Raw genomic sequence first — 72,089 nt, 5'->3', positions numbered from 1 at the left:
ATCACAAGGAGTTGCTGCCCCCTATGTGAAGTTTGTAGGAACAATAAGGTTACAAAGGACTGGTACAGAGTTTTCATATGGATAACTCTTTCAGATAAGGTGTACCAGTACAATCCTGGTACACAATCAGTGTGGACTCCATTATGCCAGGATGAAGGTGTTTTACACTGGAATAGTTTATTCTCCTTCCTAACTATACGGATATTAAGTACCTTTATAGTGACATAGCTGCATCCTCACTAGTAGGTGGTACTGCTTTAACACTACCAGTATATTTAAAGTGGGACAACTCATGTGTGTAGATAATCTCTAACTGTTGCTAGGGGGTTCATATCAGGTGTTAGAGCAACATTATTCTAATAACCAGAGCATGGGGTCTGTCTCTGCTTAAGGTATATTTTAAATATATACATTTTTTGTTTCACAACTGAATGTTTTCTTGCATTGGGGGGCATTTTGATTGATTCAAATTGGCTGGAAAAGATTTAAAACTAAATGATCCAAAACAAATCCTACAAAAAGTCAACAGGCTGTAAAATAATATGGAGAGACAAAGTTATTGTGAGTCCAGAGATAGCATAATGGTGCTTGCCTATTTTCAGAGGCTACAATGGCACAGAGCAGAGTAACATACTAATGCTCAGCTTCTAATATCACAGCTCACTGTGTGTACATGGACAGTAGAAGGGTGACACCCAGTAGTCAGTACTGGCACCCCCTGCTTATCACAGTAAATGCAGACATCGCCAATATCAAAAGTTTGGCTTTGGCAATGCACCATTGTGTCAAACGAGGGGCTTAAGAAATGTAAGTTAAAGAGAATGATGTGACAGGATAATGGTCTCTCTAAACTCTTGGGGACATCTGCCTCTAGATTCAGGAAAATGACTTTGGAACAACTAAGGAAGGGACTTTCCCCCAGAGAATCCTTTCCACTTTCTATGCTGAGACCACTGCATGCTAGGACAGGGCTCTGGGAGTTTGTTAGTGGGGTGTGAATACTCAGACAGTGCAGGGGTAATCAATAAAGCTCATAATTATGGGCTTCCCTAGTGAGTCTCCATGCATTGATTTAAAGTGCACTTCATAACTGAGGACACAGCAGACTCCTGCTACAGCATAAAAGCAGGCAAGCAAAGTTAAAATGTTTGTTTTCAAAGTAGGAGAGTTGCATCTTCCTAATCCAATGACAATTTCTGCTATATCAAATTATTCCAAGCAACAATAAAATAGGGAGAGATCTGACCATCTCTTAGGCTCCACAAGAGAAGAGGAAGAATTGCTCAGTAGGGGCCCATTCCTACAGTCCAAAGGGACTACACAATTAGGTTCTCTACCATTATACAAAAGATGTTTTGTTTGACTCTGACAATTAAGTTGCTGTGTTCCTCAGCCAATAAAAAAGCACATTAACAAAAGTAAAGTTTAATTTTTATACTTTATCTACCTAAGGTACTTCTATGGTCCCCATTACCACAATCTGTGAGCACCCCACCATCTTTAATGGGTTTATCCTCACAACACCCCTGTGAGTCAGGGAATTATCTCCACTTTACAAATGGGGAGCTGAGGCTAGATCCACACATGGGTGACTTAGGCTCAGCACTAAAGTTAGGTGCCCTGCTGCCTAGTGGAATCTTCAGCCGTGAGTTAGGTGCCTAGCCTCCCTGGAATACGTGTGGGGAGAGTTAGATGACTAAGAATAGGATTTACAGAGGCCAGGATGCTGAGTGAGGTGCTGCCTAAACTAGCCAGGAGGAAATGCTGAAGAAAGGGGTGGCCTAGAGCCAGGAGCAGTGGAAGCGCCCATGGCCCCACCTCTCTATGCCTCCCTGCTCCCCCACCCCCCGAGACCCTGCCCTTGCACCTCCCATTCCCTGTGAGGCCCCACCCTTGCACCACCCCTTCTCCCTGAGCCCCCACCCTAGGGCTGCCTCTTCCCCCAAAGCCTCGTTCCCATGCTGCCCTTCCCAAGACCCCACCCCCTGCACCTTTACAGCTGGTAAAAAGTGGGAGGCCATCACCCCTTGTCTGCTCTGTTCCGGCACTCCTGCCTAGAGTGCCTCAAGGGGAATTAGCCCTGGTCTACACTACGAGTTTAGGTTGAATTTAGCAGCGTTAGATCAATTTAACCTTGCACCCGTCCACACGACAAAGCCATTTTTGTCTACTTAAAGGGCTCTTAAAATCGATTTCTGTACTCCTCCCCAATGAGGGGATTAGCGCTGAAATCAACATCGCCTGGTCAAATTTGGGTAGTGTGGACGCAACTTGACGGTATTAGCCTCTGGGAGCTATCCCAGAGTGCTCCATTCGTGACTGCTCTGGACAGCACTCTCAACTCAGATGCACTAGCCAGGTACACAGGAAAAGCACCAGGAACTTTTGAATTTCATTTCCTCTTTGGCCAGCGTGGCGTGACCATGCAGAGCTCATCATCAGAGGTGACCATGCAGTCCCATAATCACAAAAGAGCTCCAGCATGGACCGAACAGGAGGTACTGGATCTGATCGCATTATGGGGAGATGAATCCGTGCTATCAGAACTCTGTTCCAAAAGACGAAATGCCAAAATATTTGAAAAAAATCTCCAAGGGCATGAAGGACAGAGGCTATAACAGGGACCCACAGCAGTGCCATGTGAAACTTAAGGAGCTCAGGCAAGGCTAGCAAAAAACCAAACAGGCAAACGGCCGTACTGGGTCAGAACCCCAGACTTGCCACTTCTATGATGAGCTGCATGCCATTCTAGGTAGTGCCCCTACCACTAACCCACCCCGCATGTGGACTCCTGCAAGGGGGGAGTCTCACCCAACAGGGATGAGGATTTTGGGGACAAGGAGATGAGGAGGAGGAGGATGAAACCATTCTCCCCAACAGCCAGGAACTGTTTATCACCCTGAAGCCAATACCCTCCCAACCTGGGCTCCTGGACCTTGAAGGCAGAGAAGGCACCTCTGGTGAGTGTACCTTTGTAAATATAATACAGGGTTTAAAAGCAAGCATGTTTAATGATTAATTTTCCCGGAAGACTTGGGATGCATTCGCGGCCAGTACAGCTACTTTACCACGCCAGGCCAGTAGCACGTAGTCTGGAATCATTGCATAACAAAGCATGGCAGCATATGGTCCCAGTGGTTGCTGGCATTCAAGCAATATCCGTTCTTTATCTCTCTGTGTTATCCTCAGGAGAGTGATATCATTCGTGGTCACCTGGTTGAAATAGGGGAATTTTATTAAGGGGACATTCAGAGGTGGCCGTTCCTACTGGGCTGTCTGCCTGTGGCTGAAAAGAAATCATCCCCGCTTCTAGCCACGCAGTGGGGGGCCCATTCATGCTGAGCTGTTCGCGTTTGGCTGGCAGGGATCTTCCCTGATACTAGTCACGCGGTGGGAGGAGGGGTGAAGCAATCATCCCAGACAATTGGGTGGGTGGGGGGGTTTAGTTGGGTTTGTGCTGCACGTTAACCCAAAAACCGCAGCCCCTCCTTTTAAATGGCCAATCCAGCGGGTGCTTGGTATGGGAAAGGAGGGCGCTGCTGTTTGAAACCATTCATCATGAAAGAGTCTACCCATTGTTCTCTAAAATGTGTCTTTTTAAATACTACTCTCCCTTTTTTTCCTCCCACAGCCGCAAATGTTTCAACGCTCCCCCTATCATCTCCGTCCCAGAGGCTAGCGCAGATAAGAAGGCGAAAAAAACCACACCTGTGATGAAATGTTCTCTGAGCTCATGCAATCCTCCCTCACTGAAAGAGCTCAAAGGAATGCATGGAGGCAAACAATGGCAGAGTCCAGGAAAGCAGAAAATGTAACGTGAGGACAGGAGGGATGAGCAAGAGGAGAAGTGGTGGCAGCGTGAGGAGAGGAGTGAGGAGGCAATGCTGAGGCTACTGGAGGATCAAACTGATATACTCTGGTATATGGCTGAGCTGCAGGAAAGGCAGCATGAGCACAGACCGCCGCTGCAGCTGCTGTGTAACTGCCCGCCCTCCTCCCCAAGTTCCATAGCCTCCTCACCCAGATGCCCAAGAATGCCGTGGGGGAGGGGGTGCGCCTCTGGGCACCCAACCACTCCACCCCAGAGGATTGCCCAAGCAACAGAAGGCTGGCATTCAATAAGTTTTGAAGTGCAGTGTGGTCTTGTCCTTCCCTCCTCCCCCACCCCACCTGATGCTTCCCTCCTCCCCCATCCCTCCCGGGCTACCTTGATAGTTATCCCCCTATTTGTGTGACGAATTAATAAAGAATGCATGAATTTGAAACAACAATGACTTTATTGCCTCTGCAAGTGGTGATCAAAGGGGGGAGGGCAGTTGGCTTACAGGGAAGTAGACTGAACCAAGGGGGCGGGTTTTCATCATAAGCCATGGCATTAAGGGCTAGGCTGGGTCCCCAAGGATAACTATAGGCATTTCAACATCCCCAACAGTTATTTTCTGATCTGGAAAGTAAGTCCCTTCCTGCAGCTGTTCAAACAGACCAGAGTTCCTGAAGGTGCGAGCGTCATGTACCTTTCCTGGCCATCGCACTTTGATGTTGCTGAAACGTCCCTTGTGATCCACCAGTGCTTGCAGCACCATTGAAAAGTACCCCTTGAGGTTTATGTACCGGTTGCCAAGGTGGTCCTGTCCCAAGATAAGGATATACGTTCCATCTATCGCCCCAGCGCAGTCAGGGAATCCCATTGCAGCAAAGCCCTCCACTATGACCTGCACATTTCCCAGGGTCACTACCCTTGATAGCAGCAGCTCAGTGATTGCATTGGCTACTTGCATCACAGCAGCCCCCACAGTAGTTTTGCCCACTCCAAATTGATTCCCGACTGACTGGTAGCTGTCTGGCATTGCAAGTTTCCAGAGGGCTATTGCCACTCGCTTCTCAACTGTGAGGGCTGCTCTCATCTTGGTATTCTTGTGCTTCATAGCAGGGGAAAGCAAGTCACGTAGTTCCATGAAAGTGCCCTTACGCATGTGAAACTTTTGCAGCCACTGGGAACATGCAACGCTATGCGGTTCCACCAGTCTGTGCTTGTTTTCTGGGCCCAGAATCAGCTTTCCACTCCATGAGCCTGCCCCATTGCCACCAGGATGTCCAAATTGCCGGGGCCCGCACTTTGAGAGAAGTCTGTGTCCATGTCCTCATCAATCTCGTCACCATGCTGCCGTCGCCTCCTCACCTGGTTTTGCAGGTTCTGGTTCTGAACATACTGCAGGATAATGCACGAGGTGTTTACAATGCTCATAACTGCTGCGGTGATCTGAGCGGGCTCCATGCTTGCCATGGTCTGGCGTCTGCAGGAGAGCAGAGTTGGAGCAGAAGTGGTGGATGACGATGGTTAGCAGGCCTACTGCACCGTGTGCTGCCAGCAGCACCAGGACACAACAGTGGCGGTGAGCTGAGCTGAGCGGGCTGCACGCTTGCCGTGGTATGGCGTCTGTAGGAGAGCAGGAAAGCAGAGTTGCAGTGGAAGCGGTGGCTGATGACCTGCAAGGTGGATTCAGGAGAGCAGAGTTGCAGCGGAAGCAGAGGTTTGATGATGACAGTTAGCAGCCCTACTGCACCGTCTGCTGAAAGCAGTATGGCGTCCACATGGAAAAAAGGTGCGAAACGATTGTCTGCCGTTGCTTTCACGGAGGGAGGGGCGACTGATGACACGTACCCAAAACCACCTGCGAGAATGTTTTTGCCCCATCAGGCATTGGGAACTTAACTCAGAATTCCAATGGGCAGCAGAAACTGCAGGAACTGTGGGATAGCTACTCACAGTGCAATGCTCCGAAAGTCGACGCTAGCCATGGTACTGTGGACGCACTCTGCCGACTTAATGCGTTTAGTGGGGACACACATAATTGAGTATATAAAATCACTTCCTAAAAAATCGACTTCTATAAATTCGACCTAATTTCGTAGTGTAGACATACCCTTAGATGTCTGAGTCAGAGGGATGCAGCCATCTCTGCTTGGGATTCCTCTCCTGGAGTTCGGTGCCTAAGGCAGATTAGTCTTCTTTTGCAACCCTCCCCCCACAAACTCAGAGGAGGATGAGGTGCCACCATCTGCCACTCCGTTATAGCCAATAGCCCACTGGTTATTAGAGCATTTGCCCAGGATGTGTGAGATGCAAGTTCAGATCCCCACTCTGCCTAATTCAGAGCAGCAATTTAAACCTGGAAAGCTTTTCCACTTTGCATGAAATATTTAAATATTCATTGGACCAGAGAAAGAGTGAGAATGACTCTGTAGCCTACTGGTTAGCACACTCAGCTGGGAAACCCAGGTTCCAGTCCTTACTTAGCATAGGAGATGCCTCAGCTGGAGTACTGCATCCAGGTTCGAGCACGACACTTTAAGAAAGATGTGAACAAACTGGAGAGTCCAGAGGAAAGCTACACCAATAAGAGGTTTAGAATACATGACCTATGAGGAAAAGTTGAAAGAATTGGGCATGTTTAGTCAAGAGAAGACTGGTAGGGGATATAACAATCTTCAAATATATTGTTATAAAGGGGACAGCAATCAATTGTTTTCATGTCTACCAAGGGCAGGACAAGTAGTAATCAGCTTAGTTTGCAGCAAGGGAGATTTAGGTTAGATATAGGGAAAAACTTTCTAATTATAAGCCTATTTAAGCACTGGAACATAGAATCATAGTATTGGAAAGGAACTTGAGAGGTCATCTAGTCTAGTCCCCTGCACTCATGGCAGGACTAAGTATTATCTAGACTAGACCATTCCTGACAGGTGTTTGTTACCTAAGAAAGTTGTGGAATTCCTGTCACTGGAGGTTTTTAAGAACAGATTAGACAGACACCTCTCAGGGATAGTCACCTGTCTCAGCAGACGGGTGGAGGGATAGACCAGAGGATCTCAGCAGGTCTCTTCTAGCCCTACAGTCTATGGTTCTGTGTGCACTGGTGTAAATTATAGGGGCTTTACTGGCAGAAACTTAGATGCCTACAGGGTTAAATGGCAAATGAGCAGGGGTTTTTGACTATCTAAATTTTGCACTTTCATGATAAAGAGATTGCATTACGATACTTGTATGAGATGAATTGAAAAATACTATTGGTTGTTTATCATTTTTACAGTGCGAATATTTGTAATAAAAATAATATAAAGTGAGCAGTATACACTTTGTATTCTGGATTGTAATTGAAATCAATACATTTGAAAATGTAGAAAACATCGAAAAATATGTAATAATTTTCAATTGGTATTCTATTGTTTAACAGTGCAATTAAAACTTCTATTAATCACGATTAAATTTTTTGAGTTAATCGCATGAATTAACTGTTCTTAATCGACAGCCCTATTTGAAAGCAAACAAAAATAGCACACATATGGTCATCCACCTAACATTAATTGAGGAAAATATTAGCTAAAACAGACCAAAAAAATCTTGCATTCTCAGCACTGCTATTTTACATAACTTCGATAGTATAGTCCCAAATTTGATTTACCTTAAAAATGGTATAATGTTGCAAGGAATATTCTTTGAATTCTCAACGTTGACTTTAAAGGAAGAAATCCAGCATTCCATAATGGAGCTTTTTAACACCACTATTTGAATTGGAGCTGGAATTCCATTGCTATCTGTGATCCCCTGAATTGATGCAGACTTTTTTTGCTCTTGCTCTCCCCCGGCTGGCTCTGAAGCAGTATCTAGCTAACAAACACTGGAGTAAAGCAGGTACACAAAGAAAGAAGCTATGACTCTGTTGGCTGCTGTTGCACTAGCAATAAGGTGGGTTGGGAGGCGAATGATATTTCTTAAACTGAAAAGAACAAAATGAGGAGGGAAAACATTTTCAAGCTTCCAAACAGACATTACTACAAATAAGGAAGAGCACAAAGTTGTCTTTTAAAGAAAGGCAGCCTTGCCATGCTGAGCCCCAGCTGAGAATACATTTACATTGCAGTCAAAGGTGTGACTGCAGCATAGGCAGGCAGGCATACCCCTCTAATTGAATGAGGGCAGGTAACAACAGCAGTAAAGATGTGGCAGCACAGACCCTGGCATAGGCTAGCAACCCAAGAACATACCCCGAGTCCTCAGCGGGCTTGTGTGGGGTGGCCAGCTCACACTATTATGTCCTCATTCATACTGCTACCGGCAGCAGCTAGATTAAGGCTAGAGGGGGTATGACTACCTGCACTGCAACCTGACCCTCATTTGTGCTATAGATATACCCTCCAATACCAGCCCTCATCCTGCAGCCCATCATGGCAAATAAGATTGGCTCTAGGATGCTAATAATCAGAGCCTACGGCCTTCTCTATGATTTTAGCCACTAGTTGCAAACCTTACAGATAGCCAAGGAAAGCTGTGATTTGCACTGATAGAGAGTATCCCTGCTTGAAACCAGGCTAAGATGTACTGGTGCAAATCGTGGCTTTCCCTGTCTACTCTAAGAGTAGGATTTTCAAAGCACTTCCGTCAGGTTCACTCTGCCCTCACTCTAATCAATGGGAATTTTAGCATTGGAGGCTGTGTGCTGATGGCCGAAATCTGGTCTCATTCCCATTGCAGCCAAGGTCTGCTCTTGACTGGACTGCCAAAGGTGCTGAGCACAGGCTGTTTTGCTGAATTCTCTCCTGGTGGTTTAATCTCTGGTCACCACAACAATAGATACAACAGGAACTAGCAGCAGAAGAAATAATGATAATAGTTGTCAGTGTTTCTCTAAAATATTTGTTTTGATTATTTCTTCCAGACAGCCAATGGTTTCAGATGGTAGAAGCCACTGCTACAGGTAAATATGCAGTCAGTCAGGTAGGCTTTTCTTGAAATGGATTTGAATAATACATACTGCTAAAACTCATGTACATCGCAATAAAACTGGGCATTTCTTGCGCTCTCTCTTATCCCTTGCATTTTGTTCTGTTCCCTGTGAGTGCTAACTTAGAACTACCTTCAGGTGTTGGTGTTGATTGTGAAGAGAAAGCAACGTATCTGGGAGCTGTGCTTTACTAAGCAGAAATTTTGGGAGAGAACAAAGGAATTAGTCTGTATTCTAAAAAAGTTAAGTTCTACAGTCCATCTTTTGATGTGGCGTGCAGCCGCTTTGCGCCACACTGCTGGCGGATGCCCGAAAGATGGCACAGCACGCCACAGAGAATCATCCCAGTGTAAGGGAAGCCTGCAGCACATGAGATCAACATAGCCCCTATGACAGGGTGACCAGATAGCAAATATGAAAAATTGGGAGAGGGAGTGTGGTGTAATAGGTGCCAATATAAGAAAAGTCCCAAATATCGGGACTGTCCCGATAAAATCACGACATATGGCCACCTTACCCTATGACCTTCCTGTTGCTGAAATAAGAGGCATGGCTGGAAAAAGGCAGACATGGCTACAGCTTCCCTATCTTTGGCTGAACACCTCAGCATCAATATTGCCCCTTTAGCCACTGGCAGCTGGCAAAAAAATGTAGAGCAGCTTTGAGGGTGTAGAGCAGCTTTATGTTGGAGAGCTAGCCAAGTGCAGATCCTGCCCAGAAACCGGGGAGTACACACCCTCTCCTGAGCTGTACTAAGCACACCTCAGTTGTAGCGGAGAAACTGGTCCGATAGGCTTAACATGCTCTGATGTTATGAATAAATTAAGAATAATTTGAATTTCAATTAGGAAGATTCTGATCTTGGGGTTAGAACAGGGGACTCTGTATTAGAACACCTGGGTTTTATTCTTGACGTCTTATGTTGCTGTAAACAAGTCCCGTAGGCCTACATTTGCAAAAGCAGCAAATCATTTTGGATGCATCTGTTCTGAAGAGCTCAACTTCACACATCTATAGTTTGATTTTCATACGCGCTGAGAGCCCTCCACTCCAAAGTCGATGGGAGCAACAGATGCTCATTACTTCTGAAAATCAGGCACAAGATGACTAAAGACAGAAAACCCCAGTAATATACAGGGCATACAAAGTTAAAGGTCCTTTTGCACATTTGGGGCAAATCCTGGTCCCACTGAAGTTAATGGGAGTTTTGCCACTGACTTCAATAGGCCAGGCTTACGCCCTTGGCCCTTAATCTCTCTAAATTGACCCATCTCTGAAATGGAGACAAAGGTGAGGTGGGGAAGTAATATTAACTGGTAAAAAACAAAACAGAACAAAACACCAAGAAAGTGCAGTTATTAATACATTTAAAACAATGTGTGTGGAGAAAGACATTTCTAGGGGAACTAAATTGTTTTTTTAATTATTGCAGGTACTGCATTTTAATACCTGGCAATGTTAGCTCTAATTCTATCAATTTAATGCATTAATTAATTTTCAATGGAAATCTTTATACCACGGATTGCAGAGGTGATTGGGGACAGGAAGAGGAAAAAATAGGTTTGTTTTAAGTGACCACAGTACTTATGGAAAGTGCCAAATTGAGGGCACTGGAAAATAAAGTAATCTATTTATCCACAGAATAGATACAGAAGAGGTAACAAACTAATATAAAACTGCCTGCAATTTAAAATTAATATGAACTGTGCCTTAAAATGTTTGTAGTTAACACCACATAAATTTACCTCTCCTTTTAACTAATTTAAAGGCTCCCTGCCAGTTACAATTATTAAATTAGCCAATATCACACTGAGGAATAAATGTGTCCATAAGGGACAGTTACTTACCTGTAATTCTGCTTCTCCAAGGTGATCGCCTTGCAGAATTTTCACTCTTGGTCTTTCTCCCTGTCTAATTCTGCTGTACTTGATCAAAAACATTGAAAGTGGGGGGAAGGTCTACCTGTCTCCAGTTAAGGTGCGACCAGGAATGAGAATATTCCATAGGTGGTACATATATTTAGAAGCTAAAATGACTTTTGAATGTATACAAGCTATCAGATGTACATACCAGAATTGTAAAACCAGGTTGGGGGTGGAGGGAGAGAGAGCTAAAATTAAGCGAATACTTAAAAGATAAATCCACACTTAGGCACTAAATAAGTAGCCTGATTTTCAAAGGTATTCAGTGCCACTTAGTAAGGAATTAGGAGGAGACTTTCGAAAACACCTAAGGAATTTAGGAGCATAAGCACCACTGAAAGTCAATAGGACACCTGCTCCTAAACTCCTTAGGCGCTTTTGAAAATCTCTCCCTCATGCCTAACTTTAAGCGCTCATTTGTAAATGTTGGCCTATACAGTTAGTAGGGATAATATGTCTATCCGGAAGTGTTTTCCAGTATGATGCTTCACTTCCAATGAGAGTAACTGATAATCTTGCAGTTCTAAATGAAACACAGCCATTGAAGACAACTCTGATAATTTACACAGAACATCAAGTGAAACTCCTATGGCCCTGACCCTGCAACTAGATCAGTGTGGACAGTCTCTTCTTCCCTCACAGATGTTCATTCACTGAGGTCCCATGTAGGCACCAGGATCTGCCCCATACAGGGCCAACTGCAGGGCCAGGGTCCACATTTGTAACAGTGACAGAAATGGACAGTATAAATACCAAAGCTTGAAAAGTTTGGCTTTAATAAAGATTCCTAGAGAGAATGTATCCTTATTTGGAAGTTGAAAGTAGTAGCCAAAACTGTCAAACATGAACGCCTAACTTTGACTCCTAAATCCATATTTAGGCACTGAAATAAAGGTGGCCAGATTTTCACACAACAAATCCTACTGAGGTTAAAGACAGCTAGAAGCACTCAGCATCTTTGAAAGTCAGGCAGCTTTTACTGAGGCAGCTAAATATGGAGTTAGCTTTGGACACTCAGGTTTGTCACCTTTGGCCAATATTTTTTTCTTTTAAGGGTCCTATCCAGCTATGAATTATTCAAACTGTGGTTTTATAATTTTTGGAATTTATCAGATTACTTATAATTTCCAGGATATGTAGTTTTTCAGTATGTTAATAGTTTTATTTAATAGCTACTTGATTCTTGAAGAAGTGCTAAGTCCTTGTTTCCTTCCCTGCTTACTCAGGGTTAATACCATAATGTGTTCTCAAAATCCAATCACCCTAGCTTGCTTTCATAACAATGATAAAAGATAAGCAATTCAGAGGCAGGTCTTGCTGTCACAATACAATGCCATATTGAAAACACACAGATGGGAGAGACAGGGAGTTTCTTGAACAGCAGGTAGAGACTAGTCCCTGATCAGAACCGGAGTTTGAATGCAATTTCACGACTTTCTAAGATGTTACTGTACTTGTGCTGGCCCAGTATATGCCGTACAGGGATGCCTGAGATGAAAAGAAAGAGAGGAAAACAATTCAGATTGTGAGATTTTTTAGTACCATCACAGAAAAAAGTTCTTGAGGCTGGTCAGAGAACAGAGCATCAGCTGTTAAAGGTAGACACAACATCAGAGCACATCGCAAGACTTTGCCTGTAAGTTTCTCAACCAAAAACCTTCCTAGAAATACTGCATAAATACTGCATTCTTTGAGCCCAACAGGAAACTACAAATCATAACAGCCAGCACAGAAAAAACATACCGATATTGTTTTGATCTTTGGAAAATGATTAAAACTACCTCAAAATGGCAGATAGGTTATTTTGAAAATTCTGCCTCTAAGTGACATAGAAGCATAACGAAAGGTTTCAGAGTAGCAGCCACATTAATCTGTATTCACAAAAAGGAGTACTTTGTTAGAGACTAACAAATTTATTTGAGCATAAGCTTTCGTGAGCTACAGCTCACTTCATCGGATGCATTCAGTTAGTCTCTAAGGTGCCACAAGTACTCCTTTTCTTTATAGAAGCATAAGTTCAACTGAAAGTCAATGGAATTTGTGTTTGTTAATCACTAGAGGCTCTTGGATATATTATCTCAGGTATCTAAATTGTACATCCAAATGGTTTCTCTCTGTGCCCCCTTTTATGGTATTGTGATTAGCTAAAAGGGTTGAACTCCTAGAGGTATGTGGGAGGGCTCCAACCCTCCATGACCAGTATAAATTATCAAAATTCCATTGTATAAAAAAAACCTATTTCAATAAACTATTTGTGTAAACGATCTGGAAACAAAAGCTGGTGTACTATGTGGCAGCAATAATGCCTTACAGGGCTTTATAATGACATCTTTGGCAAATTGAAAAATAGTAGTCTCCTGCCACCTGGCGAAAGAAGTACTGTATTGCAAAATTGCTGCAAATCTTGAAGGGAGATGCTAAGAAGAAATATCTTCACAGAAAAAATGGTCCCAGAACAAGGATATCTATTACTTACTTTGTGCTCATGATTAACAATTAACTTTTTTCACAACAAAAAAACCCCCAAAACATTCTGTAGCCTACATTAAAGATAAAATTCCTAAAATCCTTATTTTGTGCCTAATGTAGTGAACAAGGGAGTTAGTCAGAAAGCTCCTCGGCAGGCATGGAGTGGGACCCCAGCTGGACAGGGAAGGGATAGAAACAGAAGAATACGGAAGGGCTGCAAGGACACTAAGGAAAAGGCCAGTCTAGTGGTAGCTCTGTTACTCTCTGGCAATTACTTATACTGTAGTGAGAGTCACATGGACAAAATGGTGGTCTCTGGTAGTGTAAATGGGTGTAAAGGGGCCTTAACACACATGCAAATCAGGACCTAGATACGTAGAGAGCTCAATCAGTTGTTAAAGTTATATACTTTCCTTTCCTCTGGTAGGTTTTTTTTTTTTTTTTTTTTTTAAAAGAAATAATTGATTAGAACAAATGGTCAAACTATTTATTTTTAAAAAGACACTTACGCACAGCTGCTTATTGGGTGATGTCTTAGTGGCATCTATGGAATTAGCCAATGCTGCAGCTTACTTCCATAGTGGAGTCCAAAATCCTATAGCTTTCAAAACTATTGCTGACAACGGACTATACTACCCAAAGCAAATTAACACTTTGTTTTGAAATTAAATTTACAGTGCAAAACCCCCACCCATGAGAAGGCAAGAGCACACATTGTGCCGCAGTATAGTATCATCTGGGTTCACATAATATGGGAGAAGAGAAGGGATTATGCACAAAAGTCATAAGATTTTAATTCAGAGATCAAAACTCTATTTTTAGTAAGAGCAAGTATACATTATCCAAAATAAATCAATAAGATTTTGCAGCAGTGTTTTTTTTTTTAAATATGACAATCAAGAGAACTAAGGTGATAGGACCAGATTCTGCAAATAGACAAATAATTAGACAAATATGACTAGGATCACAGCATTAATTTATTTTATTGTTTTGCACAATGGTAGGTTGCACACGTGGACAAAGACAGCACACAGTTTAAAAAAATTAGTTTCACAAATTAATACATTACAAGAAAGTCCAGTGGTTCAACATTTTAAATTTAACTTTTTTTAAAAAAGCAGTAACAAAGAAATACAAATATCAGGATTTTTTGATTGCAGCCCAATGCAAGTTTTGAAAAAGGTTTAAGTTGAAATGGACTTTTAAGCTTTTAATACTGCCTTAAAAAACAAAAACAAAAACGCATACACTATTAATTGCCTCTCAAAGAAAATGCTCATCTCTTAGATGCAATAACATACAAGTGTACAAGTGTACAAGTGTACAAAAGTGAAAAGTTCTGTGTTCAAAACTGATATCCTTATTTCTGAACACAAACAACAGAAAACTCCATGTTTGCCAAAGGCCAGTAATTGCTGTATGCAGACATAACTTCCAGAACATACAAAACAGTACTTGACAACACTTTTACAATTGAAAGCAACTGACTTCATACTAGAAAATTACGCGCAATACCTGTTTTAGAAAAAAGGTGCCTTGGTGAAAGTGATTGTGAATATTCACTTGGATGCACATTATGTACAAAACAATCTCTATATTAAAAGCTACACTTATCTCCAAAATTCCATATACACTCTGTAAGAGATTTTTCTGCTGTTTCTGTTTTAATGCACTCTGAGCTGGAGATGCAGCCCAATGTGCTAAGATGCCATAACATGAAGTTTGCTGCACTTGTAAGACTGGTACTATTTCTATTGTTACAATAGCTTACCCTCAAAGTATACTGTTTTACTTTATTCCTTAGCAGTGACGGGTGTTAAGGGCAGGTAAGGAACTCCTTTTGGAGTCAATGCCAGTAGCCCTGTGTGAATCAACTCTGTTTTGGAATGGTTAGCTACAATTTTCATTAGAGTGGCACAGTCTGCATCCACCACTTGCAGAGAGAAGATACTACTGACTTCACAACTCTCTGCCCCCCCCCCCGCCCCCCCAGCAATCTCCTGGAATCCTGAACTTGCTCCTGAAGCCTAGCAGCCTCCGAAATGAAGCACAGCCCGGGAGAGACCTGTTTGGTAACATCAGCTGTGACAACACCTTTGTTTGAAAGTCTCTCCAGATTCTTCTTTGGAGTGATTGCTAGCTGAGGAAAGGAAAATGTTGAGGACAAACAGGCAATTAAACACTATTTGCCAGAATTATACAATAGTGAACAGTATTACAGCTCGTCTTTAAAAACAAGCTGCAAAAATATTACAGCCAGGGAACACTATTTGATATTCCTATGAGCATCAAGATGTGGGAGCCTAAAACAACATGGAAAAGGGAACACGCAAAGCAAAGGAACTTGGAGAGTTTTGTCTATGGGGCAAAGTTCACGTTTTTATTATATATACAAATACATATGCACAAATGTGTGCACTGTACTGTGTATATATATATGTATATATATATTTATATATTTACATCCATATTCACAAAGAAACACCCTGAAGTAGATTTAAAGGCCATATCCAGGAACAGAAGATATGAACTCTAGTATTTGTACTAGAATATATTTTATCTGTACAAAAAAACCAAATATGCATATATTCATATGGTATAAAGCTTATTAACAAAAAATATTCTGCTACTAACATTAGGTTAAATAGATGGTTTTAGAAGATTCTTTAATAATGCAGTATAGAACATTTCTAAAACTAGAACCAAAATAAAAATACATAAATGGGTTTCTATTCACAGGAAAATAGTTGTTCAATATGATTACATTTCATATTCCAGAATAGGGAAAAGTAGCAAAATTTTATAAATCTCCTGGGATGCAATTTAATTACTGCATCCATTTAGAAAAATAGACTTTTAGGATGAACAAAGCTGATTCACTTCCCCTTTCCCCAAGAGTGTGTCTATCTTTTTCCTCTCTTGTTTCCAGCAGGAGGTTTCTTCAGCTGAAGAAGTTGCCCTCCTGTCCCAAAACCTGTAGATGCAGGATTAGACACCCCAAATGTCAAGCCAGCCGATGCTGTGATGCCAGGATTACTGAAGTTAAACCCAGATGTAGTTGAGCTGCCAAAGCCTTGTATGGGAAGGAAAAATATTTTAAAATCAGAAGTCAGTTAAATCATAACTTCAGATTTGCCCTCGGTCCAATTTACGAGGGACAGTGACTTACTGAATTACTAGTAATTACACTACTCTGAAGATATCAAAGTGGACCCACAATACTATGTCACATTCCTAAGATATTTTAGATTTGCTGAATTGAGTCAGATGTTACAGTGCAAGCACTGTATATTTTTAAGTTACTATACCTTATAGCGTAATAGTTATTTCCTTTGTTATTATATGTATTACAGTAGCACCTATAGCTCTCAACTGAGATTGGGGCCCTACTCTGCAATGCACTGTGCACATCTGTCTCCGTCTCTGTGTGCTTACAATCTACCTAGACAAGCCAGACAAAGGGTGGGAGAAGCAAAGGCACAGACAGGTGAAGTGACTGGCCTGTGGTCTCACAGTAGATCACTGGCATACCTGGAAGAGAGCTAACAGTCTTATGCCCTCTTAACAAGACCACACTGTCTTCCTAATATGTGCAACACAGGTCCTAACCTAAAAGGGAAATAAGTAAAACATGCCAAGTTTTAGCTATTTTAAAAAAGCCCTTTTGAATTAGTGCACAAAAGACAGCATTTGAAGAGAGCAAGCTTTGGAAAAAACAATGAATAGCTCAGAAGATGTTGCTAAAATAAACAAATGAAATCCATCAATCTTCCTTTAGACTGAAAGTGAAGATGAGAAATTTCATCCCTGAAAGGTAATTTTGTTCAGGAGTTTACAAAATAGAACTGGTCAAATACTAACTGTTTTGCAATAATTAGCAAGTAAAAACACCAAGTTCTGTTCACTCAGATTTTTGAGGTCATATTAGTTATGCATAGGTATTTGTACAATAGCTGGATATTTATGAAAGTGTTAGAGAATCTTAAGAGTTTCTGAAAGATTAGCATGATTCGTAACTGCAATTCATAGCAGAAGTTCATTATTCATCCTTCTCCTGTTTAACAACTTCCAGGGAGATGAGGACTGTGTGCGATTGGTCACATTAATGAATATGTGAAGTAAAGTATTTAACAATCATGGAAAGGATAAAAATCATTTGCTGAACACAAATAATTGAAACATTAACAGAAATTAGGACTGGTTCATAAGCTATTCACAGGCAGAGAGGGAGCTAAACCCTTAATGAGCATTATTTGTAAAAAGTCGTTCAACCAGCTCTAGTTACAAGTATAAAAGAGTCATAAAATGAAAGCTTCTCCATATTCGTATTCAGTATCACTGCCACAATGCTATAAAAAAATTCTGTGGGCTTGGAAAAACACATCCTAATTTACCTCCGAAGTATTCCTCATTTGAGTCCCAAAGTTATCTATGTTCCACACAAATTTGATGTCACAGAATCATAGAATATCAGAGTTGGAAGGGACCTCAGGAGATCATCTTGTCCAAACCCCTGGTCAAAGCAGGACCAATCCTCAATTTTTGCCCCAGATCCCTAAATGGCGCCCTCAAGGATTGAACTCTCAACCCTGGGTTTAGCAGGCCAACGCTCAAACCACTGAGCTATCCCTCCCCCCTCTCACTTCTATTATTGAAAATTATTTATATCAAAAATAAAGAATCATGAAACCCAGTTTCAAGTTATTTATACTAAAGGAATGAATCCTACAGCAATTTAAGACTTGTGCATAAATAATTGTGTGAACACTTCGATTTGGACCTTTGTCCATCACCTGGGTGATTCATGCCAAATAGAAACACAGATAGGTACAAACGCTATACTGGCCTCTTCAAGAGTGACACAAAAATAAAACTCATATCCTACACCTTGATTGTAACCCAATAATTCAGTTCAGTTAATGCCTATACAGATCCTCGCTCTTGGGATACCACTCTTGACTCATGATTTATTTTGAAGATTTCCATATGTTCCAATATTTCATGTACTTGCTTCTTGATGCAGAAATTGATATGCAGGTCAGACTAGGTTCATAATGATCCCTTCTGGCCTTAAAAATTATGAATATATGGAACAGTAAGAATCAGTGAAGTACTAATCCCTAATTCAACTGCTTTTTCATATCAAATTATAAATATGATCAAGAAAATGCCATGAATATGATGAGACTTTAATAACGTATTAAACTTAGTGAAAAAAGTGAAACTTTTGTTTGATTTAACTCTGCCAAAAGGATTAAGCCATATGCAAAATGTATTTTAAAAAAACCTATCAGATGAACCATATAGCTCTCTTTTTGCTATAATTAGAGATTAGGTCGAAAAACCTTCCCTGTGCACACAACTGATCTTTCTTTTAAGAAAAGAATACCTTACAGTAACCGTGGTTCTTTGAGATGTGCATGTGGATCTCACTCTAGGACTAGCACATGATTCCTGTGCATGAGATTGCAATCTCTGAATAGCAATGTCTGTTGAGCCATGCTGCAATGTCCTCATGCTCCCCATCCAAGAGCATCATGGGCAAAGCAGCCACAACCATCCCTCAGTTCCTTCAGAATTCCAGGTAATAGGACTCTAAAAAGTGGTGATGAAGGGCAGGTCCTGGGATGCATATGGATGACACCACAACAAAGACTCCAGTTACAGTAGGTTAAGTAACCCAGCTTTCTTCAGGTATGTGTCTGTGTGGATCTCACTTTAGGTGCCCCATCTGGAAGGTGAGGAGATAGAGGAGTTCTGACTACCACTGACTAAAAAGTGATTGTAACACTTTCCTGCAAGATTTGTCATCTGATCTTGTGGCCAGGTCAGGGGCATAGTGTAACAAAAGGAAAGGGGGTCACTCAAATGACTAACTTTCAGATGTAGGGATGTTTCCGAAGCATGGAGAAGAGGTAGCCTGTGCGCTAGTGAAATGAGCTGTGATGTTTAAAGGAAGAGGTGTACCAGTCATGTGAGAGATTGAAATACACTGGTTAATCCATTTAGATATCCTCTTGGAAGAAGTGGTGTGCCCCTTAAAAGTGCTACTTATGGCAACAAAACAATACTGGGGGTCTGACTAAAGGGTTTTGCCCTATCAAGATAATATAACAATGTCTTGAAACATCCAAGTTGATTTTCTTCCCCCCTCTTCAACCCTCCCCCCCCCCCCAACACTGGAAGACTATAGCTTTTGGAAAGATCAACAGATTGATTCAAATGAAAGTCTGACACAACTTTGAGAATAAATTTGGGAGGAAGTCTCAACACCATCTAACCTCTGTTTAATGTTGTGTAAGGAGGGATGGCCATGAAAGTCTTATTTTGCTGACCCTCCTGGCTGATGTAATGGCAACCAAAAAAGGCCATCTTGACAGCAAGGTAGTGTGGACCACATTCAGAGACAGGGTCTCCATTAGGTTTGTAGGAACAATAGTAAAATACCATACCAGAGGATGTTTTGTAGCTAGCAGGTAAGTATATAGTAACCGCTTTAAAAATCTGGATACAGGGGGCAAGAGAGAGAAAGTAAACATGACTGTACTGGAGAATGGCATGCTAAACTCACTGTAAGATAGACCATAGCTGAACTAAGACTCCAAAGTGTTTCAAATACAGAGTATAATCAAGGACTTTAGGTATAGGAGCCTCCATTAGGTCAAGGTTGCGTGGGACTGCCAAAATTGAAAATCTTTTCCATTTTCAGGAACAAATTTTTCTTGGGGAATGCTTTCTGCTTTCCAGTAGGATCTTCTGTACTTGTAGAGAACAGTAAATCAATAGCACTCAACCAGCCAATATCTAGGCTGTCAGATGTAACAATTTCAGGTCTGGATTTAGTATCTGACCTTCATTCTGTGATAGTATGTTTGGACAGTCTGGAAGTGGTATTGGATGCTGAATAAATGTCTTGAGGAGATCTGTTAGCTCTATATTGATTGAGACAATTCAGGCTATCAGGATCAGTATGAATTTTGCACATCACTTTGATTATCAAAGTAATGGGTGGAAACATAAGTCTTTGATCCCATGGTACATGAAAAGTGTCTTAGAATCCTGGACTCATGTCTCCATTGGAGCAAAAGTCTGGACACTATGTTTTGTTTGATGACAAGTCTATAATGGAATATTCCCATTGGTGAAATAGTGACATGATGGAGTTCTTCAGAGATCATTTGTGGTTGGTAATGGATTGGCTGATTAGGTCTCCTAAATCATTGACAACTCCTGGAAGATGAAGAGTTACTTGGGTTATCCGCTGTTGGCACCATGTCCATAACTTTCATTGCCTCCTGACGTAGACGTGATGAGCAAGAACGTCTTTGCTTGTCTTATATAAATGTATTGCTGATGGTACTGTCTCTTAGACTCTGAATCGTAGAATTCTGTAAAATAGGTACGAATGCAATGCACGCTAATCCGATTGCTTGTAATTCTAGAATGTATATGGGTGGAGTCATGCTTTTTAGGGACAAAGGTCCTTGTTTATGGAGGTGGCCAAGATATGTGCTCCCCACCTGTTCTTGATGCATCTGTGATCTGTATCTTTGTAGGAGGAGGGGTGGAATGCTCTTGAGGTCTGACCTTCCATTCAGTGCTGATAAAATGTGAGCTGCGAAAATAACTTACATACCCATTTGATTTCTCCTGGGGTGATACACAGACTTTAACCACCTCTGTAATGGGTGTAGGTAAAGTTTGGCTAGTGGTGTCCCGTACATGCCAAACTGATATGTGGCCAAGAAGTTTGAGGCAGTTTCTTATTGCAGTTGATGGATTTGTTTTGATACTGGTAATGATCATTTGGATAGACAGAACTCTGTTGTTGGAAGATCTGCCTTTAATGATCTGGAATTGACTAAGGCACCTGTAAATTTCATTGTTTGTGATGGGGTAAGAGATAGTTTCTCATAAAAATTCTCAGTGAGGTCTAGCTGTCTGAAAAGGGGAAGGACATAGATACAGGCTGTGGTGACTTCCTGATGAGACCTGACTTTGATCAGCCAATCATTTAAATATGAGTAGATGTGAATATGCCTCATCTCTTCAGATGTGCTGCCACTATTCCCAGGCACTTTGTGAAAACTGCTGCTGCTCTGGAAAGACCAAACAGTAGAACATTCTATTGGTAATGACTGGGACTCACTGCAAATTGTAGATATTTCCTGTGGGCTACATGAATTGCAAAATGGAAGTTTGAGTCTTGGAGGTTGAGAGCCACAAACCAGTCTTGAGTCTAGGAAAGGGATGATGAAGGTAAGCATTCCTATCCTAAATCTGAGACAGTGTATATGTTGTTTAGTCTTCTCGGGTCTAGGATAGGACAAAGACCCCTTTTTTTTGTTTCAAAACAAAGAAATATCAGAAGCAGAAACCCCTTCCCCTGTACTCTAGAGGTACCTCCTCTTTGGCCCACAAGCAAAGCAGGGAAGCCACTTTTTAGCTTTTTGTAAGAAGGATTCATGAAGAGGGATGGGGAAGGGTAATGGGGTAAGGAATCAAATTTGATGAAAGCACCATATGAGACCACTTTCAGCACCCATTGGTCAGTTGTTATAGCAGTACAAGCCTGATGGAAGAAAGCAAACCAGCATCTGAAGGCAGGATCTGGGGATGGCTCATGCCTGATTTTGTTGCGACTCTCAACCCTCGTGTCATACTTGCAGTCTACAAGCAGACGAAGACTGATCAAAGACTAAGAAAGATTAGCTCCTCTGAGAGAACCTTGGTTTCTTTCTGGGCAGATACTCGAAGAAGTAAGGGTCTTCTATCAAGACTACCCTTGGTATCTTAAAGGGCCTGTCATTTGGGGCTGAGGCAGCAAAGTGTGGCCCTGGAGGCCTTAGGGAGTGTAAGGCATTACTGGTGACCTTCAGCAATGACGGCTTTCAACTCTTCTCTGGAGTTGTCAGGAGTTATCTGACATGGGACAGTGTTTTGCAAACAAAAGAGATAGGTTCGTACTCGTAGCTGAGGTGATGCTGACTAATAAACCTTTCTTCCAAAAAGGTCTAATTTTTTGGGTTTTTAGATTTCTTGTGGGAAGAAGAGAGACCATTAATGAATCTGGGATTGGGTGGTTATAAAATTGCTCAAATCCCTTTTGGGGTAACTGATACTCCTTTTCCATTCTTTAACCAGTTTGAAGCAAAATTGTTGACACCTGACAGAGTCTTAGCTGATTCTAAGATGCCCTCATTAATTGGCAATGCTATTCTGGCAGGAGCAGAAGAATGCAGCATATCTGAAAGCTTGGGAGCGTCTTCAATTATTAAAGTTTCTATTTTGAGGATCTCAGCTGTATGAGAAAACAGCCTCTGGAAGGCTCTAAAATCACCTCGGGCTGGTACAGGAAACAAGACTATTTCACTGGGAGAAGACAATGACTGGTCTCAGAGGATGAAAGGTATTGCTCAGAGGACTCTGGACCTGACTGTTTTTCCTGTGAATGCTGTTCTTGCTCCTCCCTGTCTATAGATGGGGGTGTGGTACAGAAAGGGAGTATGGCCTGTGTTTTATTAAGTGGTAAGATGGAGACCAGCTCCTGGATACTCTAGATGGAAGTCCACAGTATGCCAATAGAGCCAACAGGGATCCACCTGGCTCTAGTAATGCTGATCAGACCATTGCCATGCCTGAGGTGGATGAGTCAAGGCTCTGAAGTGAGCATCCCTGGTTTGTAGAGCAAGGCCTTCTCCTGGTCTGTGTGACTGAAACTGCTAGACGCCAGAATGAAGGTGTTCCCCTCCCCAGTGAAGGAGATAAAGAGAAAACTTTCTCTAGAGGTGGCACTGATCTTGAGAAGAAGTCAGTACCAAGATACCAGAGGTGTGTACCAGTGCCTACCGTAGTGACATCAATGTTGAATGTCGTGCCAGAGACTTAGCTTCTACCTTTAACATTAAATTGGTTGGTACCATTAATTAAGGCTTCTATTGTGACTGCCAATGTCAATGGCTTCCAGCACAGTCATGAGTAGGGATAGATGGTGCCCTGTGCCTTTTCAGTACTGAGCCAGAAATTGAGTTGGTGTCATTTGTCTTTGGATGAAATCCTCAAGTCCCAGAGGAGAATGAGTTTTTGATCTTCTCCTTGTGGACAGAGGAGGATTGGTGCTGGGAGTAATATTCATTCTTCTGTTTAGATATTCATTGCCTAGAGAAGGCAATACTAGTCTCCAGTGCCATGGTGCTAACCAATACTGAGGTAGTCTTCAATGGGTCCTATATTCTTGCCTGACAGTGCTGTGGACTTCTTGCCAGTACTGACCTGGGGTGCTGTGTGCTGACTGGCAGGGTCACTGGATGACTGGGACTTAGGAACAAGGATTAACCCCAAGATGGAACTGGTCTCTTCTTATGGTCTGAAGTCCCTCTCATTGATTGTTCAAGGAGGTATAAATTTATCCCTGGATTTTCTTGTCTTGGTCAAAAAGGAAGTGTATCCATGCCACAGCCTGGAACATGGCCCCCACCAAGACAAAAAAAAAGACAGCGGCTCTGGCCATCTGTAAGTGAATGAGCCTCACAGATGGCCATGGTCTGAAGCCCGAGGGCTCTGAATCTGCCACTGTACGCAAAACGTGGAGAGAAAAAAGTTAGTTACTCCCCCCCTCCACCCCTTTTTTGGCAATAGTGCAGTAAAACAAAAAAGTGGGGGAATTTGAAGAGACTAGCTAACTAAAAGAAGCAAATTTCGCTAAGAGGTAGCAGGTAGTCACCGCTTGTTCCAACTCATTGCTGGGGCAGTAAGAAGAAACTGAGGAATGGTTGCTGCTGCTCTGCCCTTTATGCTCTCAGATGTGGGGCAAGAGGACATGCATGGTACAGGGATGGCCTAACAGATATCACTATTTCAAAGCTCTGATCTTGTGCACATCAGGTGCATACACGCATGAAGTAGGACCCACATGGACACAACTGAAGAAGAAAACTTGATACAATATTGCATGAAATGTAAATAAGACAAAGATACTGCATTACTCTATATATTGTTGTATGGGTAAAAAGTTGTCTAATTATTAAGCAATGTATTTTTTAAAAAGAAAAAAGGAGTGAGGGAAGGTTGCTAGTGGGACCCAGAAAGGATCAACATTCTAAGACAGTGTAAACTCTACAAGTAAAAAATTGGACATGAGATAGATCAAAAATTTGGAATTATATGTGAATCCTAGAGATGGGCAGATTAGAAAGAAAATTTATGGTAACACATCTAACGGAAGAGGAGTCAGATCTAAACTCAAGAGCTGCAATAATGGCACATACATGCTCCCCTAGATCCAAACCACCTTACTGACTGTCAGATTAAAGAAAAAGCTGCAGATACAAAATACAATTCTTATTACCTAGGACAATAACAAGGTTCTACAAAACAATGGTCTCAGTGTTGAAGTACTGCACACAGTGCCTGGGGAAGAGGACTGACTTAAATTACAGATTGTATTTTTTTTTTAAATAAGTGTATCCAAGCCCCGTTACTCCATAAAGTACATCTATACTGTAAAATCACATTCAAGCCAGAGGCCATCTGACACAAGCAAGGATTAAATGTATTTATAAATTATCAAAGTTATCTGGAAATTTGATTTCCATAATCTCTTCAAATTAAAACACATCACAAATCTAGACAATATCGTTTAAGTGATTCATAAATTTCCTTATCGATATCCCAATTCAGAAAAGCTTCTGAACACATGCTTAAAGTTAGGTATATGTTTCAGTTCCTTGCCGAATCAGAGTTTTAATGAACACTGCCACTTTGGAACACAAAACTTTAAAGTACTGCATGCCTTAAACCTTTTATACCATTCATTTAAAAACGTTTAATACTAGAGGAACAAAGTTGCTTATGAAGAACATTAAGCAAGTTTTGCACTTTGTAGTACTTCAACGAAAAAAACGGTTACTAACCTTCCATAATATTTGTTTTTGTGAGATGTATTGCACATGTCCATTCCATGTGTGAGCACGCACTGAACATGCTCACTGGAAGTTTCTCCCTCAGTGGTACCCACCGGGGCAGCTCAAACGCCCTCTGGTGCCATGCACCTATAGTGCCATTATAAAACACCCAGTCAACTCTGCACTCTCTCAGTTAGTTCTTTCTTGAAAACTCTGATGCTGAAGGACGTGCTGACACATGTCGGACTCTGATGTGGAATGGACATGTGCAACACATGTTGAAGAGCAACAGTTACAGAAGGTTAGTAACTGTTTTTCCTCTTTGAGTGATTGTACATGTGCATTCCAGTCTAGGTGACTCAAGCAGTTGAACAGGTGGAGGGATCAGAATTCATGGACATACTGACTGCAGGACAGCTCAACCAAATTTGGCATCATCTCTGGACTGCTGAGTGATGGTATAATGGGAGGAGAATGTGTGCACCGATAACCGGTTCACTGCTTTACAAATATCCTGAGTAGGGATCCGTGCTAGGAATACTGTTGCTGATGCTTGCGACCTTGTGGAATGAGCAGTCAGGTTAGCTGGTGACAGAACACCTGCCTGGTCATAACAAGTATGAATGTATGAGGTGATCCAGGACGGAATTGTCTCTGAAGAGACTGGGAGACTCTTCATCATATTAGATACAGCTGCAAATGGTTAGGTAAATTATTGGAACAGTTTAGTCCTTTCTATGTAGAAAGCTACATAGAGCATCTAACATCTAATGAGTGAAGGTGTGGTCCCTCCCTATTTGCATGCGGCTTTGGGTAAAAGACAGGTAGGTAGGTAGATTGCCTGATTGCTGTGAAATTGCTAACCCACTTTTGGAAGGAAACCGGGTGAGGACGTAAATACACCTTATTTTTAAAGTAGACTGTGTACGGAGGTTCTGAGGTGAGGAAACGGAGCTCCAAGAACCTTCTGGCTGAAGCGATGGCCACCAAGAAAATCACTTTCCAGGAGAGGTATAATAAAGAGCAAGTTACCCAAGATTCAAACTGTGGTCCCATAAGCTTTGATAGATCAAGTCAAGTCCCATGGAAGAACGGGCTAGCCCCTCTTACTTGAGGATATAACCTTTGTAGGCCCTTGAGGAATCAGACATATCATCTGAAAAAATAGACCAGTTATCCACCCAAGAGTGGAAAGCTGATGTTTCTGCAAGGTGAATCTTGACAGAGGAAATAGCTAAGCCTTGCTGCTTCAGGTATAATAGAGAGTCATCCTTACAAGAAATTCCTGAGTGTGTGGGTGAAGCTCTACATTGGGATGTCCAGACAGAGAACCGCTTCCACTTTGAAAAGTAAGTATCCCTGGTGGAGCTCTTTCTACTACCTAATAGGACCTGATGAACTTGCTCTGAGCAAGCCTGCTCCCTGGGATTTAGCCATGGAGCTTTCAGGCTGTTAGGTGAAGGGAGCTCAGATTCAGATGGAGCAGCAGACTGTTGTCCTTAGAGATCAGGTCCAGGTGTAACGTAAGTGGGATTGGGGTTGCCACTGAGAGGCCTAGCAGAGTGGAGAATCAGCATTGACAGGGCCATGCTGGGGCTATCAGAAGAACGCAGGCCTGGTCTCAGGTGATCTTTAGCAGTACTCTATACACGAGCAGGATAGGGGGAAAAGCATAATAAAGATGTCCTATCCATGGTATTAAAAAGGCATCCATGACAGAACCTGGGCTGTGACCTCGCCAGGAGCAGCACTGGTGACACTTTCTGTTGTACCAGGTTGCAAATAGATCTATCTGGGGAGTCCTCCACTGCTGGAAAATGTCCCTCACCATATCTGGGCGAAAGGACCAGTCGTGGCGACTGGAAAAAGTCCTGCTGAGGCGCTCTGTCAGGTCTTTTTGCGTTCCCAGAAGGTACGAGGCCACAAGATTGATTGAGTGGGCTGTGCAAAATTCCCATAGCTAAATCGCTTCCTGACATAGGACGGAAGAGCAAGCACCTCCTTGCCTGTTGAGATAAAACAGGGCTGCAGTGCTGTCCATAAGAACAAACAAGTTTCTGCCCATAATGTGTCAGGAAGGCCTAACAGGCCAGGTGAACTGCTCTGCATTTCCTGACACTGATGAGGAGTGAAAGTTCCTCCAAAGACCAAAGGCTGTATAAAGAGAACACCCGCACAAACAGTGAGCGGATCCAACCACCAATTGAGGGAGATGAGGACCCACTGAGGTACTATTAGTTCAAAGTCCAGATGGTAGCGGTTTGGTGGGTACATTGAGCCATGTCTGGAGGGGCATGAGGTGCAGCCTTGCCTGTTGTGCCACATATGTGCACAAGGCCATGTGACCTCAGACAATTTTGGGCTGTTGTGACTGATATGATCCTTGAGGTGAATTATCAGGGATGTGATTGTCTGGAAAGACCCTCTGGGAGGTAGGCTCTGGCCTGAGTACAGTCGAACCCCGCTACAATAAACTCTATCCTCTGCGCTGGAGCAAAGGTAGATTTCTTTACATTTATAAGGTCTTGGGCCTTGAACGTCAACTGCATAATCTGAATGCTGGACACTTCCAGAGCCCTGGACCTGCCCTTGACTAGCCAGTGGTCTAGATAAGGTTAGACCTGCTCCCCTAACCTCCTCAGAAAGTCTGTCACTACCACCAGACATTTTGTAAACATCTGTGTAGCTGCAGACAGGCCGAATGGGAGGGTAGTGAGTGGTTCACTACGAATCTGAGGAACCTTCTGACATGTTGGTATATCGATATATGAAAAAAGGCATCTCTTAAATTGAGGGCAGCATACCAGTCCCTGGGATCTAGGAAGGGGATAAGGGATGTCAGGGATGGTCTAGATAATACTTAATTCTGCCTTAAGAGCAGGGGACTGGACAGGAAGACCTCTCCAGGTCCCTTCCAGTCCTACAATTCTATGAACTATGTATAAATATAAGAAAAAGACGACCACTGAGAGAACTTGTCAAAGCAAGGATAGCCGTCCCAGTGACCATCACAGGTGGTAAGAAGGAACTGATAGGGCAGGGGGCTAGCTGGGAGCTTTATATCGGCGCTATAGGCGTGCAGCAACAGAGGATGGTTGAGCAACCCCAACGAGTACTACTGAGGGAAAAATTTCCAGCAACTGTGCTTGGGGCATGTACACTCCTAGGGTGGAATGCACATGTGCAATCATTCAAAGAACTTGACATTTTTATCATTAATATATGAAAAATTAGTAAATAACTTATTTTTGGCTTAATGTAGTTCAAGCATCAGGAACCTGTAAGAAAATTTAATGATTATAAAAGTAAAAATATTTGAGCATTATATAAAAATATGCATTTGTTACTAAACACAAAAAATGCTAGAGTTCCAGTTTTGTAATATGCAGATTCTACTAACAGAAATGACATGCACTTTACCAGGATGTTATGCATTCATGAGCATTAGCCACCCAAATCAAGCAAACATTTATTTCCATTTTGTAATGTGCTGTTTTAAACTAAAGCATTCTTTAGACCTCATTTGAAAGACGAATCATCCTAAACTAACAAAGAAAAAGCATGGATGCTACACACTAGAAGTCAAAATTAATGCAGTCCTTATTTGATGTAATACATAAATGAATATGAGCCAGAGGAGTCCACAGGAAAAATCAACAACATTATTTCAGCGTTACTGAAAACCCCTGGTTTTTAGAAACAGCTGTAATTAGAAAAACAAAAGTAAAAACAAATAAAAATACTACCATAAACCAATCCTGGAAGGCAGACATCTACTCTAATTTTCTAGAAAGCAAAAGCTATGATAAATATATGTTCTAATAACTAAAGCTAATTACAAAATTAGATATGGGTGCCAAATGAAAGTCAGATTTCAAATACCCAAAGTTTGGGAGTAATGGGTCCAAGCTTCTACATCTATTTTATCACTAACAAAAAGAATGGAATGAGTAATAAGTAGGAAGTTGCCAAACTGACAGCGGTATGAAATAAAAAATGTATTCAAATGTTGAACTATATGAGAGGCCTCAGAATGAGACAAGTTTTCAAAATAAAATCCTTAATTTATATATGGGAATTATGAAAGTACGAACTGACAACTGCATATATAATTTGCCTTTCTGCATACAAAATGTAGGGATTTAGTTTTGCAAAGGTATCCTTAAAGTTTAGTTATTGTAAGGTAAATTCTGACTCAAAAAAAAGTAAGAGCTTCTAACTATTGGTGAATTAAGTAGGACACATTTAGAAAACAACAAAACTTAAAATAACCTTAAGAAGTCTACCTTTCCCTTGTATTCAAATAGCGAGCCGTGTCTCCTGTGCCTCAAACTACATCTGATCTGATTTTTTTTTTTAAAAAACTAAATTATTAGTAAAACAGGAGCTATCATTTATTGAAATCAGCAGTTTCCACTTAGGGAGACAGCATCCAAAAAGGGATATTTTAGGGGTTGTATTTTTCCCCTCTAAAAATCAATTTAGTTTAAAGTAAATATTTCTTTAGTTAAAACAACATTTTTCAACAGTTTTACTGTAAAGGCAACTTTAAGCATACACATGATCTTGTTTCCAATTAGTTTTTTTTAAAGTGAAACCTGCAGTTGGATTATGCATTTGTACTTCTAAGACGAATTTAATTTAGACAAAAGCAAACCTGCACTAAGACTTCCTGAGGGTTTATTTGTAGTTCCAAATCCGAACGATGGTGTGCCCGTGGCAGTGCTTCCAAAAGCAGAGCTACTTCCAAATCCTAGTGGAATAGTAGTAAAGACATGCAACAACATAAAAAACTGGTAACATAGAACACTGCAATTTAAAATTTATAGTTTTTAGACAATAATTTAAAAGCATATTTAATCCTAAGAATTATTTTCAGTAAATCTATTTCACTACTCAAAGTACCCTGCTCTAAATGCAGCACTAACTAAATTCTGCAAAATACAACCCCTGCCCCCACCTCCAGCAATGCTCAAACAGAAAAGCGGCTGAGAATCTTAGAAAACTATTAGTAGTTTCATCTAAAAACAACATACTGAATGGTAAGTATTAAGCTATAAACAATGACTGCAATTAAATGGAAATGTCTGTAGTCATAGTCACATTATTCTATAGCTATTAAAATACAAAAAGGGTGATTTCAATGACATCATGTCACTCCACCACCAACAGGTTAAAAACTAAGCAAATTCAGACTTAAATTACATGACTAGGGTAGGAATTGTAGCTCCAGTAACCTTAAGACTTGTCTACATGACAACAATTTCCCCATTTTAACTAAAGGTGTTATTTAAAACCAAATTTAGTTAAATGAGTGCCAAAGGCTGCATGGACACCTTCACTTTAGTTTAAACCCTGTTTATTTCAATTCAGTTTAAATTGGTTAGGGATCAGTTTAAGCTAATTCAAAATAAGCCACACTTTAATTGCAACTTTCTCATGTAGACAAAACTTTAGCTGAGATGAAAAGTATGAGGTAAAAATCTCTAATAATTAAGACAAAGTATCTGGCACTCTTAGGGGTAAATCACTGTAATAGGAAAACAAATACATGAAATTAGTTTGGTCACCTGGCTCTGATAACTTTATAACTATTAAATTCGTATGAATTAGGATTTCATCAGAACCACTCAGAAATACATCCTTGCAGGAAAAGGGCAGCCATCTTTTACTCTATAGTTATGTAATCTCAAGGAACAATTTGATTTAGTAGTTCTGAGATGTTTATATTTTGAGACTAGACTGCTCAAAATTTGCTTAGAATGTAAGATTTTTGAAATACTGGTCACTATTAACATATACAAGGAAAAGTAAGCACATGTTTGAGGAAGAGGCTATGGGAGAGGAATGATTAAAAATACATTCAGTAGCTTTAACTGATTCTTTTTAAAAGAGAACAGTGTTCAAACTTGTTAAATTATACCCTTATTTTCAAGCTTTGGTTAAAATGTTATGAAAAATATTAACATTTTTAGCAGAACTGTAAAATCTACTAGTCTTCATTTACAAATATGAATTTGAAGTTTTATAACTGTAGTAATTCAGGACATGTAAAGTTCCAAAATACTGATTCTATAGACCAGAGGACTTTGCCTTCGTACCAGAGAAATCTCTCTATTTTACAGGTGAACAAATGCCACATAGTGTATGAGTGTAAGATTGCTCAGTGGAGCAACATTTCCCAGTTTTTGCCCAATCCAGTTATAAATGGGTTATCAGATAGGTGTTAGTACCATTAGTACAGGAATGTTGTTTCAATTAATAAAGAAGCAGGCATCTACACTCCAGGAATACTAACTACACATGCAACTGTTAAGACTAACTTGTGAATATGACCAGTAAGAATTTTGCAAGCGAAGAACGTAATTTGGAGAATGTGTGTCTAATAACCCATTATGAATACACTACTTGATTTATGTATTAAATTTTCTGAATCCTTGAAGTATGCACTTTGTCCATTTGTTTCCAGGAGCCCCATTTCTGGAGGCTTTTTCTTTCCTCTCCCTCCTGTATTAAGTGCTCTTTGTTATTCTTCACCATATGTCATAAATCCGTATGTAGCAGAATAAATTACAAACCCAAGCAAAAGGAGTTAAGGATTTTACAAGATATTATACAATTATGGCAAAAAAGTTCTAAAAAAAATTGCCTTCTTAAGCAAAGTGCTACTAAAGAAAGCTCAAAAATTAAGGCTTCAAGATCTAGCTAGTAGTTAACTCCTATTTACTTGCTAGGACAAGTTTATGTAACTTGCATCAGCAAAATGTCTAAAAGAATGTATCTGAATAAACTGTAGTTTACAAGGTGTTTGAAGGAGGGACCAGGCCTTCCCTTTGTGTTTGTACAGCACCTAACATGCTATGGGGGCTACTCAAAACAAGTAATGTAAATATATACTTCTTTTAGTCCACCCATGAAGATTAGTAATTTTTCCTGTTATAGAAACACACAATATCTACTTCCATAGATTGTCAAATTTACCATTTGGCTGATGAGGACCATTCTGGAATTTATAAATAATGTAACTAATTCCAAAGATAAGTAAAGTTGTTAATGTTAAATGGCTCATCATTTTAAAGATTATCTCAAACTACTGTAAATACACTGCACCACACAAGATTAACAGTAAGTGAATTTTAATATCTATATAGTTCTGTGAAGTTTACATGTGGATAGTCACTTTTCAGTTCACCTGTTGATGATAATCCTATGTTTCAAGTGAGAAAACAATCTTTTTCACATCACCACCTGCTCTTTAAGGCACAGCTCCTCTCCTGGAGGTTCTCCTACTCCCTCGTCAGTCAAAAAAATTTTGATTTAAACAAAAGAATTTTCCTCATTTTCAGAAGTTGTGAGGTTTAATAGCTTGACAAAAAGGATTCTGGATCTCAGCATTGAGAGGCAAACATTTTACAGAGCTGTCTTCTGTACTGGAAAGCTATTTAGCAGAACATAATTATGCTTTGACAAACAGGTTCCCAGAACAAGTGCAAATTAGACAGTTTTCCAGTACAGTTTCTTATTAAATCCTTGAACTGATAAACAAGCTGAAATGTGTTTTAGGAGTTAGAACTTAATTGTACACAGGAGAAGTTTCTTAATTAGGTTAACATACATTTTTCTGGCTACTATTTGAAATCCAAATGTGATTGTCTTTAAGACTGTGGGTACCTACTTTTAAAGCCTTTAGTAAACGATAAATAAATTCAAGTCCTAATTACAAAATAATTGGTACTTTCCTGGTTTCAAAAATGCAACCCCAACATGCTTATATTATGCCCATCTCCCGTGCATCTTTGGGTTCACTAAAAATGTCAACACTAGATTTAACCTTTGTGATTTATCTTACTCTCGCTCTACAATGCAGATTACTTTTTCCCTCCAAGTGCCTTACTTTTACCAAACTGAAGATTTACTTCTGAAATGGATCATCCTCTTAGTGAAGTTTAAAGTTTGTAATAAATTCAGATGTATTGTATAATAATTCAATGAAACATTAGAAAAGTTAAAGTGTACCTCCAAGGTTTGAAGAACCTAAGCCACTTGATTGCAAGCCAGTGCCAATACCTGAGCCGAATGGCGTTCCAAAACTAACTCCCAGAGATGGCTGTGGCCCTGGTATAAAAAAAAAAAATGAAAACAAACTTGCCTTACTCTTTCACGATAAAGAGATCCTTTATGTAATTATTTGATAAAAGTGAACATTATTGCTTTTAACAATTCCATTAAAGTCCCCAAAACTTTACCTCTTCAAAATTCTTCCCCAAACTGCCTCTATCTCCACCTGGTAAATCTAAGAAAATACTGAACACAATGTAAGGTGAAGCTACTTAAAACTAGCTAGTTACAACATATAGTGAAGTATTTTTATTACAAATTCAGTCTAACTTTATAAACCTGTTTTAATAATTTATTAAAATCTTTTAAGAACTACACTTAAATGTGACACTATTTTGACACACAGTCTATTGAAAGCAGAGGGAGAATCTTTTTAAAAATCATTAACACTTTAATAGTTAGTATCAAGTTCCAATTAAAAGAAGAGACCTGACACTAACATGACTAAAAACCATTGTGTTACCAATAGCCAATATATTTAATAACTAGAAACCTTCAAAGCTACTCATTTGAGTATTTTTCCAAATTTAAACAAACATTAAGTAGATAAAAAACAAGACAATGACTTTATTTTATTAAATTTATTGTTCATTTTAAAGCAAGTCAATTACACAACATGACAATTCAAACTTTTTCCACACAAAATAACTGAGTTCTGTTAAGCTTTGCTACATTACACCATTCCAACCACCTGTTTAAATAAACATTTACAAAGGCACAATTTTGTGTACCTTAACTAATTAGATACATTCAAAATTTCAAATTCAGAAGTTTGTCCCATCACTTAAAATTTTTTAGAGACAGCAATTACCCTGCATGGTCACATTAAAATGCAGGATTGTCAAAAACCCATTTTCAGTCTGCCAAGCTTAAATTTATAGCCTTAGTTTGTTTTTCTTGTGGAGAATAGAATCACCTTGCTAGCCTCTCCTGTTACTAACACGGTACAAAAAATCTAAAAGTAATTAATGCTGATAAATAATTTATGAAAATGATTCAACAGTTTTCACAGTACAATCTTCATATTCCTGTCTTTTTCAAACACAGTCATCAGTGCATTAGTTAGAAAGTTGAAGGAGTTGTCAAGATAAAATACAGTGCCTACCTCTTAACCCAAGTTAAGTACATTCTTATAATTTAAAAAGGCAATACTGTAAGCCATATGGTCACCAGCATACATACACAGAATGCAGTGTACATGGTAATGTCTTTGCCAACAATGTTGGAACAAATAAGATCTTGCAGTCATTTTATTTTTAGTTATCTTTTGGTTCTTACTCAGAATTTTCGCCTTACTTGTTAAAGTTTCTATAACCAGCAATTTTCATCTAAAGCAAACTAAAATAAAAAAAGCTAGTGGTAGTATTTTGAATACAAATTATTTGGTTCTTGACATTGAGAAACTCAAATGGTGACTCAACTAGTGTTTGAATTAAGTAGAAGGCACTGTATTTATTAAGTGGTAACACTTTTGCAAGGAACACAACAAAGCCCTTAAATGATCCAATGCAGAATGAGGTCTGTGTACTCAAAATAGTGTTAAACTAAAATTTATAAGGGCAACTAAAGCTGTGAATTTGCAGTCTGCAATTAAGTAGTTATTTGGGAAGTTAAGTTCTGTCATTGTTCCAGGTAAGTAGTATGCACCGTATTTCATACCAGCTGACGCCCTTAAAGTATTTTTCTACAATAAAAGTGATGGATTAACCTCAAACTAATTTGTTTACATCCAGTTTATTTTAAATATTGAAATATCTACCTAGCAGCTCCTTTAGAAATGTTTTCAGTACAAAGGAAATTAAAAAAACAAAAAACAAGTCAGTTAGACCTCTAAAACTAAAAAACAGAAAAGCGTCCAGTTCCTTCTCAATTTTCTACCTTAATAGGAGGCACTGTTGGCGGAAGACCTTAGAATAGAATGAAGACACCAGAGTCCTCCAAGACATGCTTGTTTTTAAATGTAACATGCTTTTTAGATCAGTAAAACGGTATTATCCTAAAACACCTATATTCAAGTTATATAAAACAGGATTTTTCATTCCTAAAGCTGACAAGCTTTTCATTGAACAGGCCTGTGATATATTTGTTCATTTTGTACCATAAAATTCTGAAGGCATTGTCATAATTTATAAACCTATTAGTTAAACATACATAATTTTCAATAGCAAAAGACTAGTGATAAAGATCCTCCATGCCAAAAGTACCAGCAAACATTGTCACCTTTGGCTATTATAAGTTATGAGACAAATCCTTAAAACAATAATTTTAACAATATTTTAAAACCTGCTATTTTTTGCCCTGAAGAGCATTTTTAGTTTAATAAATAAGACTCACTACTACGAACCCAGTTAGACATTAGGTCAACAAGATTCCCTACCAAAGTGATACCATAGTTTAAATTTATGTGACATTTTACAGAGTTCATCACATAATTGGTTCAAACACAAGACCAAGTTTAGTGTCACAATTCAGATTTCATTCTGAGAGTAATACACTGAAATTTTACCTATGTCAAGGTCAAATTATACAATAAAGTTCTAAGTGCTGTAAAGATTTTATTAAAGTATCCCATTCTCACTTAAATTTCATGTTGAGAAGTCAAAACGTAGCTAATATCTTAATCATGTTTTGACTTTAGTTTTCCCCCCCAGCTAAATCAAGAATAATTAAATGTTTTGGGAGAATGAAGGGAAGTATTACTTTGGTTAAGCGAACTTAGCCTTACCAGCAGAATGTTAGATCAGTTCCATCCTACTGCATGTAAGGCTGTAATGACACTAGGCTTTTTATTTTCTCTTCGCGTTTCTCACAATTACTACTGACACCAGTAGCACTAAGCGTAGTAGCCACTACTACTGCCACCAGTAGCACTAAGCCCCCTGGCATTTTAAACTACCCTCTTGTTAAAGACTGCTCATTGCAGGTCTAAATGAGAGGGTAGTAAGAGCACTTGCTGCTGATCTAGCTAGTACAACTAGCACTCCACCAACAGTAATGCTGCACTAAGAGCAACAGTGTGAAATTAAGAGAAAAGTTTAGTGCAGACATGGCTTAAGTGTAGTTTTAACAATGCTTGTTAAAACTTGACTTCTGAATGTGAACTAAAAAATAAATTACCGTCTCTGCCTTCCTTCAGAGAAGGATGAGTAGCTTGCTAAATCTAAATTAACTTTAAGGAATAGCCTTATACCATGTAAACATCAAATATATTTTTAGACACAAGAACAAAAGCCCCTACTCTTGATATTTAGAGTACTGTGTGTTACTATTTTTTTTTTTGCCAAACTTTAAAAGCCCAGATTAATTTTCTTGTTTTAGAAAAGTCTTTATGAAGAGATCATGGGGAAGAACAGATTGTATGTGAGAGAGATACCTAGACAAACACTTGTCATGGCCTCCTCTCATCCCTTATATTCCTGCTCTTTTGGGCTCTGATTTTGCAAATATTTAAGCACTTGCTTAACTTTATGCACTGTAAGTCGTCACTGAAGTCAATGAGATTACTCACAATGTGTAAAGTTAAGTGAATGCTTAAGTCTTTGCAAGATTTGAACCTTATTGCAGTAGAAGGCCAAATGGCATCTTTTCCTCTGCTATTTCCTCCGCTAAACAGACAGTGGTCCAAACATCTATCACCTCAGTGGCTTACAGCCAAGTCCTCTATAGGGTGTTTTATGGGGAGACTGAATAGTCTGACCCCATTAGTGGTAACCTTAAGTCACTGCCACTTATTCTTTTTTGGTGGCATACATGAAAAAGGTTGGTTGCCTGAGTCCATCTGCATCAGAGATCATGATCACATTTATAGTTGGCATACTTGTTGGCACTTCTGAGATACCCAACAAAATATGAGCAGAGACTTTATTACTAACCGCAAAAAAAGTTACTGAGGGTATCTCAAGATATAAACAGCCGTATCCTATGGAGGTTGGAACAGCTCAACTTTTCAATTCTCTCACCCATACTGCTGAAAGGACATTCATGCTGAAAAAGTTCTATCAGTGACATTACTTTATTGATGTGATAGCTCAGTTAGCAGTTCTTTTGTCTCTGGAGCCGAGAAAGGAAATTCAAACCCTTCACCAGAGGTTATGAGGACCCATGACTAGGACATCTTAAGTAGTGTGACAATTAATCCTCTAATGACTAATGAAAGGATTTTAAAAGACAAGAAAACGGTGAGTGGAGAGGTGCAGTTTTTGGTAACTATTAGGGCTGCAGAATCTACGCATCCCTCTCTATATAAAAAAACATGAGAGAAGATCTAGAGTCAGTTCAGATTGTTACATGCTTAAAAGAAGTTTACTGTATAGGTCAATGCATCTAGAGAATAATTCCACAATTTTTAGTTATAGTCATCAGTAGAAACACTCTTGGTGGATTACAGTTGAGATTTAGATGTAATCTATATTTATCATTATTTCTCTTTTGTTGTGATCCATGTATTCTGGTTTACATGTAATTGGACCTGGTTCCTCACTCTTCATAGGGGCCAGGGCTGGAAGTATATAAAGCTTTCTACTTACAGAGATAAGGGAGGGAGTGCCTCATTACTTGAGAGCAATCCTTACAGATGATTTTTGAATGACTCTCTGGGCAAAGCCATATATTCCTCTGCTTGGCCAGATGCCAGCACTGAAGGCATTGTGGGCAAAGAAAGCAAAGGTGGAGCACAAAGAAGGGGATAAGAAGCTGAGGTGATTAGCGCATCTAGGATAAAGAACATTTCAGGAGGAAATCAAATGGTAAAATAGAGGTATATCCCAAAATTTGCAAACTGGGTGTCTGAAGTTCGACACCTAAATCTACGTTCAGGCTCCTTAACAAAAGTGCATGATTTTTAAAAAAGGACTGTGCATCTGCCATTAACATGGTTGGATTTTTCAAGGGTGACAATGCGAGGTGCACAGTCCCTTTGAAAAAAAATCAGGCCACTTCTATCAAGATGCCTATCTTCAGGCACCCAGCTTTGAAAATTTTGGTTAATATGACCAGGAGTTCATTTTGACCATGTCAATTAAGACAGCCTAAACGGCTTCTCTTCCTGTCCAGTCGTCTCACCTCACGTGTACATTGGGCCAAACACACCCACCCACCCACCTTTGATATGTTTCACACACACACACACACACGCTTTTTCTGTTCTTGTTCAGTCACAACAGCAAATGGCTTGTTAGCAACTGTTTTAGTACCATCCTTCTAAAGAAATTAGAAAAACAAGAAACAATGGGCCAAGCATTCTTTCCTTCTACTCTACATACTTAAGCTCCACTATCCTCTGTTTTGTAGCATATTTCAATTTACAATTTCAAAGTGCTATATAAAAATGCATCATTCATTTTACATACGAAAAATGTAATATGCATTTGGATTCATTCCTCCCTCCCCCCAATTTGAAAATCGTTATTATACAACCATACAATTTTGGAAAGATGCTATATTACTCATATTCAGAGATGTCATTTAAGAATGAAGACTCACATTCCAAGGGGTAATTAGAGGAATACAGTAAATATCACTCATACAAATAAATTCACAAGATTAAATATCTGGTATATAATTATTGCTAAGTCTACCCTGCATTTTCTATTAGCTATGTATTGATAACTTACAATTTTTTGATTTTTAAGCTAACACAAAGGAAGACCTTATATAAAAGTTTACACAAATTGACTATTGTTGTAACACTAGTAATCTATAACTTGAATGCATTCAGACCTGTAGCAGGCTGTTGCTGCTGAGAAAGTGTGGCAGCCATGGCAACGGCTGCTGCATTTGGTATGTTGCTGAAAGGGGTTGGTCCAGTAATAACACGTGGGGCACTCTGCCATTTCTTAGCTTCTACTCGTCTTGCCTCAAACACATCCATAGCATCTCCCAGAAAGGTTTTTCTGTAGCCAAGGTATTGGTCTTTGAGCATCTGAAAGAGAAGGAGTGGGAAGTCATTTTAGTTCAGTACATCTCAGGTAGAACTGAACAGTTTAGTCATGGGGCAAGTTACCAGTTAAATACATTTTAATATAATTAAAGAAACATTTTTCATATTAGTTTACGGGTGTTAAACTCATGATTTGGAGGACTGAATTAATTTTCTATTTAGGACTACATTACCAGCAATCTGGAGCTAACCACTTATGTCAACGAAAAGGCTTTCACACAGATCGAGGCCAAATCCTCAACTGGTGTAAATCCATATAGCTTGCTCCACTTGATTTACATCAGTAGAGGATTTGGTCCCACGTAGAATATAATCTGTATGTAGTAACAAAACTTAAAGTATCTTATTTTGGCATTCAGTATCATTGAGTGGGAAAATATACTGAACTTCAAAACCCACTATTGCTGCCCTTTGCTTTCTTTGTTTTTCTCCCTCTTACTTATGTCTTTCCTTCTTTCTGTACTGAAGGAAATACAGCATCTCCCATTTCCCAGTCCTGTTGGGATTCACTCCCACCCTTACCCCATTTCATCTGCTCAAGCGATCAATAGAACCTTGCACGGATACAAAAAGGTGTATCCGCGATCTGCAAAAATGGTCTGTGGGTATCCTTGTCAGATATCGGTGGATTTGCCGGACTCTAAACAGCTCCATAGGTCACTTTGCAGCAGTGATGCAGGACTGTATCAAACTCCCAACTGCCCCTCACCCCTGGTCCCACTTCTCCCCATAGACCTCCTGCCTTGCTGCCCGCTCTGCCCCTGCTGCACCTCCTTCCTGGCTCTGGGCAGGGAGGCTACAATTCTGGGTCTTTCTATACAGTGCTGCCCTCCCCGTGGAGGGCTCAGACAACCCTACGCCTCACCCTCTAATGCACACAGCCATTGCCGCCAGCTTGTTTAAAGAACAACCCCACCCTTAAAATGGTGCTTGGCTCACTCTCTATTGGGAGTTGTAGTTTACCTTCTCCCTTCAAGCAAGCTGGGGACAACTCCCAGAATGCCCAGCACGCTGCTGCGTGATTCAGAGAACTGAGCTAGAACTTGCAGGCTGGGTGACAGCTGCTCTGTTCGGGTGAGTGCGTGCTTCAGAGCTCTGTGTAGATACAAAATTTGTATCCGCATTCACGCTGTGATCTGCAAAAACGGTCTGTGGGTATCCGTATCTGGATACAAAGAGGATACCCGCAGATTTGGAGGGCTCTAGTGATCAGCAACTAAGCTGCTGGTCTCTCCCTCATGGACTAGAGAAAAATGGCTCCTGAGCAGACCAGCTTCTGCCCTTTTAAATCTTTTAGCCCCTCCTTTATCACGTCACATCCCTGCCAGATTTCCCACATGAGCACAAATCCTTGCCACCTGATTTCATTGCCATGGCACCATCGCCCTTGACAAAGGAGTTCTCCTGATATGAGGAGCTAGTCTATTAAGCAATGATGTTTCATTGAAGAGCACTTCAGCACAATGACTATTTTGTTATGCTTTTACCACCGGCCTCTGGAATCTCAACCCAACATGTAGGCAAACAGATCACAGAGTAGGCAAAAGGCTGCACACTCAAACTGGAATTTACAGCCCGGCACGTGACTTCAAAACTTCAGAGAATTTCATAAGTTGTACAGACATAGCCCCAAACACAACAAGGATATGTGAAATTTGAGGAACTTACACAATGTGAGAATTGTCTTAATGTAGACTTCTCATTCTTACCCACAAAAAGATTTTTAGATCCATAGAAAATAGGCCATATTGCACACTTTTTTTTTTTTTGGTGCGTGCAGAGGCTGTACTAGAGCCCTCCTTAAAGAAGCCACTGAATCTAAACCAGCAATGAACCCAGAATGCTGTTTTCACCAGAACACTCAAGGGCTATTTTGCAAAATTACTATATAACTGGAAATCTGTATTTCCCCCCGATTCTGCTCACATTCAAATGACTAACTCATATTTGCTTGAATTGTCAAAAAAGACTCATTGTGCAAAGTATAGAAAATGTCAGCCCCCAAAATTTCAGAAAGTTACAAGCAATTGAAAAGACAGAAGAATAAATGGGAAATATTATGCAACCTTAAATACAGTGGTCACAGCTTCTGCCACTTTTATTATAAACAGTTTAAGCCAGCCTATCTCACTGCTTGAGCAAGAAATGTTCCAGCTCTCACATCAGCGAATGAACTTTTTATGTAGCAGCATCACTTTAAAAAGCTTAAATGAATAGTTTAAATCAACTCTGTTTAAAAACAGAAAGGAGAAGCGTGATAGAAATGTTGACATGAGTAATGGCCTGCAGTGTTTTTGGTTATGAAATACATCTGAAAACATAATCTTGAAGTATAACCTACCTTTACATTTTCATGTATTGATTGAAGCTGTGCAGCTAGAGCGACAAATGTTTGATAGATTTTCTGCATAGCCATAGACAAATCTGTAACACATGTGTATCAGCAAATAAATTCATAGTCTTACTGCTATATTGAGACAAATTAATTAATTTAGTATTTATACTGCAACAAGGGTAAAACAACCAGCTCTATGATGTAACTTGCTGCAAACCTACAAAGAAAAAAAATAAAGCACTATATTTCCTGTAAAACAAAAGTATCCGTGCGGGAGTAAGGGAATATTCTCTATTTAAAGAGGAGTCTGGACTTATTAACAAGTCAACAAAGGACGGAATTATATTTTGGAATGCTATTCACAACATTTTGCCTATTTCTCCTCTTACTTGAATTTCACCTGCCCAAATTTTAGCTCTACTGGACCAGTATGTCTTGTCAATATCAATAAAAGATGCATCAAAATGAGCCAAATTTTCTTGTATTTTGAATGCTTATTTAAAACCCAAAATTTCATGACTCTGAATATTCAAAGTTCACTAAAAAGCTAACCATCCATGATATAGTCACAGAGGAGGCCCTCAATTCTCAATGTAGTTCCAAGACATGACTAGATACAACTACTGGACCATTTAATCTAGCTCTGTCTACAGGGGCACTCTTCTCAGTAAGCCAAAAGAGTCAGATAAGTAGGATAGCTGTGTTTTTGCCTAACATTTCAGATGCAGGTCTCTTCCTAAAGAAAACTGAAATTCTTTCAATGTATCCACCTGGTGCAAGTGCCAAGATAGAATTAAAGGGGGAATTCAGGCCCCAGGGTTCCTGTCAAAGTTGTCTGAGCTGGTGCTTAAGTTCCTAAAACTTACTGTATTGGGTGACTTCAACATCCATATCAACAATAATTTCTGAAAGTTAACAAAGAAACCCTGATAGTTAAAGAATAAAGTAACAAATACTGTGTGTGCAGGAAATGCATATTAAAGGATTTCTGTAAAAAACATTAAAATTGAACTTTTTACCTTGTGGGGTTATATGTGAATTGTTTGCTTGAGTGGCAAGATGATTTTCCAGTTCTTCAATTTGCTGTCTGTACTGCTGCAACTGTACTTCAAACTGTTCAACCAAGATCCTGAAGTAGCTAGAACAAAAGAATCAGATCGCACTTGTTGAATTTCCCTCCTTTGCAACTTCATTTTTACTGTTTAGATCTACACCAAACTACAGGACTTATGAATATCATTTTAAGCAGTGGTCAGTATTCCAGTTAAGCATATTTTATATTACTCTCTTTCCAATGCTAGAGAAAGTGTTACCTCTGCCTGAAGGTGATGTATGAATCAGTTAAAAAAAAAAAAATCAATCTTAACAGTTACATTTGTTCAGTAAAACATGCAGTACATGCAGTAAGGCATAGAACAAAATGTTAAAACAGATTAGCGTAAAACAGAAGTATATACAGTTCACATTTTAAAGGGAGACAAAGAGTACTACATAAAGATGGTTTCCTCTCCACTGTTGGCCAACGTAGGGGATAGGATATCTGATTAGAGGGACACTGATCAGATGCCATGTTTGAATCCTCTGATCCTAGGTCAGTTTGTGATTTTAATTATTTAATGTGTTATGCTTTTATAGGTGCACTTTAATATTGTTATCAGATGCCTCTATCAAAGGAGTAATAGATTACACACTGCAACATACAAATCTATTTATAAGACAGATAGTAATGTATTTTTGACGGTAAATTCAAGATTCTGTTAGATACAGTAACTTACTCTGCTGGGGCTGAATTTTCATGTTGAAGACCAGGAGGAGTTTTCTGTGTTCTTAATGCTATTTCTGCATTCTTCAGTTCCTAAATAAGCAAATAAAGTGAATAAAAGGACTGCATGCTATAGTTCTATAAGAAAGATGAATTCTGAAGAAAAAAAAATCTAACACTACTACTTCTTCACAGAGGGCTCTTTCTTTGGATGCGTTTTTGGCATACAGTGTTTAATTAATGTTAAACCTTCAGGCATGGATGTGTAAATCTGCTAAATGAGATTTTCAAACACTGGAATGTCAGGGACTGGGGTTGCCAAAGACATACATTAAGATGGACAGGCCTTTAACACAACACACAGCAATGCCGAAGAGGAAACATTTGGTTTCACTTTCCTGAAAGGTGATTCAGTTTTCAAAAGTTTAGGAAATGCTGTACTATACTATCACAACTAAACTTTAATTTCCACTTCATCTAAAATCATTTTACATTTTTTCCTAGACTTAAATAGGGAAGATTAGGGGAATGGGAGGAAATAGCACACGTAAAAGGAAGAAACAAGATTACCCGATTGTCCATTTTTAAAAGAGCATAGCCAATAGTAAACTATTTATTTATATTTTTAACATTTCCACAAAAGCCTTCCTGACGGCCTTTCCAGAGTATTATAATCACAGGATACACACTTCTGTGATTTGATTGTAGTACCTTCTAATAACTGTAGTAATAAGAATATCTCATTATCTAGTTCTGTACTTGTTTATTCTTAGCTGTTTTTACTAGCCAACATCTGAAAACACAACCCTGCGGAAGCAGAAGAAAAAAAAATCTGTATTCACCATATTCTTCTATGGGAACATACCACTGAACTTCTAGAAACCACAATTATTTTATAGTTGAAGAAAGTACTTTATTATAAGCCATAGGACCAGCATCATTTTCATTTTAGAGTACAAATCACTTGTTGACTGGTTTCATAAGAACGGCCATACTGCATCAGACCACTGGTCCATCTAGCCCAGTATCCTGTCTTCAAACAGCGGCCAATGCCAGATGGTCCAGAGGGAATGAACAAGACAGGACAATTACTGAGTGATCCATCCTGCCATCTAGTCCCTGCTTCTGGCACTTAGAGGCTTAAGGACACCCAGAATATGGGTTGGGTCCCTGACCATCTTGGCTAATAGTCATTGATGGACCTATCCTACAGGAACTTATCTAATTCTTTTTTGAACGCAGTTATACTTTTGGCCTTTAAACATCCCATGGCAACAAGTTTCCCAGCTTGACTGTGCATTCTGTGAAGAAGTATTTTCCTTTTGTTTTAAAACCGTTGCCTATTAATTTCATTGGGAGACCCCAGGTTCTTCTTGTGTTATGTGAAGGGGTAACTAACACTTCGCTATTCACTTTCTCCACACCTTTCATGATTTTACAGACTTTATCATATCACCCCATGAGCATCTCTTTTCAAGATGAAAATCCCAGTCTTTTTAATCTCTCATACAGAAGCAGTTCCATATCATTTTTATTGCCTTTCTCTGTATTTTTTCCCAGTTCTAAACTCCTTTTTGAGATGAGGTAACCAGAACTGGTGTGGGTATACTGTGGATTTATATAGTGGCATTATGATATTTTCTTATTATCTGTCCCTTTCCTAATGGTTCCTAACATTGTTATCTTTTTTTGAGTGCTGCTGCACATTGAGCAGATGTTTTCAGAGAACTATCCATGATGACTCCAACATATCTTTCTTGAGCGGTAATAGCTAATTTAGATCCCATCATTTCATATGTGCAGTTTGATTTTTTCCCAGTCGACATTACTTTGCATTTATCCACACTGAATTTCATCTGCCATTTTGTTGTTCCATCACCCAGTTTTGTGAAATCCCTTTGCAAGTCTTTGCACTCTGCTTTGAACTTAATTATCTTGAGTAATTTTGTATCATCTGCAAATTTTGCCGCCTCATTGTTCACCCCTTTTTCCAAATCATTTATGAATATATTGAACAGCATCTGTCCCAATACAGATCCTGGGGGGGAACTCTGCTCCAGTCTGAAAACTGATCATTTATTCCTACTCTTTGTTTCCTGTCTTTTAACCACTTACTGATCCATGAGACAATCTTCCCTCTGATCCCATGACCTTTTGTGAAAGACCTTGTTAAAAGCTTCCTGAAAGTTCTAGTAAATATATACAGTACATCACCCTTCTCCACATGTTTGCTGAAGCCCTCAAAAATCTTTAATAGATTGGCCAGGCATCATTTCCCTTTACAAAAGGCATACTGATTCCTCCACAACATTCTGTGTTCATCTGTGCAACTGATAATTCTGTTATAGTTTCAACCATTTGCCAGATACAGGCTAATAAGCCTAATTTCAGTAACAGCCAGCATTTCCTCTGGCGACTTTTTTAAAATTGGCATTACATTAACTATCCTACAGTTATCAGGTACAGAGGCCAATTTAAGTGACAGGTTACATACCACAGTTAGTAGTAGCAAAGCAAGAAAAATCCTGAAGAGTGTAGTGGAAAATAAAGTGCTACAGGTCCTTTAAGTCTGAATTTAAGGAAGCGCTTTAGAAGCTAGCAGTGTTTACCTTGCCACAGTCCCCCCAGATGAAGACTTAGACTAACAAGCATCCCACTTAAAGTAAGCTATATACCAAGTGCATGTTGTATAGAACCATGTCCAATTGCCAGACAATGTGAAAACTATCTAAACCCTTGCATTTGTTTATTTCATTGCTTTCTTACAACCTAGAACCATCAGTGACTGAAAAGAATACTAGTAAGCTGGGATTGAGCAGACCACAAACTAGCCTAACAGCAAGGAAGTCATTTCTAGCTCTCACAACTGCTAATGAACAGGAGATAAGGTATTCTGGTGTCATTCCAGACTGATTTGAAAATGCCACATTTATTAAAGTCTAACGTTTACAGTGATAATTAGATTTTATGAAATCATGTCAAATTAAGAATATGAAAGAAAATGCAGATTCCATTTATTTTGTTTGCTTCCAATCAGGATAATCAAAGCATAATCTCTAATCTGCTTCTATACTAATAGACACTGCCCTGTAGAAATATTTCCCAAGTGAGCAATACAAGTAGTAAAGGTGACAAAATAAACTAGATCCAGACTTAAGTGTTGTACTTTTAATAAAGAAAATTCAATTTTTACTGCTGCTTTACTGACTTTGTAGTTAATATCCCTACATCTAACTATGCAAGTGATCATAGGATTTCTATTTTAAGTGTTCTTCTCTTGGGAATCTCAGGGTATGTCTACATAGTGAAGAAATATCAGCGGCTGTCCCATGCCAGCCGACTTGGGCTTGCAGGTTTCAGGCTGCAGGACTGCTTCATTGCTATGTAGACTTCCTGGCTAAGGCTGGAGCCCAAACCCTAGAACCCTCCCACCCTGCATGGTCCTTGAGCCTTGACTACAACCTGAGCCCAGCACTGTATACTGCAATGAAACAGCCCATTATTGTCCGAGCCCCACCAGCCCGAGTTGGCTGGCACAGGCCAGCCATGGGTTTTTCTTTGCTAGTTAAATATACCCTTAACATTTACAAGAACTGATCCAACCTTTCATCTTTCATTTTCTGGTCAATATATAAGTAATTTGAACTTCTAATATTAGAATGATTGACAGCATTGAATGCCTCTCACTTTATGTGAAATCATATGCTTACTGATTTGAATTAACAAATTGATACTCATTTGTTAACATACCTGGGCAGTTTCCATTTTCAATTTGTCAATATTAAGAGTGTTTCTCTGTAGTCCACTAGCAGCCACTGACAAAAGCTGTTTCAAAGCTTTAATATCCTCCTGTACTTTAAGCATTGCTTTGGAAGACATTCTACTAATTTCTTCCTGCACTTGTTTTTGTTCTTTCACAAATTTCCTGAAAAAAATTGGAAGCAGAAGTTTAATTTGTTACATTTAAAACATACATGTTGGATCATATTAAAGAAGTTCTGTCTTAAAATCACAAATGAGTTTGATTCCTCATAGTTTAAATTCCAGGGTATTACTAATTAAGAGGTCTCTTGGTTTTTTTAGTCTCTTGGTTTTACTGTTTCTCTCCCTCTCTGTGTGAAATTTGCAAGCTACTAATTGTGTTAGTACATCCTAAGACAGAGTCTGTTCTCAGAGCAATACTTTGTAACAACTACTACTCACACAGAGAGTCAAAGCGATATTTTGTAACAGAAACAGCACATAGAGACTCCCCGCCCTTTTGTTGTATTTATCTCGCTTTGTTAACAATTGTGATTAAAATAGAGATGGAGGATGTATGTGGATGGATGCTCGGTGTGGATAATAAATGAATGATCAGGGAGGTGCTTGCCTAAGAATCCAGTGTTGATCGGCCAAAGAAGGTGTCAAGTGGAAACAACCAGAGGACCCCCCGGAGGGCAGACGGGAATCCACCCAACAGCCTCAAGGATGGGAGAACCGAAGAACAAAACATCTGGCAGCACAGAGCCGTCAGGAATGTACCATCTGCTGATTGACTCAGCAACAGCATGATAAAGCAACCCCCATAGAATTGTATTAGACCAAAGACCTATAAAAACAGAACCAAGGGACTGAGTTCTTTGGGGTCTGATTCCGCAAACCAACTTCCAGGAGCATCAGACGTGCATCTGACAAGGCCTTGCTCCTTCCCTGTGTCCAGGCCACCTGGCCAGTGGCTTGGCACGAGCAACTCTAAGACTGGTAACTATGATAACAACCTTGCAGAAAATGTGTGTGTGTGAGAATGAATGTGTGAATAAATATGAAATTGAATGGAATGTTATAGCTATAACTAACTGCTTACTATGATTCTTTCTGTATTCACAATAAATGTGGCATTTTGCCTAATCTCCTTTAATAAGATCTTGCTGGTTTTTATTTTATTGGTATAACACACAAATGTTCTACCTTTGAGTATTGTTTTAATAAAAATAAAATTAATCTTGTTGAAATCCCAAACCACCAATACTAAGTGATAATTTTGGCTTTTGCCTCTTTTACAGAACTACTGTATACCATAATTTCACCATCACCCCCAACATTCTAAAATTGAAACTTTAACAGAAGATATTTAGATGGGTTATGTTGTACCTTCAAAAGATAAGCAGTGTATCCTCACTATCTAAAACAATTTTTAAAAGTGTGATTAAACCACTTGTTGCTTTAAAGCATGACAATGTATAATTATTTGGTTATCCCAACTAGTATAAGGAAAATACTTACTGGAGATTTTCTACATCTTGACAGATTACTAGAGGTAGATTTTCATCCTTTAGTGCTTTACTATCTCTGCCAAAAGACAATATATGCATTCATAAACACACAGTACTTCTAAACAATGTTACCCCATTACTAAAGAGTCAAAGAGCTGTAAATATTCATTCTACTGTTCAAGTTTGTATCTAATTTATGAATGCTATAGTAAGTAATAATGATTTGAATTTCCTTTTATTAAACCAACTGTGAAGAACTGCACCAACTTACTTAATTCTTCACTGAGATAAGATGGGTGAGGTAGTATCTTATTGGACCAACTTCTTCAGTGTTTGGCAAGAGTTTAATTTTACAGATGAGTATGATGAGATTTTCCAAAAAGCATGTAATGAGTCTGCAACAGAGTCAGGAACAGAGAGACCACAGGAGTCCTCTCTCTCTCTCTGTTTGGAACTCAGACTACTAAATACCACCTTCTATATGAAGCTAAACTAAGCAAATTAAAGGTTACATATGCCTCAAGACAGGGACTATGCCCCTTCTGCATTTGGAAAATATCTAGCACACTTTTGGTGCTATTACAAACACTGGATCTGTATTTTGTGGTTTATGGGACCATGACCCCCCTCTCCACCTATCTGAGTCCTATGCAATTTCATTAGAACACAGTTAACTCCCATAACTTGTTTAACAATGATAATTTCATCTTCACAGTACATAGGCATTTTTAAAGGCCAAAGAAACAAAATAGAAGAAACATTTTAAAGCTTCACTATTTTCTAAGAACCTTAGAATGTAAAGAAGAATACTAAACATACTTACTCTGGTCTTGTTCCTGTTTTATCACCTAGAAGATACAGATAATTTTATATAAGAATTGATACTTTGAACAACTGTCAAGCAAAATAAGCCTTAAGAAGTTTTTGGGGGAAGAACTAATGACTATCACTCACCCCAATGCATGTTGGCTCAGGGCATGAAGTCAGCCCAGTTGGCAGAAAATGTAATTGACTCTTCCCCTCCTTCTTCATTACAGGTTTCTATTTCTCCAACACCTCCCACACACTTACAGTCTATCTTATTTAGACAGCATCATTGTGGTTCATGGCACTTTACAGACAAGGATCTTCTCAACAGGAATGATGGTTCGGCAGATAGGGCACTACCCTGAGACTCTGAAAACTACGGTCCAATGTTTTGCTTCACCAGAGACCTCTTGTGTGACCATGGGTGAGTCACTAAGTCTCTCTATGCCTCAATTCCTCATGGGTAAAACTTCCCTGCTGCACGGGTGATGCCAAGAGGATAAACTCATTAATAATTCTGAGGCAGTCAGATATTATGATAATAGGTAATTATATGGCTCTTAAGTTGTTACGCGTCCTCCACATCTCCCACTGTACCAGTACACTCCTCTAGCAGAGTCTTCTTTCACAAAAAATGCTATACATACCCTCCACCAGCATCAGAGCAATAGTTCAACAATATAAAACTTCTGCTGGCTCAAGTAAGACTCACAAGGGTGGATTTTATATGGTTTCTAACCTGCTACTCTACTATTTCAGCCTTTGGAATAGCTACCCTGAACAACTGCTCTTAACTACCCTCTCCCCCCAAAAACCAAGAGATTACTCAACTGTAATGTGAACACTGAAGAAAATGCATTGTCTTTGCTTTAAAACTCTGGGAATAACTAGCTTAGCTAATGTGTGACACTGGAAGTGGAAGACCAAACTCCCTTAATGTATGCTCATAACACCACCATAAACGTTGCTTACTAAAAAGTGTACTGTAACCACAAAAGTATTTTTTTGTAATTGCTTTTGATGTAATATTTTTATTATGGAATTATTTAAAAAATATATTAATGTAAAGTATTAGAAAGACAATAAGATTACAGACTATTTTAATCAACTTTGAAGGAGAGTTACATAAACCCCACATGATTAGAAATGCTTCCATGATTTTTAAAATTCATTGCAATGAAAGAAAGTTGCTTTCAAACAGGCTCTTTGCATTTGCAACACATATAGTCTAGCTCTATTTCCCCTGCACTCCCAAGTGGTCAGAGTACATGTGTGAGCCTGACACAGCCTTTGACGCAACAAACCTGCAGAGACTCATAATTTAAGATTCAGAAATCCCAACTTTGATCCTTGCTGCCAACAATCCAGCCAGACGCATTGCATTACACCAAGTTTGCAAGAAAATATTGTTGCACTGTATTTATGTAGAAGAATCTACAAGTTAAAATAGTTGAAAACGTAGTCAAATTGCCACAGCAAGAGAAGTGCAAAGAGTAAATTACTAGTTTTCTTTTAGAGAGACAAGGCGGGTAAGGTAATATATTTTATTTGACCAACTTCTATTGGTGAGAGAGACAACATTTCGAGCCACACAGAGCTCTTTTTCAGGTCTGGGAAAGGTACTCCCAGCATCACCACAAAATGCAGGGTGGAAGGGATTGTTTACCATAAGTAATTCGCACATATTGTAAGGGACTAGTCAAGGTGGCATGGTCTATTAACACCTCTGCAGTTATAGGATAAAGAGAGGGGACTAGGTGGTTCAGATTGTAGTAATAAGCTGTAAATTTAGTGTTTCTGTTCAATCTGTGATTTTTAGTGTCTAGCAGCAAACTTCCTCAGGCTTCCTCATTTCCCCAAGCATGCCTGACCCTGCCCCTTTCCCCCCCCCCCCCCCCAGCACGCCTCTGAACAGCTGATTGCGGTGGACAGGAGGCACTGGCGGGGAGGAGCTGATTGGCGGGGCCCGCTGGTGGGCACTGAGTACCCACTATTTTTTTTTCTGTGGGCTCTCCAGCCCCAAGCACCTACAGAATCAGTGCCTATGTCTAATTAACGTAAGCCCCCCAGCTCATCTTTTGAATGGTCCCTTACAATATGTGCTAACTACGTATACTAAACAATCTGTTCCGCACCATGCTATGATGCTGGGAGTACCTTTCCCAGCTCTGTCTCTCTCACCAATAGAAGTTGGTCCAATAAAACATACTACCTTGCTCACCATGTCTCTCTAATATCCTGGGACCAACATGGCTACAACTACATTGCATTATTTCTTTTTTAGCTTTATCAATCTTAAAATAACCCTGGATTATTAAAGACATTTTCAAAATACCTTATTTTTACGGTGTCCATTGAGAGTTAGAAAAACCAAGCCATCAATGCCTCCCTCTCTAACATCTTTCAACTATGTGCTTTCAAACAGAATTTTTATAGCAAGTATTTTCCAAGGTTTCATAAAAATTACAGAAAAACAATACTGCATCAACAACTTACTCTTTTTATCTGAAGAACTACTAAAATCTATGCCACCAAGACCTTCATTAACAGTAGCTGAAGGAGCTGAAGTTGTCCCCAGAGTCAAACTCAGAGCATTCTGTCCAAGTCCTACAAATAACCCAAAAAGTATTTCAGTAACACAGAATTTAGTATTTTAGCTTCAATATATTGTGATTACATTTATGTATGTCCTCTTGTTTTCGGGATTTGTTTAGCTATATTTGGGTCAAGAAGTTCAGTGAAAATAATGTAAAGAGAAGAAAAACAATTTCTTCTATGAGCTAAATGTTCTAAATATCTAATTTTAACATCTTTACCTGCCTCATCACTTGTGTCATGTTGCCTCACTCAGGATTAATACACTATTTTAAAACAAAAGGAGTACTTGTGGCACCTTAGAGACTAACAAATTTATCTGAGCATAAGCTTTTGTGAGATACAGCTCACTTCATTGGATGCATTCGATGAAGTGAGCTGTAGCTCACGGAAGCTTATGCTCAAATAAATTGGTTAGTCTCTAAGATGCCACAAGTACTCCTTTTGTTTTTGCAAATACAGACTAACACGGCTGCTACTCTGAAACCTATTTTAAAATAGTACTTCCACACAGTGAAAGGAGTGCTCAATATCCACTTAACTGGATTTTATGTGCAAGATAGCAAGCAGCCAGCATTGAAAATTTGAGCCATTAGTCTTTTGTATGGCCAGTGGCCAACAGACAACAATTGACCAAAGTTTACAAAAAGATCTTGTTAGTTTCATGGAGGCCATCTCCAGCACTCTGAGAAGCAGTGAACAAAATTCTTATAAACTTCACTTAGCAGCTAGCCCTTCCTACAGCTGTATATGAGGATTATTTTGGGGGAGTGTGAACAAGAAGGTGACAGTGGGAATCTCATCTTTTCTAGAAGTTTTTAAGGAAAGTAACGATTTGATGCATTTCTCCCAGTAGCTAGGAAAGGGTATGAAGAGATCTCACCTTCCCACAACAGCCAAAGGGAGAAAGTAAAGCTCTCCATTCCATACAGCAACTACACTAAGTGTTTCAGAATAAAGAAAATGAATTCCTATATTTTTACAATCCCTGCACACTGGAGGGCCAAGCCTGACTAAGGTCACAGGGCACTATTGCAATATAATAAAACGGAAAAATACCATATTTATTAGACATCTAAGGCCAATATGAAAGATTGGAGTGCTCCTCACTCCACCCCCACTGGAGCCAGGAACAGCACCCGCCCTTTTAGCAGCACAGGATAGAGGAGTATATACTACGCTTTTCTCCAAGTTGTTGTCCCTGGACATCGGGGCTGGAAGGGGTCCCCATCTAACAAAGGGGATTTAAAGTTACAGTACTGGAGCTCAAAGGTTTTCTAAATTCATTCACAAAACTCACTGCTAAAACAAGAGACCAGGGACTATTTTACACTAAGAGTTCTCAAAGCATTTCATAGTGCAAACCACATCTTGAAGAGATTATTTCTTAGAACACCTTCCCTTCCATTTATGATCATGTAATACCCCTATGGCAGCTATGGTAACTACTTCATGGAATACTCCTGAGGGAATTCTGCGCCAAAAAATTAAGAATTCTTCACATAATATTTTAAAATTCTGCACTCTGCACATTTTGTCAATAAATAAATGTGGAGGCTCCAGCATGGCAGTAGGGAGCACAAGCCACTAACTGCACAGAGGTAGGAGATAATTGTGCCCCCCCCCTTCCCGGAACATGGACTTGGTGGTAAAGCTGCACCCAACCCTGACACAGTGCAAGGACCAGGCCTGCCCCAGAAACACCCTGGGACCCTACCCCTCCATGCCAAGGACACTAGATGTAGGCAGGCTGGCTTTTCCTGGGAGAATCCAAGTATGGCAGGGCTTAGCGTGAGGAGATCAAGGTCTGTGGTGACAGGGTTCTGTGTGGGGCAATCTGGGTGTGGGCAGCTTGATGGGGGGTCTGGGTGAGGGGTTGGATCTGGATGAACTGGGGTGCAGACACAATGGAACTCTGCAGGGGAGTCCAGGTGAAGGTGGTTGGGGCTCAGTGGGGGGTGGGTCTGGGCATGGAGTGCTCAGAAGGGGGGTCCAGGTGCTAGCTTGGCAGGGTGCAGGTCTGAGTGCTGGCTTGGTGGGATTCAGTGGAGCGGGGATCTGAGTGCGGGGGGCTAGTCAGGGTGGCCCAGGTGCAGATGGGGTGGGGGTTTGAGTGCAGAGAGTGGTCTCAATGCAGGGGTGGAATCCAGATGCAGGGAGGTGGGGCTTGGCAAGGGGGTCTGGGTGCAGGGGGGCTCCGGATACAAAGAGCGAGGCTTGTTAGGGGTGTAGGTTCAATATGGGGTGGGAGGGAAGGGGGTTTCTGGGTGCAGGTGGTGAGGAGATCTGGGTATGAGGTCGATCTGGATTCATAGGGGTTGGTCAGATGGGGGAGCCGTTCCACCCTCCCCTGCACAGCTGAGGAGTGATGGGGGAAGGAAGTGAGGGGAATATGCGGAGCTTCCTGCAGTCAGTGAGTTTTCTGGCATGGGCGGCGAGTTCTATGGGCCCGTGGTGCCTGGGAACCAGGAATATTCCAGCAGGGGGCAAGGCCCTTCTCGACCCCTTTGATGCACATCATGGTGCTGGTGACCTTGCCATCCCAGTACCAGCTGTTGTTGCACCATGGGCCCGGCTCCAGCCCTGTCCGAGGCTGGGTCTCTCCCGCGGCCCCACCTTCCGCCCTGGGCGCCCCCGCCCCGCACGTCCCCCAGACCATTTAAAACAGCCCAGGACCCCCACTCACCACCGGAGCGGCTTCCTGCCTGCTCGCTCCATGTGACTGCTGGCCCCTCCCTGCAGCCCCTGGGAGGGGTGGGTCTGTGTCCCGCCCCATGCGCCCCTGCGGCCAATGGGAAGCTGCGGGGGCAGTGCCGGGGGGTAGCAGCACATGGAGACTCCCGGCCTGCCCTGTCTAGAAGCTCCAGGTAAGCACTGCACCCCCACCCCCTCCCAGAGCCTGTCCCCCCCCCCCTCGGCCCCCAAACTCCATTCCAGAGCCTGCACCCCTTCACGTCCCCAAACTCCCTCCCAGAGGCTGCAACCCTCCCCCCGAGCCAGCACCCAAACTCTATCCCAGAGCCTGCACCCCTCATCCCCTCCTGCAGCCCCACACCCTCCCCTAGTCCAGAGCCTGCACTCAGCACCCAAACTCCCTCCCAGAGGCTGCACCTCCACGCCCTTCTCACACACCCTCTCCTGCCCCCAAACTCCTTCCCCTCACGCACCTCCACCCCTTGCCCAAGCCCAGAGCCTACACCCAAACTCCCTCCCAGAGCCTGCACCCCACTCCCCCACCCAAACTCCCTCCCAGAGCCCAACCTCTCACCCATCCTGCACCCCAATCCCCTGCCCCAGCCCAGGGCCTGCATCCCAGACCTCCTCTCCCCACCCAAACTCCCTCCCAGAGCCTTAGGCAGGTGTGTGTGTGGGGGGGGGGGGTGGGGGCTGCGGGTTCTGGGCACCACCAAAATTTCTACAAACCTGCTGCCCGTTTTCTGGGGGTGGGTCTGACCCAGCCCTGGCTGCTCCTTGCAGGGAAAGAGAAAAGTTCTGTCCTCCCAAGCCTAGCTGGGACTAGCAGCTTAGCCTGGCACAGGGTCAGAGCCACTGGCTGGGGCATCCCCAACCCTCCAGTGATTTACCTCTCTGCTGGCTGCTCCAGGCACCCAAAACAATACACCTGCGCTGCTGGGGAGTGGTGCATGACCGCTCTTGTGGCTTCCCTTTGCTTCCCCATCAGAAAGCCATTTTTCTGAATGGAAGCAAAGAAATCTGTGGGGGGACATGAATTCTGCACACATGCATTGTTGAAGAATTCTGCCAGGAGTAATGGAAGAATATTTACATTCTTGCAGAAAGCTGCCAAAAATTAAATTAATTTAAGGTGCAAGAAACAGAATATTTAGAAGGTAATTGTATTGTCTGGTATTTTATGACTTGCTAAGACTAGTAACATTCAGGGAAAATGCAAAAGTTTCAGAGGGAATTATTTAAGTTTTACAGTAATCACATGGTATTACTTGTGTTTCAGCATTGTGAAATAGCAGTGGGAAAAGAATAAAACTATTTTCACCTGTTGCTGCTGTGGTTGCATTCTGGAAGAGCGTACCTCCCAAACCAGCTAAGGCTCCTCCCAGCGAAAGGCCTGTGGATGCACTTGTAGTTGGGGCAGCTGTCCCACCCAAATTTAATGTAAAGCCAGTAGAACCTGAAATTAAGAATGAAACCATCCTTAATACACAGACTATACAGTCCGCAGACAGCCTAAAATTATTACTCACAGGTGTGAACCGCCTCATTCATCATAAAGGAGAGTTAACACTGAATGAAATCTGCAGCAATAAACTAAATTCAGTATCATCACTAGGGCCCTACCAATTTCATAGCTGTGAAAAATGTGTCACAGACCATGAAACCAGCCCTTCCCCATGAAATCTGATCTCCCTGATGCTGGGAGCCTGGAGCTCCTAGCTGCTAGTCCAGCCACGCTGGGGAGGGGCAGGAGTTGTCCTTCCCCTGCATGGCTGCTCTTAGTGGGGAGATCAGCGCTACCTCCAGAAGCAGCACAGTAATGAGGGTGGTATACCCTCACTTCTGTGCTGCAGCAGCCCAGGAGCTGGGCTCTGGGCTTCCGACCCTTCCCCCGCCCCCGCAGCTCCTGCTCCGGCTCAGAGCGCCAAGCTCTTGGTTTCCTCCCCCAGTATCTCCTGCTATGCTAGGAGCTTCTGCTCCCGGAAGCTGCAGCTGGAGCAGCCTGGGCTGGGGGCCTCCCCCGATCCAGCCAGGGATTGGCGCAGCCCCCACAGCCAAGGCAGCCCAGGCTCTGGGCTTCTGATCCCTGTTGCTCCAGCCAGGTCAGCCCAGGATCACGAATTCCACCCTCCTCAGTAGATGCAGCGCCCCTGCTGCTCCAACACGGTCTCAGGGCAGCCCGGACTCAGGGCTTCCACCCCGCAGCAAGGGTTCAAGGCTGCCCATGCTTCAGCCCCACGGCTACAGCCAGGGCTCTGGGCACCCATGCTTGGGGCTTCTTCCCCCAGGGCTCCTGCTGGGGCTTCCATCCTGGGGCTGGGCACCCATTTTTCCAGGGGGCCCCTGCCTTAATCTGTCACTGGCCTGGACTGGTAGCTAGGAGCCCCCAGCTAGGGCATTCCTAGCAGTATGGGGGATATCCTATCCACCTCCAGGAACCTCCTCTAACTGCAGGAAGCTCTGAGACTTCTGCCTAGTCAGCACAGAAGTGAGGGTGGCAATCATGGGATCCCATTTTGGGTCAGGACCCCCTCCTTTACAACACTGTGAAATTCCCGATGTAAACATCTGAAATTGACCAATTTAAAAACCAGCTGGCCGTGAAATGGACCATGAATTTGGTAGGGCCCTAATCATCACCAACAGGGGGCAACTGTACTGACTGTAATATTCATTTTAAAATGTAATTCAATCAAAACTTCCTTTATTCAAGTTTATCTGAAGCTACCAAACAATTTTAAGAATTTCCACCAGAATGCTGCAGAATCTGACACACTTTAGGTACTGGTTGCTGCAAATTAAGTGGAATCTTGGTCTTAGTTGGGCATGTAGGTGAAGATGACTAGATCCAGCGGAACATCAAAGTCTCTCACATAGTAGAGGCTAAAAACAACAGTTAATTGTGACTTTAAAACTTCTACTTGATCTGAGTTTTTGGAGCAGGCAGAGAATAAGAGGTGAAATATTGCGGCATCTTGACTAACGAGAATGTGGGAAAAGTAGTGAACAGCTTTGGTGTACACACATACGGTTAGCTGATGTAGCTATCAACGAACACTTGATTATGGAAAATATGGTATGCATATATGGAGAAGGTGCCAACTGCACATTAGTATGTTAAGCATGGGACATACTATCGGAGGTACAAATTCTCCATCATGCTTTAACAGTACCAAAACCATTTGTCTCATTGACAGTAGATATTAACCATTTTCAGCATTATGATGCCCTTTCTACACTTGGGAGATGGTGAGAAATAGTTTTTAAAAACTATTTCTCACCACTGCCAATACAATTGAGCTCCACTGGTATTGGCAACATTGGAAACCCTGGTGTAGATGAGCCATCACCTAAAACTACCAGATGATGTGGTGCTTAAAAGAAACTGAGCATTTAATCAATACTGGGCTTAAAACAATGATAGTACCCCCTGACCCACCTATGCTAGCATTCCTAACATCAACACCAGAGAAGCTCAACCAGTCACTTAAATTCTGTGTTTCAGATTAGTCACATGTAAAAGGCATATCAACAGCAAGAATGCTCATCTATTTCAGTGTGCTTGTAAAGTACTTTGATATGCCTGAATGCAAATGCAGTGCAGAGTGCAAAATAGGATTTCCTTACCTGCTGCAGGAGTTGATGTAAGAGCAGAAGAAAGTGAGAGGCCACCTGCTGAGGTAGAAGTAATAGGCAAAGCAAATGGTGTGGCCGATCCTGCAGGTTTGTTGAACCCTAAACTAAAACCTGTGGTAGAGGCTGATGTAGCGGCAGGAGCTCCTACAACAATGAACATCATTCTTAAGACATTTTGTTGAGGCATAAGTGCTCAAGTTAACATTTTTGCCACCAAGTGTCATGCATTCTAAACACCAAAATTTTAAAGTAAACTTATCACCCTCAAAATGAATTTTACCAATTAAATATTAATGAAAATGCCATGACAAGGACCTAGGAGGAAAGCCACATAACCCCACATTTTGGTTTGGTTCCTTTCTACACAGGGAAGACAACAAGATTATGTATAAAAGCTTATCACAGCATTTCCTCTCTTCAAATAGGAAGATCCACAGATCTTACAATGCGCCTTGTTTATTTGTATCTGTACAGTCAAAACTGAGACCTGTCAGTCACTGGCTGAGGGATAAACCCTTTTGCTGAAGAGGGAACTAGCTGACAACCATCAGAGGTATAATGAAAATTGTGTCCTTCTAATTTAAATTGAGAGTTAAACGTTATTCATTTATCTCGAGTAGTGATCCTTCTATTAAATCAGGATGGTTTGGATCTGTGGTCATTACTACTTGAAAAAAGGAAGTTTTACTGTTCTTCATAAAAGGAAGGTCCTCAGAATCCCACAATGGTAATCCAGCAGCGTGTAGCTACGAAGAGAAATTAACCTAATATATAAGCAAACTCAAATATGCACACAGATTGTTTTTGATTTACTGACAGACTTCTTATATCCTGCAACATTATAATCCCAAATACAGCACTGAATGAGACTAGCATATCAGCTCTGAACTACAGTATTTTGATACGGAATACAGGGAAGGACAGGAATCCATGTGACAGATTTCTTTAAGTTACGGATCCACCCAAAAACTGCTACACCTGTTCAAGTGTGCTCAGCATAGAGAAGGTAAATATTTTGACTTGTATTTGTTGTTCCTTACAGTTAGACCACAGTAGAGCCTTGCTATAATGCCCTTCGCAATAGTAAAAGTTGGGCTATAACAAATGTGGTTGCTGGATCCCACCTCTGGCCCCGAGGCTGCTGGAGGAACACTGTCAGCACCTGCAGCAGCCCCGGGGCGGAAGGAGTACTCTGCCCCAGCCACGGCTGGAGACTCTCTTCCTCTCCCGCACCCTCCCATCGCTAGAACAAATCCCTGGCTATACTGAAAAAATGGCTTGGATCCCCAGGGGTTTGTTATAGTGAAGGTGTACGGTACATGCTTCAGTTCTGTCTAGACATTTTAGTGCTGCACGGACATCAGAATGTAAAAATCCATGCAGAATGGAAAGGAGTGCCATCGCTTTCCCATCAGTCACATAGATTGTACGTGTGACTGTAGTAGAGCAACATATGGAGCAGACTTTAAGGATGAATGTCAAGATCATGCAAAAAAAAAATTATAATGAAAAACATGGTTCCTGTCCTTTATAGACAGAGCTCCCAAATCCAATATTTGCCTGGCTGCAAGAATGACTTGGTAAGTAAAGTCCACCAAGTGTTCAAAGGATGTTCATTTGCAGGGCATACAGCACCAGGTTAGAGTTCTGTTGAGGTTTAGCTGAGAAGCTGATTGAAGACATTTTAGTATATAGATGGAGAGATTCTTCCTTCTGGACACCCCCTACATGGGATACATTTAATGTGTGCCTTAACTTGGGCACCTTTAAACTCATAGTGCAACAGTCCTGATGGAACTCTAATAGGTTCTCTATTTTTGTCAAACGTGGAGTAACTACTTACTGAACACCAGCTTTTATGTTTTAGTCACATTATAGAGTGCACTAAGTTACTGAACTTATTTGGAAGCTATAAGCACAGAGATTTTCTGCCCAAATGTAATTCCTTCAGTTGCTTCCTTTCAGGAAGCTGTTAGAGTGAGGGTGTGGCTTTATTAGGTAGCATGATGGGACTGTATGTGTATAGGTGCTTTCTGAAGGGCAGGAATATTTGTGGTTCTATCTAGGTTCTTATAGTGGGCATGAACAGATCATACCAGGTTTTAATGTCATGTTATTAGGTCTGAACAATCACACTCTCTGCAGCCAGTAGGATGCAACCAGAATCATGACAGCTCTCGCCTTAATTCTGTGTTATTTTTGATAGAAACAGTAATGGTGAGAAGGTCCTTTGGCCAGGACTAAGAAAGCTAAACTTGGTGACTGGAGGGTAACTGCCAGTTTGCCCAATGAAATGAGCGACTATTTCTCCATACAGAAGAGGACATCACTTCCAAACAGGTGTTCCAGAGATCTTGCAGTCTGTTCTGGGGGCTATTTTCCCTTGATTTGTTCTGTCTTCCTCTATAACAGTGGGCCTCATTCATTGTATTTGTTCACAGAACAGCATCAAAACTGTGACATTGTAATATGATTGTACCCCCTTTTAAGCTGCTTTGCAATGGTAGTAGAGCTTACTTTAATTTCACCTAGGACTCAACTGCTGCTTTGGGCCAGGAGCTATTTTGCTTTCCTATCTGCTTTTCAGGAACAGGTACACTTACACCTGCATTTCTTGCCATAGCCATAGCTGAGAAATATGAAATATTTAAAGAAGCATCAGAGAAACAATGAAGGTAGAAATATCTTCTGAAGGCTCCTTCCCAGCTCAACACTTCTTGTCCATCCATCAAAAGGAGTTAGAGAACAAGTCTGTTCATACCAGGTTCACTCAAGTGAAAGGCAGGCAGCAAAGTTCTCTTTTAACAACAAATTCACTTGTTTTTCTATTGGCGATTCCATGGGGATATGAACCTACAAACTTTGAATCCAACATAATTTCACCTGTTTCCTTTCCCACCCTTTGTCTAACTTGTCTATTTAGACTGTCAGCTCTAGGCACAGTATATTTTCTGCCCTAAAGAACAATGGGTCCCATCCTAACTCGAATGATATTTGTTGATTTCAGTTCATCGATGCAAGTTTGTCACTCAAGACAGTAATATCGCTTGAGGTGAACAAGCTAACACATTTCAGTCATAGTGAATGGAAGGCCAAAAGACAGCTTTCCACAGCCAAATGGATCTTGACACTGGGAATGAAGAAACACTGAATGAGACAGTACTCTCTCTGTGCATGACCCACAGAGGCAATGTGCATTCACATAAACATTATACAATAAGTGGTTTATCCACGCAGGAAGTCAACAATTTTAGGACTTGAAAAGGTTCTGTACTCCCTCAACTGTGTAGAGGCAGCAGTTTTGATGGAGAACACCAGAGTGGATTATTGCCATATCAAAGGTTGATAGATATATAATAAACTTTGGTATGGGAAGGAACCATCGCTAAAAGAATCTCTGAAGAAACATGAATGCTTCCCTGAACAGCCTCAATTTGAAATATATATATGTATCTCAAACAGCATTGACATGGCCCCTAAAGTTCAGCAGGCCCTGGAAATTTAAGGGTGAGCAAATGTGAACTAGACAGAGCACCCATGTTCCTCAGTTCAGTGCACTTTGTTTCCAAAACCACATATATATCCCATGGCCTCATTAGTCCCAGCCAACGGTATATCAATCCTTCAAAACCAGTTTAAGCACACTGCCATAAAAAGAGCCAAAAGTTTCCTCATAACCATGTGTACCTGACCTCCCATCAGTGGTACATTAAGTGGAGGCATTAAGCCTGTGGCAACTACAATAATTCCTTACATGGAGAAGTAGCAATATACTTTTATCTGTCTTTAATATAAGGAGAACCCATTCCATGTGGCTACCAGGTCTCTGCCTCAGCAAGTGCTCACAGTAAGAGAACAATTGGTCTTCTAGAGCATACTTGTTTGTCTCCAAATACTAATAGCTTCTAAATATGTGACTCTTACCCAGTGTTAATCCTGTAGCAATAGTTGTAGCTGTTCCTGCCAAGAAAAACAAAATAAAAATCCATAATCAACTTTATATCCATTTTACCAAGCTTCATATACACAATTTAGTAGTTGTTTATGGTTTATTAGTACCAGTAAAATACTGAATTATATTATGTTGCAGTCTCTACAATGACACAAGATAAACTGGAATACGTTTTACATAGTATTTTTGGATATAAAAGATTTACTCTGGTTTAGACTCTAAAACACAAAATAATAATAGGTTTCAAATAAGTATTAGCAGTCCAAACCCTCCTGGGAAAGCACAATTAACTTGTCAACGATGTACAGAACTCATTTGTGATGAAGAGCCATTGGTCAATAGTGACTATGAAATTAAAATGACAGTTAAGCAGTATACTAGTACACTACAATTTAAATGAAATTAAAGCCACTAAAAACACCAGAAAGTTTAAGTGGTTGAACTCCAGATTTACATGCTGTCAGGAATGCCAACATGCACAACAGCGTGGTTCTGCATTATAGTGGAAAGGATTACAGAGTCCATGGTCTACTCAGAATACTGGGTTTCAAATTAGTTTCTTCCCCATAGAAATTTAAAATCATCATTGATCGCTCATTACAGAGTTATGAAACTTCAGCTTCTAAGAAACTTACGGTACTTCTAATTCAATGAGGGGACAATAACTAATGGATCACTCAAACAGAGAGGCAAGCTAAGAGGATAATGCAACCCATATCATAGAATCAAAGAACTGGAAGGGACCTCAAGAGGTCATCCAGTCCCCTGCACTCGTGGCAGGACTAAATATTATCTATACCATTCCTGACAGGTGTTTGTTTAACCTGCTCTCAAAAAATCTCTAATGACAGAGATTCTACAACCCCCATGCAATTTATTTATAATATCCAATGATGTAACAATGTTACAAATATTCCCTGTAAAAGGTAACTTTAGACAATCATATTAGAGTGTGTGAAAGAGATGCATTCTCAAAAACCAACAGAGCCAGTATACAATTCACTAATATTAGCTATTGCGTATGTGTGATGGCCAATTTTAAAATGGTACAAGTTTTCTTCTGTACCACTGTTAAATAACCCACAGAACGGTTTATACAAGACTGTTAGTCTGAGAAAGTGTACACAACTGCCCAAACTTTGAAAGGAATTTTTGGCCAAATTATTATTGCTAATATGAAGAGCTTATAAGAACTATAGCATTGTAAATGACAACATAATAGAAAATGTATGTGTTTATGGCATCTGAAAATCATTGCTAAGAATATCCTCAAAGAAAGTACAATACAACCTTAAACCCACACTGCACTGAACCCCCATATTGTATTCAACTGCAAGCTATAAATCACACAAAATTTTGGTGGCCTCTCCCAATCTCCAGGAGATATACAGACAAACCCACATTTTAGGGAAGTCTTGTTGGAATGGCCAAAGCCTCCGTACAATTCCGTGTTTCATAGTATAAAATTCCAACTTCTATACAAAATTCATACACAGGACCAGATACAAATTTCAGATAGCAAGTATGTTTATCTATTAAAGGTTCACTTATCAGGGTTTCCTGTAATAGTAATGCCGTAATGCATTATTAAGATCTTATTTTTAAAAACGATAACGGATTTGCTAACAGTGTATATAGCTACAGTTAAAAACATTTCAGCACACTTTGTGATGCATTAGTCTTCCTTTTTGTGTTTGTTCATTTACTAATTCATGAAACACACAGATTATGCAAAAGCCCAAATTTCTGCTATATTAAAGGAATAAATCCACATGTATTCCCTACCTGTATTAGTACCTCCTAGAGCAAGCCCAGTGGTAGATTTTGAACCAAAGAGTCCACTTCCAAAGCCCACTGATGGAGCTGATGTAGTTGCTGTAGCAGTCGAGGAGCCCAAGGTTCCAAAATTAAGCCCTCCGGTTGAGCTATTACAAGACAAAACTGACTATTAGCATCAATTATTTTGCAAACTAATCCATTTACTACATCCATATTTGCAATTATTTCATTCATTTCTTCCCCAAGCATCAGGCCCTAATAAGCAAGACAAAATAATATGGGGTTTTTGGTATTTACATTTTAGAAAGTGTATTGTGATGAGCAAAAAATCCTTACTGCAAAACAATAAGCTGTAGTAGGTGTCAAAAGAACCAATAAGCAGAGGGTATTTCAGTACATCATTAATAGTATATAATGTGTTACATCTTCAACATGCTAGTTAGGACATTAATCTGTTATTAATATGCTTAAATTATGTGAGACACCAAAGAAACTGTAAGGAGGTAGCATTGTTGGGTTCTCCAATGGGCTATTCACAGTAATCCTTAGCAAGAGGGAAGGCTGCCACACACTGTGGAAAAGTGTACAAATGCAGATACAGTCAAATGAAATTTGACTGGCATGTTCTTACTGAATCCTTAATTATACTAGGATGGTTTGCAAGCAGATTTCTTATCAGTCTAGCACCACCTGCATTCCCAGCAATATAAGCTGTAATATTCTCTAACCTGCAGGGGCTGGAGCTGCACCAGTTGGTAAACAAAACTGTTTACACCTTTCCATATTAAACCTCTCATTTCTACGGCATGTGGAGACCAATGGGTCAATAATTCAACTCTCCTTAGAAACGTGCATTTTTAATTTCCGCTCTGGCCATGGGGGGGAGCTTGTTTGTTGCAGTAGCAGGGCACACAGCAGAGCGGAAAGGGAATTTCCAAAATACTTGGTTACTGATTCCCACGTATCCCTCTGGAGCACACGGCTGGACGGGACATCGCTCCCCCCCCCCCCCCCCCAAGGCGGCAGCACACTTGCGTTTGCAGAGGCCACTTTCATAGAATCTCAGGGTCGGAAGGGACCTCAGGAGGTCAACCTAGTCCAACCCCCTGCTCAAAGCAGGGCCGATCCCCAATTTTCGCCCCAGATCCCTACCTGGCCCCCTCAGGGATTGAACTCCCAACGCTGGGTTTAGCAGGCCAATGCTCACACCACTGAACTATCCTTCCCCCCCGAGTGAAGCCCGTTAGTCGACCGTGCGCAAGCGGAGCCTGACGCCGACTGGGCGGAAAAGGGCCTTTCATCAGCCACGAGCTACGGGTCTCTCGCCTCCGGGGCGCTCTGCCGCGGGGAAACCCCGCCCGGGCCCCGAGTCACACACGTGCCGGCCCCACCCAGGGACGGGGGAGGCAGCTGAAGCGCAGATAAGGGCCGGGCCCGGACGCAGCGGGCCCGGGGCTCAGCGCCCCCGCCGCGGTGAGACGCGGCTGGCAGGGCCCGCTCGGGCGCTCGCCGCCCCACGCGGGAAGGGCCCATCCCGGGCCGCAGCAGGCGGGCGGCCCGTGGTTACCTCGGCTGGACGGCTCCGAAGGAGAAGCCTGCCCCGCCGCCGCCGCCGCCTCCCACCCCGGCAGCGGCGGCGGAGCCGGAGCCCAGCGTGCCGGCCCCGAAGGAGAATCCCGCAGACATGGCGGCGGCCTGTGTCTCCTCGGCCTCCCTCTCCTCAGCGCCGCATCGCTCCCGGGCGCCAACTTCAAACCCGAGAGGAGGGTGGGGGGAGCAGGCGCGGCGAATAGCTCCCCGTCCCCACACGCAGCAGCCCTGCGACAATGCCCCTCCCCCCGCCGCAATGCACCAAGGGATAGTGGGGGAGCCGGCTGCGCGCGGACTTCACTTAAAGGGACAGTAGCGCCAGCAGGCTGCCGGCGGAGCCCTTCGCTCCGGGCGGCCGGGGCTCTGCTCCCCGGGTCACCGCGCGGGGCGCCCAGGCCCGCGGCGGCAGCCAGGCCCGAGCGCGCCCCGCCCGCCCCGGCACTTGGCCGGGCGTGAAATCCCAGCGGGATCCCGCGCTGAGGTAACAGTCCCGGGGGGCTCGCCGCGCTCCCCTCCAGTGGATTTTGCAGCATCCCGGGGCGATGTCACCCTCGTCTCCTGATTTGCCCCATGGGCTCTGACAAGCACGATGCCAAAACCAGGGCACTGCTGCCACGATGTCCCAGCATGTGACTGGCACCACCTTGGTTTCTTCTGTCCCCTGTATCTGAAATCTTAATGCCACTGATAACAGCAATGCTTGCCACCCTGTCCTCCGACACAGACTGAGGAGGTGACAGGTCCCAGTCCTCCGCACGTGCTCAACTTTAAGCATGTGAGTAGTTCTACTGAAATCAATTGGACTCGTCCCAAGTTTAAAATTAGGCACATGCATAAATGTTTGTAGGATTGGGGTCTTGGCATAAACCACTCGGTGGAAAGTATATAAAGTTATTCATAATCTTGCAGTCCAGGAAAAAGTCTACATATGAAAATTCACCTTACAGCAAACTTTCAAATGTTGAAAAAATTACTTATTTATTACTTTGAATTACAGTGGGAGTGAAAATCAGCATTAGATTGCAGCTTCAACAGTCACTCTAATCTTGTAAACACAGAGATGCGTACTTCCATGATTGGGGTCACATAAGGATGGTATCAGTTTTTTTTATAATACACAGACATGGAGTTCCAAATAAACACATCTACGTATCTTAGTTTATGATTATGTAAATCTATAGGTCCATAATACAAACTATTGCAACAATTACACATTGAAAAAAGTACTGTGCAATCAACAACCATGTGTCCTTTAAAAAAAAAGAAAGAAGGCATTCAGTGCAAAAAAAATATATTAATAAAACATTAGGGCTGAGACTCTATATGCATATAAGGCAGAGGCCAGAATCTTGGTTAGAATGTTACTGCATACCTGTGGAAGGGGCTTAAACGTGCCTCAAACAAGCAACTGAAGATTCCCTGTCTGCTGCAAAGTCTTTACCGCAAAGCAGAGCGTAATAGGTAGTTGCACTGGATGGTTGTGTTTTGATTGGCCTGTGCTTATATTTACACATGGATGCTTGAGGGATAGCCTTTTTATGGTCCCTGTGACACCAGCTTTCAGGGGCTCTGCATGTACCTCCAGAGCCTGTGGAATCCAAAATCCATGGAGAAAGAAGAAAGTCTCCTCTTTTACCCAAATGCTGTCCAACATCTAAGCTCAACAGAGTTTTCTTCCTGGCCTGTCGTGACCCACCATTAGGGCAGCTAACTGAAGAGGCCTGAACAAGACTGGTCAATGACACTAGAAGGCAAAATGCCATTGCCTTGTGTTAGGTTCTTGATGACAATGGAGTTTGAAGTAATGTTCTTACCTACTTATGGAATCAGTCTGAGGGACACCCTTACAACATAGTCCGAGACAAAAAAGATCATTCTTTCTTGACATGGCAGCGACTGTGACCCAGTCTCCTCCACAAGTAGTACAGATGCAGTTTTTATCTGCCTGGATTTTGACCAGGCTGACTGTTTTTTAAACGTTCTGTGTTGTCCCTTCAGCTTTTTAACCTTTACCCCTTTTTCCCTAGTTTGGTCTAGATGACATCGACATAATGATGCCTCCGAGCATTTCCATTGTTTGAAATTCACTGCTTGACTTGCCAGCTGGATCATGATGTCACAAATGTTGCATTTGTACTGACCAATCAATAAGCAGCTAAGCAGCACAAAATGCAAACATCAGGGAAGCTTCATGTTAAAGTTCTAGCTGCGCTATAATTGACTGTGCTAGCAATCCCCAGACTTGGACAGACATGGCTGTAATCTAGAACAGTTTTCATGACCAGTGTGGACACTTTTTTTTTTTTAGAACTACTGTATTCTATAGATCACCAACATAGGCACCCCAAATAGTCTGTAGTATAATTTTATAAAGATGGTCCTCAGAGGGAAAATCCCAGTGCGCACTGGTCAGGAAAACTGCACAGAAGCAAAATTTACCGTGCTCAAGTCAGGGGAGCTGGACAATCTCCATCCCAGAATACCCAGAATATGGAAAGAGCTGGCACATGAAACTGTAAGTCTAATAGTAATGATTTTTAATAAATCTGTCAAATCAGGGATGGCACTGTATGACTGGAGAATAGCAAACATTGTACCTATATTTTAAAAAGGGTTAAGATTGATTCAGGCAACTGCTGATGCATCAATCTGACCTCAATGCAAGGCATTTGAACAAATATTGAAAGAAAGAATAATTAAAAACATGGAGGGAAATGGAAAATGGGATAAAATGAAACTTGGGTTTACTGAAGGTAGATTGTGCCAGACTAACCTGATATCTTTCTGTGATAAGATAACTGATTTTTTAGACATGGAAAATGCAGTTGATCTAATCAACTGCATTTGATATGGTGCCACATGGAAAATTATTTATTACAATGGGGATTAGCACAATGGGTTAGGAACTGGCTAATTTGGTGGATGATAACGGGTTGTTCAGAAAAGAGAACTATTAATTGGGGGGGAAGATTCTAGTGGATTTTCTCAAAGATCAATTTGGGGAATCATTGTCAATACAGAGAATTGGAATATTATACAGGAAACATTGGATGACCTTAAGGACTGTAGTAATAGAAATGGGATGAAATTTAATAGCACAAAGTGCAAAGTCATTGCACTTCCTGACTAATAACAAGAAATTCGGATATGAGCGGGGGGTTCATCAGTGTATTAGCTGTATTAGTTGATCACAGGATGACTATGAATCACCAATGTAATGCAGCTGTGAAAAAGAAAAATAAATATGGTCTTAGGATATATCAGGTGAGGTATTTCCATTAAAAATAGGAAAGTATTAAATGTCATTGTACAAGGCACTGGTAAGACCTCTCTAGGATAAATGTTAAATTAAGAATGAGAGTTAGTTTAAGTTTGGTTAAGGAAATAAATATGTGTTGTAAAGAAAGGCCCTAACTAGCAATTAGAAGGAAAGGCCTTGAAAATAATTAATTATAAGGCCAGAAGGAATGAAGTTGGGAGGATATCTGTTTCAAAGAATAATGAGATAAGGGGAAGTTTCTAAAAAGAAGGCGTCTGACTGATAGGGATGACTGCAGATGGTTTTAAATAAAGAGAATCTGTCTTAAAATGAGCCAACATGGCCTGTCCCAACCCACACACCGGTGTTAACACCTATGTGAATCCAGGTGCAATGAAAAAACTGCTAGTCAGCAAGAAGGTGGAGAGGAAAGGCCTAGGGAAGGAAGGAGGTTGTAAATCTTATCGGGAGTAAAACCAGAAATAAGGGTGATCTGTCTCCAATTGATTTTTAGGTGAAGTCAGTACTTGGCAATGACATCTCTTGTTTGTTGAAGAGTATAAAAAGTAAACTCTGAAAGGGTTCATTGCTAATACCTGCCTGACCATGTTTGAGCCGACTAACCTGGATCTAATTACCCCTGGGGTTAGTTTATTTGTAAGTATCTGATTCTTGATCAAATGTTTATAAATGTTTTGTTACTGCATTGGGTATGGTAAATTGCTTATTATTTAGGCTTGTTCAGAGCAATTGTATAAATACCATTTGGCCTTCAGATTTAATAAAGGAATTTATGGTTAAATTAGTGTTGTGGTAATACTCTGTATAAATATTAATAATTCCAACAACCTCATCTGGAATACTGTGTACAGTTCTGATCACCCATGTTCAATAAAGATGAATTCAATCTAGAAAGCTGTAGAGAAGGGCTGCTAGGATGATCAGGGAAATGGAATAACTAATAAAAACAATAGAAAACTAAAAGAGCTTGGCTTGTTTAGCCAGCAAAATGAAGGCTGAGTGGGAATGTATGTTTGTTTATGTTTCTGAACACAGCACGCATCACAGGGTCTCCAATAGAATTACGCAATTATGCAGTTTTAAACTCATCAAAGCTGCGAACTCAGACAGTACAAAACCAGACAAACATAAGCATAACATGTTGGGGGTGGTCATTATAGTAATAAAATAGGAAAAGATGTTCCTAAATAGGAAAAGGAGGGAAGGAAGTGACCAGGGAGTGGGAGAAGAGCTAATTAACTTAAAGGACAATGTCGACACAAGGACAAATAGGTATAAACTGGCCATGAATAAATTTAGGCCAGAAATTAGAAGAAGATTTCTAACCATCAAAGGAGTGAGGTTCTGTGACAGCATTCCAATTGGAGTGTATGGGAGGGAACCTAACTAGTTTTAAAATGTAGCTTGATAATTTTTGTGAATGGGATTATGTTGGGGTTGCCTGTAATAGCAGGGGACTGCACTTGACAACCCAGGAGGCCCTTTCAGTCCTGTGTCCTATGGTGTTTGATGATATTATGGTTTCAACCATAGTGTGGAAAGAGCTTAGGTAGCTACTGTGTTCAATAGGTGGATGACTGCTAGTGAACCGAAGACCCCTAAACAAGTACATCTTAGCGAAGTTCCTGGTGTTCTGACCCCCCGAATAGAGCAGCAGGCTCGTCAGTGGACAACTGTTGGTGGCCTGATCCCTCCTCCTCAAGCAGTAACTTTGGAGGAGGTTTCTGGCAGCTCATTTCCCCTGGGGGACACCTCGATCTTTATAGAATGCAGAGCAGTGGATCAGCCTTTTCTCCAAAGCACTGGGATCATCAGAGATGATTCTGACCCTTTTGTCAAGTTCCCTTTGTATGCACAAAATATCTGTAAGAGGGATGACACTGGCAGGTTCAACATCCTTTTCCAGGGATAGTGGGATCTTCAGAAGGGGGCTGTTGATGGCCCATACATCTCTTTTAGCTCTAAGAGGATCTTTGGGGAAGCCAATTGGTAGCTATTTCCCTCACATCTTCCAGAGCATCAAGGACATATATTTATATATTGTTTGTATATGTCTGGGCATGGTATATACTTTGTGTATACATAGTGTTGCCCCTTTTTGATCTTAGCAGCTAGTCAAAATTTTAGGTCCTGAGGTTGTTCCAGTGGGGAGTAGAAATTAATTATAGAGTCAGGTATTTTCTTTGATACAATCTTGACAAATTACAAGGAACGTATAAAGTCTTTCTTCTCTGAATGCAGGAGGAACAAAAAACAGGAGATTGCTTATTTGCTTATAGACCCCAGCCTCTTTTGCCAGCCCCTGACTCAGAAATCTAGATTTTTGCAGGGTCATACATTGTGCTTGTTCAGGCGGCCCCCCAGAAAATCCATTGGGAAGTATACAAACAGGTATCTTGAGTATTATTTGGTTCTGGAGTAGTTATTTTTTTATTTAAAACTTTCTTTTACAAGTAAATATGAAGTCATGAGGCCTTCTGGTCGAAAGACACCACACAGGAAGGAGACTTACAGGAAGTTGGTGATTCATGAGAAGCACACACAGACAGAGAAACCCGAAGGTCCTGGTGGAATTGAGAACATGCTTTCGACAGTCAGGAGAGACCAGTCCTCATTTTTCAATATTACCTTGGAGCCTGAATGTATTGTTGATCATTGATTGTCAGTAGGTATATTTTCAAATGTCATGAGCAACTGGTTTGCTGGAGGCTGTCTTTCTTCAAACAAGTCTTGAGATGGTTTGATTCAGGCTGTGATGTACTCCGTATCTAGAATTTCAATTCCTTTTTCTTAGACACAGTTGAAGCCTGAGTTTGATAACATTTATTACATGCCTTGGCTTACTGAGCTGCAAATGTTACTGATGGACATAAAATGATCTAATCCTAGTTTAAAATCCATCTGTAGTATTTGCGTCAGTCTGCAGCTGTGAAATCCTGTGTCATATCTGTGTGCATAACTATGTTTAAATAACTAATATAATAATAATAAATTTTATTGCACTTTTCATTCTCAAAAATCTTTAGGAACTTTGGTCCAAATTCACCCACTCATGGGAGCAGGAAGGTAGTGACTTGCTGTGCCAGATGGACTGATACATTGGGAAGGGGAGAGGTAGTGTTTCCACTGTTGACTTCCTCAGGGAGGTTGCGTCAGAGGTGGACAGCTTTATATTTCATAGAAGCCTCCTGGTAAGAGGTGACCTTCAACACTGGGGTCTGTCACTGAGAAATTTAACATGAGAACTGGTGAATTTAATAGATTAGTGACT

The 72,089-nt window shown here is 41.0% G+C and overlaps 1 protein-coding gene across 1 annotated transcript; it reads right to left on the bottom strand.

Annotated features, from left to right (window-relative positions):
- Nucleotides 1–15,786: 15,786 nt before the first annotated feature.
- Nucleotides 15,787–65,786, bottom strand: NUP58 (nucleoporin 58). Its single transcript, XM_084646977.1, has 16 exons — nucleotides 65,516–65,786; nucleotides 63,955–64,094; nucleotides 62,142–62,177; nucleotides 58,209–58,361; nucleotides 55,903–56,037; nucleotides 51,789–51,899; nucleotides 49,309–49,333; nucleotides 48,496–48,561; nucleotides 46,981–47,155; nucleotides 43,244–43,323; nucleotides 42,488–42,606; nucleotides 41,475–41,557; nucleotides 38,914–39,115; nucleotides 33,094–33,192; nucleotides 29,735–29,830; nucleotides 15,787–16,247 (listed from the first exon to the last, which is right to left on the bottom strand). Exons 1-16 carry the CDS (start codon nucleotides 65,632–65,634, stop codon nucleotides 16,078–16,080), a joined length of 1,809 nt encoding a protein of 602 aa, XP_084503103.1. The 5' UTR covers nucleotides 65,635–65,786; the 3' UTR covers nucleotides 15,787–16,077.
- Nucleotides 65,787–72,089: the final 6,303 nt, after the last annotated feature.

This window comes from Lepidochelys olivacea (assembly GCF_965140295.1).
Source record: "Lepidochelys olivacea isolate rLepOli2 genome assembly, chromosome: 1".
Lineage (NCBI taxonomy): Eukaryota > Metazoa > Chordata > Testudines > Cheloniidae > Lepidochelys > Lepidochelys olivacea.
Note: the sequence above shows the minus strand (reverse complement) of the source record. Positions and strands in the feature narration are given on the sequence as shown.

Bases quoted from the DNA above. Each gene is read 5' to 3' on its own strand.
- NUP58 (XM_084646977.1), bottom strand. From the start codon at position 65,634: ATGTCTGCGGGATTCTCCTTCGGGGCCGGCACGCTGGGCTCCGGCTCC. The intron at 58,362-62,141 runs GTAAGAGTCACA...TCATTGTTGTAG, and splicing joins TGCTACAGGATTAACACTGG to GAGCTCCTGCCGCTACATCA. The intron at 16,248-29,734 runs GTTTGCTTTTGT...TTCCCATACAAG, and splicing joins CTCAGGAAGTCTTAGTGCAG to GCTTTGGCAGCTCAACTACA.